This window comes from Pipistrellus kuhlii, unplaced genomic scaffold, assembly GCF_014108245.1.
Source record: "Pipistrellus kuhlii isolate mPipKuh1 unplaced genomic scaffold, mPipKuh1.p scaffold_m20_p_9, whole genome shotgun sequence".
In the NCBI taxonomy this organism is placed as follows: Eukaryota; Metazoa; Chordata; class Mammalia; order Chiroptera; family Vespertilionidae; genus Pipistrellus; species Pipistrellus kuhlii.
Genome location: NW_023425595.1, coordinates 31,232,399 through 31,304,487, shown reverse-complemented (window position 1 = coordinate 31,304,487; position 72,089 = coordinate 31,232,399). Strand labels below are relative to the sequence as shown.

At 37.0% G+C, this 72,089-nt stretch overlaps 9 protein-coding genes and 1 pseudogene across 9 annotated transcripts; 5 read left to right on the top strand and 5 right to left on the bottom strand.

The window, feature by feature from the left end:
• Positions 1 to 988: 988 nt before the first annotated feature.
• LOC118713241 (olfactory receptor 51A4-like) lies at positions 989 to 1,930 on the bottom strand. Its single transcript, XM_036427648.1, has one exon. The coding sequence runs from the start codon at positions 1,928 to 1,930 to the stop codon at positions 989 to 991; it is 942 nt and encodes a 313-aa protein (XP_036283541.1).
• A 13,158-nt stretch (positions 1,931 to 15,088) lies between these two features.
• Positions 15,089 to 17,454, bottom strand: LOC118713240 (annotated as a pseudogene).
• LOC118713424 (olfactory receptor 51L1) lies at positions 17,453 to 18,400 on the top strand. Its single transcript, XM_036427927.1, has one exon. The coding sequence runs from the start codon at positions 17,453 to 17,455 to the stop codon at positions 18,398 to 18,400; it is 948 nt and encodes a 315-aa protein (XP_036283820.1).
• Positions 18,401 to 27,728: 9,328 nt separating this feature from the next.
• On the top strand, positions 27,729 to 28,670 carry LOC118712506 (olfactory receptor 51G2-like). The gene has a single exon (XM_036426286.1). The coding sequence runs from the start codon at positions 27,729 to 27,731 to the stop codon at positions 28,668 to 28,670; it is 942 nt and encodes a 313-aa protein (XP_036282179.1).
• A 4,985-nt stretch (positions 28,671 to 33,655) lies between these two features.
• Positions 33,656 to 34,591, top strand: LOC118712946 (olfactory receptor 52J3). Its single transcript, XM_036427225.1, has one exon. It carries the CDS (start codon positions 33,656 to 33,658, stop codon positions 34,589 to 34,591), a length of 936 nt encoding a protein of 311 aa, XP_036283118.1.
• A 4,059-nt stretch (positions 34,592 to 38,650) lies between these two features.
• LOC118712776 (olfactory receptor 52E2-like) lies at positions 38,651 to 39,589 on the top strand. Its single transcript, XM_036426884.1, has one exon. It carries the CDS (start codon positions 38,657 to 38,659, stop codon positions 39,587 to 39,589), a length of 933 nt encoding a protein of 310 aa, XP_036282777.1. The 5' UTR covers positions 38,651 to 38,656.
• A 3,983-nt stretch (positions 39,590 to 43,572) lies between these two features.
• LOC118712773 (olfactory receptor 52E2) lies at positions 43,573 to 44,514 on the bottom strand. The gene has a single exon (XM_036426881.1). The coding sequence runs from the start codon at positions 44,506 to 44,508 to the stop codon at positions 43,573 to 43,575; it is 936 nt and encodes a 311-aa protein (XP_036282774.1). The 5' UTR covers positions 44,509 to 44,514.
• Positions 44,515 to 53,829: 9,315 nt separating this feature from the next.
• Positions 53,830 to 54,774, top strand: LOC118712849 (olfactory receptor 52E2-like). The gene has a single exon (XM_036427057.1). It carries the CDS (start codon positions 53,836 to 53,838, stop codon positions 54,772 to 54,774), a length of 939 nt encoding a protein of 312 aa, XP_036282950.1. The 5' UTR covers positions 53,830 to 53,835.
• An 8,765-nt stretch (positions 54,775 to 63,539) lies between these two features.
• Positions 63,540 to 64,487, bottom strand: LOC118712860 (olfactory receptor 52E4-like). The gene has a single exon (XM_036427075.1). The coding sequence runs from the start codon at positions 64,485 to 64,487 to the stop codon at positions 63,540 to 63,542; it is 948 nt and encodes a 315-aa protein (XP_036282968.1).
• Positions 64,488 to 69,982: 5,495 nt separating this feature from the next.
• On the bottom strand, positions 69,983 to 70,927 carry LOC118713592 (olfactory receptor 52K1-like). The gene has a single exon (XM_036428291.1). It carries the CDS (start codon positions 70,925 to 70,927, stop codon positions 69,983 to 69,985), a length of 945 nt encoding a protein of 314 aa, XP_036284184.1.
• Positions 70,928 to 72,089: the final 1,162 nt, after the last annotated feature.

Genomic DNA, 72,089 nt, shown 5'->3' with positions numbered 1-72,089 from the left:
CTTTTTTTTTTTAAATATATTTTATTGATTTTGTACAGAGAGGAAGGGAGAGAGATAGAGAGCTAGAAACATCGATGAGAGAGAGTCATCGATCAGCTGCCTCTTGCACACCCCCTACTGGGCATATGCCCGCAGCCAAGGTACATGCCCTTGACCGGAATCGAACCCGGGTCCCTCAGTCCCCAAGCCGATGCTCTATCCATTGAGCCAAACCGGTCTCGGCCAATATCTTTAAATCTAATTAAGACTTGATTACTATAGCTAAGGTTGCCATGTAGCTAATTGTGTAGAAAAAAAAAAATCAGTAAAGAGGTGGGAAACTTATGTAAAAAAACAAAATTCAGCTGAGTGAATTTGAAAAACTAATTGACTTCATTAAGCAATTATTGAATTTGAATCTAGCAGCCTCTCATCAGGCTACTAGAAGGGTACTGGGTGTTGTACAAAATGGAAGGTTTTCATAGGAAGAAGGATTTGGCAAGGGACACATTAGCAAAGAAAATAAAAGATTATGTTTAGACCAGGATATTTGCTTTTGCGGGGAAGGGAAGAGCAAGGGTTTTTATCATGGAGAGTGGGGGTGAAAGGGGCGAAGAGGGCCCATGTGACAGATGACCTTACTGGTGCTCAACCAGAAAATTCCAGAGTGGTTGATTAGCTTATATTTCTAGGAAAGTTGAAACTGCAATTAAATTGGGTATTAAATCTACAATGGCTATCAAGGGCTTTCAGCAAGAGTGATGCCATTTTGACTCTGTGGTTTTCTTTTTAACATTTAGTTATAAGGTTATAATCCTAAACCTTACTGCAAAAATCACATACTCTAGATTGTTGTTGCTGTTGTGTTAAACCAATAGCTTTGCATTTTATGGGCCTACTAAGTACATGCAGTCTATTATTTTTTTTTATTATTATTACCATTTTCAGATTCCCACGTTGTTCAGAAATTTCTAACTCAGCTGGGTTTTTATATAGCCAAAATTTCCCATCAACCTTGTTTGTCACATAATTTCACCAGGATCCGATTTCTAATCTGCTGACTCTTTACAGAGTACACAATGGGATTCATTAGTGGGGGAACCAGAAGGAAGATATCAGCTACGATGACCCTAATAACTGGAGAAACATTTTTGGCAAAGCGAGGAAGGGCAGCCAAGGTGACAAGAGGCACATAGAAGATGAGCACAGCACAAATGTGGGAGATGCAAGTGTTGAGGACCTTGAGGCGGCCTTTGTGTGAGGCAATGCCCAATACTATTTTCAAGATCAGCATATAAGACACAGAAATGCACACCAAGGCCAACATAGCTGTTTGAGCCGCAAACATTCCATAGATTACATTGACCCTGTTGTCAGAACAGGCCAGAGTCATGACATCCTGGTGAAGACAGTAGGAGTGAGATAGAAGGTTTTTCTTACAGAAACTCAGCCTCTTTAGAATAAAGGGGAAAGGGAGGGCAAATAAAATACTTATTGCTGTAAATATCAGGCTGATTTTAATGACTCTGACACTGGTCAAAATGGTGGTGTATTTCAGAGGGTTGTGGATAGCTATGAAGCGATCCACAGACATGATAAGAAGAGCTGATGACTCCATAGCTGAGAATCCATGAATGAAAAACTCTTGGGCAATGCAGGCATCAGGGGAAATTCCAGTGGCATTGAACAAGAAGATTCTCAGCATGGTTGGAAGCGAGGAAATGGACAGTCCGAGGTCAGAGAAGGCCAGCATGGAGAGGAAATAGTACATAGGCTCATGCAGAGAGGTTTCTGTTTTTATGAGAAAGAGGATGGTACAATTCCCCAGGATGGCAATGAGGTACATGAGGCAAATGGGGATGGCGACCCAAATGTGAGCATGCTCCATCCCTGGGATCCCAACGAGGAAGAAGATAGAGATTTCCACTTTAGAGGTGTTAAAGACTGACATTACACAGCTGTGATAGAATCAGGATACTGGTCTCAGAAGAGCCTTCCTGCAATAGCATAAGTAGATTAGCTCAAATGTGTATGCTTTAATCATCTGATTGATACGAATCTTGTGATTACAGCTAGTTTCTTTCAATAATTCTTTGAACTAAAACACTACCGTATAATATGTAAATAAGAGCAACATCAGGAACAATATAAGATATTAAGAGAAATATATTAATATGCACAATTAATCACCCACACAATATTTCAAATGCTTTTCTTGGACTTAACATACAGAAAGAAAACAATAAATTTCACTGCTTCTATTTCTTGTAGCAATTTTTTGGATAGTGGTGCCTTTAAATTTGACAACTGTATAGATAAATGTAGGATCAAATAAGGGCATCCCTTATACAACTGCATTTTAGTTATCAAATAATAATAATTTTTAAGAAACAAATTCTTTCAAAAATGGAGCTAGAACAGTTGAATAACTACTTTCAAGAAAATAGATCACTATCTCACTCATTACACAAAAATTGTATTATAGACATAAGTTCAAGAGGTAAATCAACAAAGGGAAATATCAGTTGTAAACTTTTGTTACCAGGAGGTAGATATGACAGCAAAAGCACAAACAGAAAAAAATAATGTAAGTTGGATTTCATAAAAATTAAACACTTTTGTGATTTGAATGACAACATCACAAAAGTGAAGACAACTGATGGAATGAAACTTTTTATAAAGCATATATCTGGACTTGTATGAAGAATATATGAAAGATTACTATAACTCTAAAATAAGATGAAAAGATCCTTAACATCATTAGGAAATTGCAAGTCAAAATTAAAATGTGATACAGCTTCATACACATAGAATAGCTAAAATTAAAAAGAACAACAATTATAATTGTTGGTATGGATGTGGAGAAATTGGAACTCTCCTACATTATTGGTTGGGTTTTAAAATAGTTCACCAACTTTGGAACCCGTTTTGGTTAGTTTTCAAAACTTTAAACATACAGTTATAATATGACCCAGGAATTCCATTCCTAGGTATGTATCCAACAGTAATGAAAGCAAATGTTTACAAAAATACTTGTACACAAGCCCAATATTCAATCAAGTGATGAATAAACTGTTGTATATTCCTACTATGCACTATAATTTGCTAATAAAAAATAGTATTAATTTATGCTACAATACAGTTGAACCTTGAAAACATTAAGCTAAATGAAAGAAATCAGTCACAAAAGATAACATATTGCATTATTCATTTGTATGAAATTTCCAAAATAGGCAAATCTATAGAGAAAGAGAATATATTAATGATTATCAGGGACTGGGGAAAGGGATATATGAGGAGGGACTTCTAGTTAATATAAAATACCCTCTTGCATTAAAAAATATTATAAGAGAATGGTAACAATTGTGTAACACCATGAATATAGCACAAACCATTGAATTGTACACTTAAAAATATAAACTTTATGGTATGGCAATAATATCTCAATAAAGCTGATATATAATCAAATGAAACTGCATTCTGAAATACTTACCTTTATATTTTTTTTACATAAGAAACTTGCAGTGTGGAAATGGCATTTCTGTTATTGTTAAATAAAACCCACATGGAACACTTGATATGTTCTCACTGTAACTGAGATGCAGAATAAATTTGACAGTAACTGAGATAGCTGGGCAGTCAGGTAGGGTCAAAGGGGCATGAATTAGGTATAAAATGTGGAATATAAAATAGGAATGCCAACCTGGGGTCACTTAAAAAGAGATTCTGGTTAAAGCAATGAGGACATAGATAGAGGAATAAGTCATTTGACTAATGGAGAGGCTTAGTCATCAGCTGAATAGCAGTAGAGGATCCAGCAGGGGAGTCTACGAAGATTGCAAAGTGCCCTGAAGAGAAAAAGGGAGCCTTAAATACCTATAAAACTTGGAAAGGCCCTAACCGGTTTGGCTCAGTGGATGAAGTGTCGTCCTGTGGACTGGAAGTTCCCAGGTTTGATTCCTGTCAGAGGCATGTACCTTAGTTGCGGGCACATCCCCAGAAGGAGATGTGTAGGAGGCAGCTGATTGATGTTTCTCTCTCATGGATGTTTCTGAATTTTTATCCCTCTCCCTTCCTGTCTGTAAAAAAAAAAAAAAAAAAAAAAAAAAAAAAAAAATCAATAAAATATATTAAAAAGAAACCTCAAAAAATAAAAAACAAAACTTGGAAAGCCTGAAGCTATCTTATGACAAGACTAATCAAAGAAAGAGTTTTTCTGCCTGCACTGTCTCTTTGCTTTGCTCTAGCTCTCCAAATTCAAAGGGCATTGTCAACTGGATAAAAAGGGGAGGCAGCAAAGAAGGGTTAGGAAGACAAACATATTCCTTCCACATTGGAGGAGGTGCTATCTGAAACTGATCTTAGCTTGGGAAGGGGAGAAGTACTACCGTGTTTTCCCGAAAATAAGATATCCTTCGAAAATAAGACCTACTTACAGATTTCCTTCTGAGTGAAATATAAGGCATCCCCCCAAAAATAAGGCCGCCCCTAGACTCTGTCTCAGAAACTTTGTGAAACCTAAACTGCAAGAAGTTGTGACTTGGGTGAAGAATTCATGGGAGAAAATCACTGACAGTTGCGAGCAGGCTACCTTGACAAGAAGTACTCATTTAAAGACAGTGCTATTGCTAAACATGAGAGATTTGGTCCACTGATTCTGAAAGAAATGGAGTCACAAGAAATTCACCAGGAAATTCAGGAATTGAATTGTTATGCTTATGTTCAAGAAGATGATGACATGATTGTCATTGAATAAATGAGTAAATTCTTGATACTGTAGGATTCACAGTTTGTCTGGTTTGTGTTGACAACTACCATACTACCATACCGTATACAGGTAATAAATTTCCTTTATTTTCATTTAACAATAAATGTGTACCGTATTCTTCTTCATGGAAAAATAAGACATCCCCTGAAAATAAGATCTAGTGCATCTTTGGGAGCAAAAATTAATATAAGACACTGTCTTATTTTCGGGGAAACAGGGTACTTATGACTGAAGATTCAAGTCATTAACTAGAAATGGTTGTCTTTCTCTGTAATAATTGTTTACTATAATTGCTTTTTTAATTTCACTTTTATTGTTGACACTATTACAGATGTCCCCATTTTCCCTGCTTTGCCTACCTCTACCCCCCCCTCAGTCTCACTTCCCCCTGGCTATCACCAAACTCTTATCTGTGTCTATTGGTTATGCATAAAGGTTCTTTTGCCTAATACCTTCACCTTCTCTCATCCAGTCACCTCCTCTTCCTCCCTTCTGACAGCTGTCAGTCTGTTCCATGTAGTCATACCTCTGTTTTTATTTTGTTCATTAGATTCTACATATAAGTGAGATCATATGTTATTTGCCTTTCTCTGATGGCTTATTTCACTTAGCATAGTAATCCCCAGATTCTCCATGCTGTCACAAAAGGTAAGATTTCCTTATTTTACAGCTGCATAACATTCCATTGTTATGTAAATGTACCATATCTTTTTTTATCCATTCCTTTACTGATGGATAATTGGGCTGATTCTAAGTCTTGGTTATTTTAAATAAAACTTTTTTTTTCCATGCCGGGACCGGTTTGGCTCAATGGATAGAGCGTCGGCTTGGGGACTGAAGGGTCCCGGGTTCGATTCCGGTCAAGAGCATGTACCTTGGTTGCGAGCATATCCCCAGTAGGGGGTGTGCAAGAGGCAGCTGATCGATGACTCTCTCTCATCGATGTTTCTAACTCTCTATCTCTCTCCCATCCTCTCTGTATAAAATCAATAAAATATATTAAAAAAAAACTTTTTTTTCCAGTTAAAGTGACCTTAAGAATTTTTATTACCTAAGAATTATTTAAAATCTCACCTTACCTGCCACAGTTTCCATCAAAGAGCCAGGAAAAGAACAACATACATTTAAAAAAGTTAAGTGATAGGAGGAAATAAAATAAACTTGTCTTTTTCCTTTCTTCTTAAATGTTTTCTCTTTTATTTTAAAATTAAATGTATTGGCATGACATTGGTTAATAAAATTACATACGTTTCAAGTATACCATTTTATAATACATCATCTCTCTATTGCATTGGTATTCCCTACCCAAAGGCAAATCTCTTTCTCTCTCTTTTTTTTTTTTTAATTAAGCCCCTGCCAGTTGTATTGTTATGTTGCAGCAGAAAATATAGACTAGTGTGGCAAAGAGTCATGTATTTTTGGCTGTCTAAATAAATCTAAGATTTTATGATTCAACTACATAAAAAGGATTTGAAAGTTATAGCAAAATGACAGTTAACATTTTATGAGTTGATTGTATTACTGTTTGAGGTGCTGAATATAATATTATTCACAATTATTCTCAATGGAGCCTTAAAATTCACACTCAAGTTGTAGAACACCGCTTGGTATATGGTGAAGGCATAACTCTTGGTATATTGCTCTCCAAAAAGGAATTGTTGAATTTCACTAGGAAAATTAATAATGTGGATGGATTTTTTTTCCATGTAGGGAATAGAAAATAAAGTCTGGTCCCAGATTTCAGACTGCTATATGTTTCAAAATAAGTTTGCAGAAACGTGTTAAAAAAAAAAAAAAAAAATGGTTTCTAAGAACCTTAATTAAAAACAATTAATGGAGTCAGATTAATTTTTATTTAAAATTTAAATATCAATATGAGTCCATGGACTCTACAAACTTTTTCAAAGGTTTGTTATCATGAGACATTTATGTAATAAAAAATGAGAATAGTTTACTCTCTACTGTTGTAATAGTCATCAAATGACCGTGTGGTAAATATAGGGGTGGTTGTTTCCTGTCTTTTCCATAGGAACAACTGTAAACCTACTTTTGTCCACTCCTGTAAATATAGCAGGTTGCAAAGTAGGTAGGATTTATGATGGGGAGCGGGGATGCAGTGTGTGTGTGTGTGTGTGTGTGTGTGTGTGTGTGTGTGTGTGTGTGTGTGTGAGTGTGTGTGTGTGTGAGTGTGGTGTGTGTGTGTGTGTGAGGGTGAGTGTGTGTGTGAGTGTGTGTGTGGTGAAGAAAGTGCAAGAAATGGAAGCAAGGACAACTGGCTGGAAAGCACCTTTGGAAGCAGCAGGTTTGTTTGTAAATATATATTGAGAGAGAGGGAGAGAGAGAGAGAGAGAAAGAGATAGCAACACACACACACACACACACACACACACACACACACACAGAGAGAGAGAGAGAGAGGACATTTGTATCTTTTTTCCCCATGTCTTTTCTCTTTTCTCTAACTCACAATCTGTAAGTGCAGCATGTGCCTGCTGATGTATTTCCAAGCTGCTACTTTTGTGGCCTCTTGTATTGAGTTTTGGTTTCCCATGAGTTACTATATTTTTGTAGGTTGAGTTTTCTTGCTTTGTTTTTGTGATATGTTTATCCCTAGACTCCTTATAAGGATATGATAAACATATGTGATAAACATATCCACAGCAAAATAAAGTTTGAAGTAGATGTACAAAAATGATAGGATAAAATAGTAGAGACTCTAAAGAAATTTCTGAATACAATTAGAGGAGTATAAAAAGTTACAGGTAATTGGTTGAATAGCTTTACATTCAAGTTTGCAAGTTATTCACTGCTGGTATGAAAGGCAGCCCTATGTGAACACAGTTGTTACAAAATGCCTTTGTGCCAAGTGCAAGATTTGTCTTCTTCTAATGTTAGTCTATTCATTGTTTTCTCTTAAAAGATCTCAGAGAGATCCCCACTGTCAAACGCTTTGATCCAAATGCAATACCTGCCTTCTCCTTTGTTAAGTGCTATGCACATAGAATATTTTTACACCTCCAGTTTCCAAAGGATGGCTCCATTATTTCCTAAACACACACACATACACACACACACACACACACACACACACACACACACACACACACACCATTAAGCTTTCTGCCTTCTTATTCTGACACCGGAAGACAATCTAAAATGAAGTGTTCAGTGATCAATGGAAAGCAGTGATTTGTTTGAAGGATACATATTTTTTAAAATAAAAAGTATGAATTATGTCCCTTTAATAAAAAGGAATCTACCATAGGACAGATTTGACATTTTCAATGCCACAAAACTTGTGCAACCTCTGTTGTTTCTGCTTTTTTTGCAATACTGTAGGTTTTTCTGTTTGCTTTGGTAACTGTTGTTTGATTCTACCTTGTCTACATAACAAACAAATTAATCTCAAATACTGTTCAAGATCTAACCCAGTAATGACTGTAAGAGTAACTCAGTGTATAGTGTGCTCTTCTTGACATCTTGCTGCTTTTTATTCTCTCTTTACTGGCATAGCATTTCATTTAAAATGTATATCATTTTGGTATATACTAACATACATTGAACAAATATCTTATACTCTCAATTTGGAGGCCTCTATATTTAAATTAAATAATTAAGTAGAATTTATGTAACAACAATAATAACAACAACAACAACACCTACCTCTACATCATTACTTATCATCCATGAACAGAGAGTTTTTTTTTTTTTTTGTAGAAAGATTGCTTTCTTATATAACAAGAAAGGAAAAATATAAAACAAAAATAAAAACCTAATAAAAAACATGTCATCTTAGGACAGACTATAGAGAAAGAATCTTCTAGTGGACACTATTGCCTTCTCACTGCAAATTCAGTGGTCTTGAATATCTGCACCCTGAAACAATTTATACTAACAAGTAAGGCAATACATTCATTCAACATTCAGAAAGTATGTCACTCAAGAGACAAGTCCAGGTACCTGGCTTTGAATTTCTCTCTGCTCAGCCAGTGATTCTGGCTCATCACTTGGTTGATTGGCATTATTTGGCAGGACTCTAGGCTTCTACCATGCAGTAACAGAATCATTGGACTTTTTAAAGGGTCAGGGTGATGATATTAATTTTCATCACTTGGCAACCACAGTCAAAAAGATATTTTGCTTGAGCTGCTTCAAAGGTAAATGGTAGCTCTGAATATCAGGAAACTTACCAGTAAGTTGGTAAGTTGTTGGAACCATATGTTAGAGTGAAGAGAAAAATGCAGGTGGCGTGTAGTCACCAGAACTTCAATGCTGTGTAGACACAACTTTTATTCTGACCTTAGAAATTGAGTCCTCCCACCCTGATGCTCTCCTATTGGTCCAGAAAACTTACAAAATTTCTAGCTCAGCAGACTCTATGTAGAAAAAAAGCAAAACTCCCTGTGGTGAACCCTCAAAGGCACTGGAGATAAGGAGAGTCTGGAAATGAAAATAGAAATAGAAATAATTAACCCTTTGAGGAAAACACCCCTTTTGTCTTTGCTACTGCTGGGGCTGACCAGCAGACCCTGAAGGACAGATGGATGATTCCCCTGACACTGATTGCTGTGAAAGAGAGGGCTAAGGGACTGCCTGGCTAAGGGAACCAGACAGCCTCAATCACCTGCCTCTTCAGGCTTTTATCTAACAGCAGTTTGAGATAAAGTTTATCTTTTAGCTGAAGTGTCCTTTAAGCAAGGACACCTAAAGATTAAGTATAAAGATTCTAGTAAACACCTGAAGGTCCACATGTACACATTTTTGTTAGGAAAATTTAAGGAACAATGTTAAATGCAAGGAAATAATGCACAGTTATATGAGCTATGCCTGTATTCCAGCAGGCTGAATCAAGATATCCAGGGTCATTTTTAGTCAAGAGACAGGTAGTTTCATGGGCCTGCTAACACAAGATCCAGTGTAATAAGAATTACACGAGGCCCTTGCTGGTTTGGCTCAATGGATAGAGTGTTGGTCTGTGGACTGATAGGTCCTAATTCTATTCTGGTCAAGAGCAAATGCCCATGTTGTGTTGTAAGATCGATCCCCAGGAGAGGGCCTGCTGGAGGCAGCCGATCAATGATTCTCTCTCACCATTGATGTTTCTATCTTTTCCTCTCCCTTCCTCTCTGAAATCAATAAAAATATATATTAAAAAAAGAAGTACATGGGGTTGCATAAATTGATGAATAATATTTTATTATGTTTGTAATAGTTTCAATGTTGTTTTATGCTCTATTTTCTGAAAATATATTGAGGTTTTCCTTTCTTAAGATATTTTCAACCAATAATTTAGTAGACTCTGCTTTTGTAAACTGAAATGAAACATTTTTAAGTCAGACCTGATTCCCATTGATTCCTTATTGTTAAACATCAATGGTGAGACAATGTGTTATTTGCACGGTTCAATAAGAACCTGTCCTTTCTCCCAGGTGGTTGGAATGTCATTTTGTATACCAAAAAGGTTGTAGGTTCAATTCCTAATCAGGACACATGCCTGGGTTTTGGGATCAATCCCCAGTTGGGGAAATAGAAAGTCCTATCTGCCTCAGCACTAACTCAGTAGTGACACATGATACAACTACCAATAGAGAGGTCTATTTGTTAGACCTAGTGTCTTCCAATTCTTGAAACATTCTTCTGATGTTAATCTGAAAGAAGTGAGATAAATGGCCATTGAAAAACTGAAGATTAGCATAGAGATAGGGCAGGAGTTTTGCTTGCTAGATCTGGGTAACTATATAATTAAATAGAATTGTTGGAAGTTCTTTTTCTCCAGAACAGATGGTGTCAAAAATGCTTAATGTTAAATTTGTTAAGTCAAGGGAGATGTTTGAAGAGAATGCTGATTTTGCTGTCTTATACCAAGCTTGTCTGTTGAATTCACCCAGTTCAGGCTTTATCTCATCAGCCCTGTTTCTCAATGTCTCCATCTCCACTTCAAGGAGTTCCTCCTTGGGTGTATGGAAACTCTGCTGCTCCAATGTTTTTCCCAGGTGTTATTTAGCAAACTTTCTCCCAAACTTTATAAGTTTCCAATAACTATAATAGGTATTATTTTTGACATATAATAGTGCCTCTAAGAGTTCTGAATATTTAAATCAATTTAAACATTTGAGTTATAAATCTCTCCATAATAAATCCTATTAATAACTTCATCTTCATATCAGTTTTCTTAATAGAATACTTAAAAATACTTACAAGAAAAATGGAGCAATAAGAAAATTTGTAAGCAGCATTCTATTTATTCTTCATTATCAACCTCTATTCCTTAACTATAAAAAAAGTATCTATTTCTTTAGAAAATTCTATGCCATCCTGGGAAAGCTATTTTATTTTCATTTTAAAATGTGATATTTTTAAAGAGTAGAGTGAAGGACAGTAACCTCCATCTTGGTTAAAAACTGCTGTTTAAAATTTTAAACCTGCTATTCTGGCTTGTGTAAACATTTGTTTGTTTAAGAAATAGGGAAAAATAAGACTACTCCCATTCCAGAAAGGCCATAAACTATGTTCCAGACAGAGTTGTCAGTGCTGGCACCAGGCCAAGTCTTAACATGTGGTCTCAGGGCCCCTTCCCAGCACACAGGCCTTCTTTCTCAGAAGGTCTGGAAGCCTCATTCCAAATTTGGAAGACAAAAACTGAAAAAAGTATGAATAGGAAAGACTTCCTCTATTTGGGGCCCAGAATTTGACAGAGACACTCTACTCTAAGCTTGCTAGTACTAGCATAATATTGTAATAAAAGACTCCAAATTAATTTGGCTTATTGATTAAGGCATCTTCTGATTTGCAATATAGCAAGAGTAAATAAAATAGGACACTGTACAGAAAATTTTTCAGTATGTTGTTTTTATTTTAGAAGAACCTACTGAGAATCAACTTGTAGAATAAAGTTCATAATTTACATTGAATTGTTGAATGAGGTTATTCATCATGTTCTTTATATTAAAAAGTAGAGCGACATTTAATGTATCAGAATGGTGTTATCAGGACTGTTTCCAGTCTTAAGTATATACTGAGATTGAAATAAGCATTAAACAAAAAATCATAACAGCGTATCAGCGATAAGTTTTTGATTAATGAGATCTACAAGTAGAAATGAAGGTTTTGCAATACTTAACCAAGGAGCTGGCCACTGCATCTTCAGTTCAGGTAAAAAAAGAGTTAAATTTAGGATTAAACTATCTCATTTCCAGCTGTTAATCAGGATAGTCTAATTCTGGTCCTTTTACTGGGATACCTTTTTTGTATTACAAAGGCCTCTGGGGATGACAACTCAGGAAGCTGTACCAAGAGGGACTAAACCCCCCCCAGGCATTCCCTTAAGGGAGCTCAGCTGAATTCCCATTATGCATATGAATTAGCCATTTATGGTTAATACCATATGAAGGTTCACTTGTTTCCAAAAGCAGAATTAATTGATCTCTCATCTGAAATTTCAAGTATGGCTTTTCTGGAGAGTTGTCACATTTTACTTTTCTAGGTTAAAACATTTGTGTGACTATAATTGGGTTTTTGGATTCATTTTTGGTACTTGCTGACAAATGAAATTTATACCTTATAAAATGAATAATGTTAGTTTTCTTTTCATGTTCAAGAGCATTTGAATTTCTTCTCAGAGGTCAATCTATAATGTCTTTGAAAAACATTCAGTTATGCCCTGGTTGGTTTGCTCAGTGTTTAGAGTATTGGCCCAGCCACCAAAGGGTCTTAGGATTGATTCCCAGTAAAAGCTACATACCTGGGTTGCAGGTTCAATCTCTGGCCCCATCAAGGTCATGTGAGAGGCAACCAATCAATGTATCACTCTCACATTGATATTTCTCTCTCTTTCTCTCTCCCTCCCTCCCACTCACTTTAAAATATCAATGGAAAAAAATATCTTTGGATGAGGATTAACAACCACACAAAAATTCAGTTATTAGCTTGTTGTAGTGCTTTCTATATGAAAGAATATAGCCTTTCATTGTGACATGCTTTGTAAATAATTTTTCCTTTTGTGTCACTAGTATTTTTATCTTTTTAAATTTTGGTGCCATGGGTTGGGTTCCCTTTGAATGAAACACTAAAGTGAACATTTATGTGTGAAAGTTTATTCGAGAGAGCTTGCAGGTTAAAACCTGTTGGGAGAGGAGGAAATCGAACTAGTGAACAGAGAAGTTGAACTCCACATGAGTCTAACAAAGGCTAATTCAATCCTGCAGAGATCTCTGGAGCTAAAATGACCCTTTAGAATGGCCCCGAATTATTAATAAAGAAAGGGCCTCAGCCTTTCTACCTACACACTGATTGGTCGTTGGATGTGGTTGAGGAAGAGACATGACCTGGGTGAGTCGGTTCCATTCAGAAGACAGAAATTCTCAAGAAGGAACCAAATGAGATCTGTTAGCAGTAACACTCCTACAGAGGAATGGGTTCTTCAGGCCCAGCAGGACAAGGACACCTGAGCGATGTACCACAGCAGCAATTGGAGTCAGTACTTGCATCCTTGCACCCACATACTTCAGCAATACATTTGGGATGTAGCTTCTTCAGGATTCTTATGGGCTTTTCAAAATTGGGAACTAACAAGGGGATGGTTAGTGGGATGATCTACAGCACTTACAGCTGCAGCTATTCTGAGACCCCAACTGTTAGACATTATTTCTGTCCTCATTTATCCATTTTTGATTCAAACCACACTCAGCTAGCACTTAATCCTTGACTACAATCAATTTAGCAAAATGTATCTTTTGCATTTGTCTATTTACCACTGTTCTTAGTCCATTTTGGCTGCTGTAACAAAAAGAGCATATCCTGGGTTCTTCAACAACAAACATTGATTTCTCACAGTTCTGGAAGACAAGAATGCTGTTGATGAGCTACTGGATGCAGCTGTGAAAAGAATATTTGACTTGAGGATCTCTCAATAAAACCTTCAAAGCTAAATAGCAAGGGGACAAAAGACTGAACAAAACAAAACATACTATCTAAAGGTTGTAGGGCAACTACAAAAGGTGTGATATGGGCAACTGGCAAACTAGAAGGAGAAGAAAGGGAGAAAGGTACAGAAGAAATATCTGAAACAAGGACTGAGAATTTCCCTCAAATTTATTTGAGACACCAAGCTGGAAACCTTGAGCAGGACAAATGCCAAAAATATTACACCTAGGCATAGCATTTTAAAACTATGTAAAATCAAATAAAATGAGAAATCCCAAAATAAGTCAAAGGAACAAAACACTTTACCTATAGAGAAACAACATAAGAATTACATGACTTCTCCCTGGCAACCATGCAAGTAAGAAAAAAATGGAGTAAAAAGCATCCAAAATTCTGTCTTAGTATATACTTCTAGAGAACCTAATCTCTAAAAATTGACTTTTTGAAAGGTCAATGAAATATTTATCAACTAGAGGCCTGGTGTATGAAATTCTTGCACTGGTGGTGGTGGTTGGGGGTCCCTCAACCCGGCCTGCACCCTCTTGTAGGCCAGGACCCGTTGAAGGGTGTTTGGGACCCCTCACTCCTTACTGCCTGCTGCTTGCTGCTCCTTACTTAGCACTGCTGCTGCGATCATGACAATATATAACGAGTAACTTTTAGCCAAAATAGCAAAATGTACATGCAAAATATATATTCTGAAAATAGGCAAAGAGAAAAGTAGAAAATGAAAGCAATTTTATAAATGTTTCAAAATATAATCTATAATTATATCTCTCTGATAGTAGTTTCAAAACTGATAAAGGAGAAAATCTGATTTGTCTTTTAACTGTTATCTATCAAAACTATAATTAAAACTACTCTTGATAGTAATTTAATAAAAGAATCATGCCAATATTATTCAAAGCCTTGCAGTTGGATAAAAAGAGAACTATTTCCTAAGTTATTTTGAGTTCTGCATAACCTTATAGCAAAACTTGATAAAGATGCCCTCGCCAGTTTTGCTCAGTGGATAGAGTGTCAACCTGCTGACAGAATGTCCTGGTTCGATTCAAGTTAAGGGCACCTACCTCAGTTGCATGCTCCTCCCTGGCCTGGGCCATGGTCAGGGTGCGTGCAGGAGGCAATCAATCCATGTGTTTCTATCATATTGATGTTTCTCTCTGTCTTACCCTCTCTCTTCCATTCTCTCTAAAAATCAATGGGAAAATATCCTTGAATGAAGATTAAAAATAATAGGATAATCTGGCAAAAAATAAGAAAAAATAAAGTGACACATCTAACTTGGGTTTATTCTAGAAATGCAAAGTCAAGAGTAAAAATCTATCAATATAATTTTTTGAAATTAATACGATGGAAGAAAATCATATGGATCATAAAAATCATTAATCTCAATGAACACCTCTGCTATTTCCCTCTCTATATCTGCTAGATTTGGGCTGCATGCATCTCATTCATTTGCATCAGCTGCTGCTGTAAGATGGACTTTTGTTCTTGGTGTTTTTCCTTATGCATTTTTTAAAGCTGTTTAAAAAATTAAAAATATATATTTTTATTGATTTCAGAGAGAAAGGGAGAGAGAGATAGAAACATCAATGATGAGAGAGAATCATTGTGCAGCTGCCTCCTGCACATCCCTCAGTGGGGATGGAGCCCACAACACAAGCATGTGCCCTTGACCGGAATGATCCTGGGACCCTTCAATCTGCAGGCTGCTGCTCTATCCACTGAGCCAAACCAGCTAGGGCCCTCATGCATTTTTTTTTTTTTTTTTAAAGCAACTTCCTGAGTGCTTTGGCTCCTGTAGTTTTTGTTGGCTGTTATTCTGACAGCTGAACATGAGGGTTTGGGTTGAGAGGTCACCTTACGTACTGGAAAATGTATGAACTCTTTCTCATCATCACACAATTCTCTATTTGAAACAGCAAAGGATTCTTGGACTGTGGGCTTCAGGGAAGGATCTGCAGAAAGCAGAGCTGCTCCAGCAGCATGCTAGTGATCGCTTCTCCAGGAGGTGGGTACTCAGAAGTGGGCTGACACTCTTTTACTTTCTTTCTCCTCTCATGGGCCATCGTTTTTTTTGTGTGTGGGAGTCTTGATGTTCTCCTAGCACTTCTTCAGCTGTCTGATATCTTGGCTGACAGTTGTATTCTTGGACAAGCCCCTGCTGGTGATGCTGCTTGAGGGTAAAAGTTCGGACATCACTTTTCTTACATGCCAGCACATACTCGTAACTTTCTACTAAAGCAAGCAGGATGCTCTTTTCCAATTCTGAGATGTATTTGTCAGGTTTTATAATTTTGTTATTTTGGACTTTCCACCCTATTTCTCCTGGCCCTTGGCTATCCTGCAGTGCCCCTGGTTTTTCTCTTTTGTAATGCAGTTGTATGACAAGCTTTGATTGCTAAGTCATCCATTTCACAGAGGTATCCGCTTACAAGACGGGCTAACTCAAACACATTGTGAGCCACACAATTAAAAAGCCAGGCCTTCACCCCAACCCTTCTTCCTCCACCAGGCTCCTAAGATAACTGACCATTTGGGCCTTTTGTTTTTTTCTGTTCCCACATTTTAATTTCTACTCGTATGTTTTAAATTCCCCAAATAAGAGAGACACCACAAAACCCTCTGCCCAACCTGATCTCAGTAAAAGCAGAACCCGAGGTCTGTGACACATTTCTACAATTTTCAAGATCAGCATCATATGTTTTTGGCACAGTTGTTAAGAGATGTTTATATTAATTACATCTCTGGGGATCCAGCAGACTGTGACACTAATCATGAAGATTCAATCTATCCCAGGAGAAACCAAGAGTATTTATAGAGACAGTAATTGTAGCCTCTGTATTCAATATAAATTTGACTTTATACTGATATATAAGATAGAGATGGAACTCTTCTTGGGTGAGAAATAAACCAGAGAGAGCAAGAACTAAAAGCAAAAAATTACAAAGAAAAATTGGAAGAAAGATGGAGGCAATAAAAGGGCTGGAAACAAATAGAGAATTACATAGTGATAAGACAGAAACTTAGGTAAAATGAATAGAAAGAACTGATAGCCAGGAAAAATATGAATATAAATTATGAGTATTTAGAAAATAAATAGATTGAGGGGTGGAGGTAAGAGAGAAAGAGAGAGAGAGTGGGAAAGAGAAAGAGAGAGAGACTCTACCTACAATGGAGAAACAATGCAGAGACAGAAAATAAAACTGGATTATTTGGGAAACAGTCTACTGGTAACATGATTAACATCTTATCAACGAAACTGGCTTATATGTAAATTTCAGGTAAGTGTTAATTTTTAGGTTGCAAATAAATAGTAGGTATATATTTTGGCATAGTTTGTGTTAATATACAAGGGCTAAAGAGAGTAAAATCACTAGAAGAACAATGTATTATTTATGCAAGGGAAGAAATGGATGTCATCCTCTTTAGAGGTGAATAATTTTGAGATGTATTAAATATCATAATATTTTACTCCAATCTTTCTCAACAATTTTAAGCTGATCAGTGGAAGATTGTCAGTGCAAATCTATTAAAATTCTTGTCAGCGATGACCAGATTTGTGTGGTAGACACTTTTGTCCCAGAATTGGCTGCTACTGGAAAATGTTCCTTATATGAAAACCATAAGAGGTACCTCCTTTCTTTCTCTGTGAGGTTAGAGAGGTTAGAGGAAACACGTATTGTATTCTGATTGCACTGCTTATGCTCACAAGGGATATAACTTTGACAAGATAAAAAAGAATAACAGGAACTATTCCTCCTGTTTGCCAGGGTCACCATGGTGGTCTGGAATACCAATGATACTATGGAGCCCATATTTATTCTGAAGGGTTTTCCTGGACTGGAGTATGCTCATTCTTGGCTCTCAATTCTATTCTGCTTTGTATTCTTGGCAATACTTATTGGTAACGGTACCATTCTCTCTGTCATTTGGATCGAGTCCTCGCTCCATCAGCCCATGTATTATTTCCTTTCCATCCTGGCATTAAATGACCTAGGTATGTCCCTGTCTACTTTCCCCACTATACTTTCTGTATTATGGTTGAATACTCGGGAGATCCAGGCAAGTGCTTGCTTTGCCCAGCTCTTCTTCATCCACACATTCACGTTCCTGGAATCTTCAGTGCTGTTGGCCATGGCCTTCGACCGTTTTGTTGCTATCTGCCGTCCACTGCACTACACCACCATCCTCACCAACAGCGTAATAGGCAAGATTGGTTTGGCCTGCTTGTTAAGAAGCATGGGAATTGTACTCCCCACACCTTTGCTACTGAGACAATATCACTATTGCCATGTCAATGTCCTCTCCCACCCATTTTGTTTGCACCAGGATGTTCTGAAATTATCCTGTTCAGATGCCAGGATCAACAGTATTTACGGACTGTGCATAGTTATTGCCACACTGGGCATGGATTCTGTCTTTATACTTCTCTCGTATGTCCTGATTCTGAATGCTGTGCTGAGCATTGCGTCTCCTGAAGAGCGACTAAAAGCGCTCAACACATGTGTATCCCACATCTGCGTGGTGCTCATCTTCTTTGTGCCAGTTATTGGCGTGTCAATGGCCCATCGCTTTGGGAAGCATCTGTCGCCCATAGTCCACATCCTCATGGCTAACATCTACCTGCTCCTTCCCCCAGTGCTTAATCCTATTGTTTACAGCGTCAGGACAAAACAGATTCGTTTAGGAATTCTCCGTAAGTTTGGGCTGGAGAGGAGGCTTTAAGTAATTCTATCCTCTGGTTTTCCCACTGAAAAATTGTGGGGCAGCTAATGTAGTAGATTAAAAAAATAAGATATTTGGGATTTAATCATCTGAAATTCCTAATTCACTTCTAATTCTCAGTTAATTAACAATCCTTATGAGATTCAAGTTTTTCAGAGTCAAATTATGATAAGCATGGCCTTTTCTATCCCCAAATTAACTATGAGACTTATAGTAAATAATGTATATAAAAGAGATTGTTTTGGAAAATTGTAAAATTTGTCAAAGATTATTAAATTATTATTTGTAATGATAATAAAAATATTTTTCCTTATAAAATGTAACTATGTCTATATAGTTTCCCATGCTTATGATCTAAAACCCAGAAATTCATATTTTTTCTCTCTCTCTTTTTCCAATACATTTGCCCATATTTTGTTTCTCCTGCCAAAATGTTATAACTGTTTATGAAAATATTTCTGACTTCTGAGAGCAAGTTTGAAGCTTGAGTTCCTGGCAGATCTTTGAAATGCTACTGCGGTTATTGGCTATGAGCTAAGTCTTCACCTCATCAGTGGGCAATGATATCTTTCTCCCACTGCCACTGTAGATCTAACTACTCTTTTAACTTAGCAGTTAAAAGATAGTGCAGGTCTAAACATTTGGGCAAATGTGTAGATTCCCTGTTCAGTAGGGCAGCACAGGATTTCATCTTTTAATCTATGAGTGGGTTGGAAATTGTGCACAAAAACCACCCTCATTTTTTAACAATTTTATTTCTACTCTTATTCTACTTGCTGTGCAGATCTTTAATATTGTATCTTTCTCAGTATTTTTATTGTGGATAACCGTTACTCCTTTCTTCTTTATTAGGATGATTTACACGTGTTCATTTATTAGTGATATCATCCTATTTCATACATATTCATTTTCTTCTCAGCTATAATATAAACTTTTTGAGTATGGGTCATGGCTGCTACACTAACATATCTCTATAGGTCTGATCTCCCCAAGCTATCATGAGTACTCATAAAATAGTTGTAAGTATAAATCCTATTGCCTATTTTCTTATCCAATGAAACTATATTAAGAAATATGAAATACCAACTGGGACAATTATTGCTTTAAATACTGTGGATAACTACAAAATGGAATGCATGGGTCTTAATGTTAAAAAATTAATGTTTAATAGTAGAGATATATATGTATAAAGATTAATAAAATTAATAGATACTAGCACTGAAATAAATAAATATTACTATTGAAGAGTGATCAATGTTAATTGAAGATTTAGAAATTAGGAATTGAAGTAGTTGACATTTTAGTTGTGTCTTGTGAGTCAAATTTATTAGTGCCAGCTGGGCAAAGTGTGAAACATGGTGTGCTTCAGCTGACTTACATTGGCTTATAAAAGACAATTGTGCATATCTTATTCTAACTGCATGTTCTGTAATGTCAGACTGGTAGTTTAAATTTGGTCATGATGGAAGTATTTACAACAGAAACTGGTAAATACTAAATTTCAGGGCTCTAAAATTTTTCCTTAAGAGTTGGTTGTTAAGTATTTACCAGCGCACCACTGGGCAAGGCGTTCCAGGAAAAGGAGGTAACATGAAAAGAGCAGAGTATAGAAAGAACATGTCTGAGTGACATTTTCTCTGGTCTCCAGGAGCAACTTAAGACTTGCCCAAACTATCTCACTATCACAAACTAGAAAGGACTCTGAAGTGGATTTGGACATGCACTACTCAGACTATATACTTCAACCAAGAACTTGAGAAGGGGGTGGGGGGCAAATCCTTCTGATCAAGCACCCCCCTAAGTAACTTGTGAAAAACCTGAAGGGAATAAGAAATACTAATTGGTAGTTATAGAATAGTAATGGAGATGTAAAGTTCAACATAGAGAATATAGTCAATAATATTGTAATAACTGTGTATGGTGCCATAAGGGTACTGGAAATATCGAGGGGAGCACTTCATAAAGTATATGATGTCTAACCACCATGTTGTATATCTGAAACTAATATAAAACTACAGTGAATGTAAACTGTAATTAAGAAATAAAATTTGAAGTTCTTAAAAAAATAACTTGCAGCCTATGCTGTTGTGATGTCATTATCTGATTATGGAATATGTGATGCTTGCCTCATAAAAATCATTATGAAGTGACCCTTTTATAATATTGTCTAGAAATACATGTGTAGGGTTTCTGTTATTCTTAGTTAACTATTTTTAAAAAATATATTTTTTATTGATATATATATATATATATATATATATATATATATATATATATATTTTTTTTTTTTTTTTTTTTTACAGAGAGAAAGAGAGAGGGATAGAGAGTTAGAAACATCGGTGAGAGAGAATCATCGATCAGCTGCCTCTTGCACACCCCCTACTGGGGATGTGCCTGCAACCAAGGTAGATGCCCTTGACTGGAATCAAACCTGGGACCTTTCAGTCCGCAGACCGATGCTCTATCCACTGAGCCAAACTGGTTTCGGCTCTTAGTTAACTGTTTTAAACTAGAGGCCAGGTGCACAAAATTTGTGCAAGGGGTATGTGTGTGTACCTCAGCCCTGCCTGCACCCTCTCCAATCTGGGACCCCAAGAGGGATGTTTAGGCCCAATTCCACCAGGATTAGGCCCAATCTCACAATCCAGGACTGCTGACTCCCAACAACTTGCCTGCCTGATTGCTCCTAATTGCTTCTGCCTGCCAGCCTGATCATCGCCTAACCTCTCCCCTGCCAGCCAGATCAATGCCTAACTGCTCTACTGCCAGCCCAATTGCCCCTAACTGCCCTTCCCTGCTGGCCTGGTCACCCCCAACAGCCCTCCCCTGCTGGCCCAGTCACCCCTAACTGTCCTCCCCTGCCAGCCTGGTTGCCCTTAACTGTCCTACCCTGTAGGTCTGGTTGCCCCCAACTGCCCTCCCTTGCTGGCCTGATCACCTCTAACTGTACTTCCTGCAGGCCTTGTGGCCCCCACTTGCCCTCCCCTGCTGCCCTGGTCACCCTTAACTGTACTCCCTGCAGGTCTCATCACCCCTAACTGCCTTCCCCTGCAGGCCTGGTCTTCCCTAACTGCCTTCCCTGCTAGCCTGGTTGCCCAATTGCCTTTTCATGCATGCCTGGTCACCCTTAACTGTCCTCCCCTGCAGGCCTGGTCATCACCAACTGCCCTCCCCTGCTGGCCTAATCACTCCTCACCGTATGCCCTGCTGGCCCAGTCACCCCTAACTTTACTTCCTTGCCAGCCAGGTTGGCCCTAACTGCCCTCCCCTGAAGGCCTGGTTGCTCCAACTGTGCTCCCCTGCTGGCCTGGTCTCCTCCACCTGCCCTCCACTGCTGGTCTGATCATCCACAACTGCCTCCCCTGCTGGCCATCTTGTGGCAGCCATCTTGTGTTCACATGGGGGTGGCCATCTTTGACCACATTGGGGCAGTCATCCTGTGTGTTGGAGTGGTAGTCAATTTGCAAATTACCTCTTTATTATCTAGGATGGTTCATTACAGATGCTTTCTGAGCCTGGGTTTTCTCTCTACAAACCTTAAAATAAGGTTTTCAAGAAAAACATAAATTCCCATGGAACACTACATTCAGATGAAAATTTCTGAGCCAGTCTTTTTAATATTGGTTCTCTTTGTGTCTATGAGTTTTTGTTCATTTGTTTATCCTATTTGTACATTTGTTGCTTCCAGTTTTATATCCCACATATGAGTGTAATCATATGGTTTTTAACTTCTTCTGTCTGACTTGTTTCACTCAGCACAATATTCTCAAAGATTCATCCATGTTGTTGCAAATAGCAGTAGTTCATCTTTTCTTATGGTTCAGTAGTATTCCATTATATAAATATACATATATATATATATATTTTTATATATATATATATGTATGTATATGTATATGTAACATGTCTTATATAATAGTCTATTGAAGGACACTTCTGTTATTTCCACATCTTGCACATCATGAATAATGCTCCATCATAGAATTGTACACTTAAGACCCATATGATCTTATTAACCAATGTCATGCCAATAAATTTAATTTAAAAGTAAAGTAATATGCATTTGCCTCTCCATAAAAAAAGCTGTCTGATGCTCTTGAAATCAGACCCAGAGGAATTAGCTTTATGATGAAATTATTTAATGGCTATGTAATTTCATACACCTGTTTGTAAATATGTTTTTCTTTTCCTCATCCAGTGTGGCTAGAGAGTGGTCCAGTTCCTAAATAGGGGCAGCTGGGGATTGAGAAAATGAAAGAAAGAGACAGATACAGAGATAGAAGGAAAAAGCTGTGCCCGGGTGGGACCACTGTCCTCTGACTTGGACAGAGACAGAGATAGCGACCCTGAGCCAATGCAGTGTGTTTACTTTATACAGCGAAAACCAGGAAGTTTCACTAAAAGTCAAGACAAAGGAGAGTATGTGCATTCTTGGGTGGGTTTATTATTCTTGGGTGGGTTTATTGGGTGAGTCCTATCATTCTTGGAGCTTGGCCGAATTTAAATAACAAAACCCACCCACTGGCACCTGGTCTGAAAGCCAAGCTGACAAACACTTCTGCCTTTTAGCAAAGTGTGTTTCCAGGATGTGGCTTTGCTGAAGCACTGGATTCAGCTGACAATAATTAAAGAAATGCCCATGTGCCTTCCCAGGTGCTCTCTACACCCACTGCAAATACCTGACAAAGTTTTTGAAATCAGTTTCAGCTCGGGGAATAACATACAGGATCACAGACTTAGTAGACTGGCAGAATAGTAGAAATGACTAATTTAATAAAAATCTGTATCAAAGTATCAGGGAATCAATTTTTGATGATTTATTAATTACTATGTTCTAAATGCTATACATATATTAATATTAACTCATTGAACATTTAAAAAACATAGGAGACAGATAAAGTTATTATGAACTCATTGTATACATAAGGAACCTATAAAAAGGCTGAGTAACAATGTTCCCAAGGCTACACACAATAAGTGCCAGAACAGGAATTCAAAGGTAAGGACCTCTGGATCTACAGTCCATGCTCTTTACAGGCCACCTTCTTTGTTTACACATTACCCTGAGACTGAAACACAGAATTCTGAGTTTTAGTTTAATTTTGTTCCATTGCCTTCACCGCACTCTATCACTTTTTACACCCACAGTCTCCTTCCCGCAGCTTGAAAAAAAGGTGTTATTTTTTTTTAACCTTGGCATTATTAACAATTGGATTGGACAATTTTCTGTTGTGGTACCTGTGTGCTCATTGTAAGGTATTTAGGATCATCCCTAATATCTAAAAACTAGATGTCTTAACATTTCCCCAGTGGGATAACTAAAAATGCCCCCAGACGTGGTAAAATATCCCGTTAGGAAAATTCTTCTTCTTGCTGAGAACTACTGTCTTAAATAAAGGATTCTCTCAACTCCCATTTCCCAAATGTAGTTCTGCTGAACACAAATTGTAGAAGTTAATAAATGCTTTATGTCTGAAAAAGTCTGAAACCATTAGCATGCAATGTAGATGTTTATACATACAATGTGCCGTTTGTCCCAAACATAATTGACCAAGGCTTTTCTTATATGTTTGGCCATTAATTCCCTTTCAGTAGTAGCCTATTGTACAGTAGCTGCTGTCTCTGGTTTTGCAGAGCATAGTCTTCTTTTTGTACATGATTCTGACTGGCTGAGCCTCCATCAGATGATCTCAGGGACACTTCTCTGTTGCTACCATAGCTGGAGAATTTGACATGATCATCTCCTTTCCCAAGGAAGAGCAAAAGCTCCAGTGGCAATGGTATAATTTTTCCTCTCTGGAGGTTACATTAAGAAAAAAAAAAGTCCTGAGAGAATGGATTAACCCAGAGAGGGTGCTGAGTTTACGGTAATTAAAGCACAGAATATAGTGCTGATGAAACACATCACTGGATGGAGTCAAGGATGTTGAACCCGAAAATATTCTATCCTGGCTCTGGAGTTGCTGAAGGAAAATTGGGTGCTTCACTCAGGAAATCGATGCTTCCTTGAAGAACTGCTCACCTTAGGATTCACTGTGGCACTCTCTGTCTATAAGAAGTCCCTAGGCCTGTCTGACCAACCTATAGCAGGATGAATGGCTGTCTGAAGGAGGGCTTCTGAGTTGAGAAGAATGGGTAAAAAATTAGTACCTACTGGAAGAATTTGACCAAGTAAAATTACTAATTTCGGGTAAGTCAGAGGTACAGATTGGCATTGCTCCTAAAGAAGCCAGACCATCAACATGGCTGCTCAAAAGGGCTTTGGGAAGGAATGCCATTAAAATCCACCTCCAGGTATAGATACTATAAGTGGTTGATTGAGGCACCGAAATCTCCAGTCTCTCAAAACATTCCTATCTGATATTATGATGTTCAAAATGATAATGATGATATTCATGATGATTTAAGTACCTCCTCTATTTCTATCTCATGCATATCATATATATTTGGCAATACTATGAGCAAAAAAAAAAAAAAAAAATTTAAGCAAAGTAATTCTCAAAAGAAATCCTGAGGGGGATATCTTTTATCTTTACAAGTGATACTTTGGGTACTGCAGGTCACATCTGCCTTTGGATCACAGTTGTATATGGCTGATGCGTTTAAGATTGTGACTACGTCAGCATATCCATTAAGATTCTGCTTTACTTAAGTCTAAAGTATCTCCTAGGTCTCAGACCCTTTGCTAAACACTTTATATACATATTCTTGAATATCTTAAATATTACATAAGGTAATACATTTCCCATTTTTTCATCTTCAAAGAAGTTTGGTAATCTTCAAAATGAGAGAAATAAGGTATGTCAGTTATCATCAGGTTTTCTTTGACCCTAGAGGAGCATCTACTTAGTTCAAGGTGCTTGTATCTATATCCAACACACCCATTTAGGGGAGATGATTTATGAATAACCTAAGTCAGAGACTTTTCTACAAAGAAGTAGGTGAGAGTAATCTTAGAGGGAAGGCCTGTCATACTGGGCAGGTTGGAGTCTCTGAAGACATTGAAAGATTTGAGAAGAGGGTATCAAGGAAGAAGAAAATAATTGTGTGCAACTACCAAAGAGATAACAATTATTGTTTAATGATATTGAATGAGCTGAGGAAAAGTTTGTGATATAAAAGCTAAGATAGTGAGGAAGGTGTATAAAGACCAATATTACCTAACATGCTATAATTAGTCTGGTATATACACCACAGGATGAAAATATGTAAAGCAATTCCTTTTTTCATTGTATCTGCTCCTAAAAAGGCAGGAAGTGGTGTCAGAGGGAAAAGGTTCTCATGACTCCTGTAGGAGGTCAGGGAATTAGCTTAAGTCTGTCAGAGGAAACCATAAAATGTAAGTATATAAGGGGAACAGGATAGATTGGGGAACAGATGAATTTTTTTGGGAAAAATTGACATAAAATATACCAAGTGAATATTTTTATTGCTATTTGGTACCCAGAGTAATTGGAATTGAGTGGCCATCATGTTGCTCAGTAATTGAAGTCTCTAGCAGTCAACCTGTAACGCCCCATCTTCTTCAGTCCTTAGTCAACCCTGCCTCTTATGTGTCCTAGAGCATATTTCATCTGCTTGGAGTCCAAGTCCTGAGCACTAAAGCTATTATACTATTCTTCTAACATCCCATGTGTTCTTTTTGATTGTTGCCTTATTTTTTTCCTAAGGATTATTTTCTCTCTCTCCCTTCCAATTTTCCTGAATAGGAGTAATTTATTTTTGGCAACTCTTTACAGATCCAAAAATATCACTATCTCTTTGACACACATGCCTCAAGTTAATCCTAACCAAACTGAATTAATCGTACACCCTAATTTCATCAAGTTTTCATTTTTTTCTTTGTTTCATTTAATTATACCAAAATCTACCAAATAACTGAACTTGTCCTGGGTTTCTTTTTTTTTTTTTTTCTTATTTTTAGCATATGATCATTGACTGATATTTTATTTTTTCTCCTTACAAATTTTTATATCTATTTAACCTTTGTCATCCCTACTGTTACATTTCACCTTTAACCACTTGTAAAAAGCACTACACTCGCCTTCTAAAGGACTTCCCTGCCTTCTCTTTTGTCAGCATTTAGACCATTTATTGATGTTGTAGTCCTTTATAGCAGCAAAGTGAGTGCAAACAGTAGGCAATAAACTTTTTTTAATACAACTGTTTCAGTTGTGTTAAAAAAAATATAAAGAAACTAGAGGCCTGATGCATGAAATTTGTGCAAGAGTCGGCCTTCTGCCGAGGCCAGTTTGGCTCAGTGGATAGAGCGTCGGTCTGAGGACTGAGGGGTCCCAGGTTCGATTCTGGTCAGGGGCATGTGCATTGGTTGGGCACATCCTCAGTGGGGGTTGTGCAGGAGGCAGCTGGTCCATGTTTCTCTCATCATCAATGTTTCTAGCTCTCTATCCCTCTCCCTTTTACTCTGTAAAAAAATCAATAAAATATATTTTTAAAAAAAAGAAAGAAAAAAAGAAGATAGCATTTAAAAAAGAAAAGAAAAAAAGAGTTGGCCTTCCTTCCTCCAGCTGCCAGAACCAGCTTCCCTCAGGCACCTGGGACCCAAGATTCCCTTGCAGCCCTGGCTTCATCTGGAAGAACTGTCAGTCTAATTAGTATATTATGCTTTTATTATTATAGATAACATTTGTTCTAATTTGGCACTGATATAAATTTGGTCAAATGGTTTACTTAAAAAAATACATTTTCTAGGTTCTAAGATTAAATACAAACTCTTTATATTTATGCATAATTTCCTTCAGAAATTCTGGCTCATTTTAGTTAATTTTTAGCTCCCCATAGCCCTCTGGAAAGCCATCAGCCCTATAAGTTTGCTCAATTACAATATAATTACTTATACTTATAATAGTAAAACCTTTCTGCATTTACATGGGTGCCAATCAGCTAGCTCAAACTCATATTTGTCATTCAAGAACCTAATTCAAGAATTATTTTCAGTAAAACTTCCCTGACCTCCCTGGGTCAGGATAGTTTCCTGATATTAAACTAACACTTGGCTTTAATATTAGCTCTCTCTATCCATCCGGGTGTCAGTACTTGAAGGCATATTTTATATATTTCTCTATATTTTCACACTACACAAATTCCTTTTAGAAAACATTCTCAACAAATGTGCAATGAACAAATAATTAATCCATTGGTAAAATAATAAATGCTGGTAGTAATTTACATATAACGAGCAGAAGAGTAATTGAAACAGTAAACAGATCAGCATGTATCAGTGCTTCTTTTTGCAATATTGACTTTTACCATAATTGTTCTATGTTTTTGTCTCTCCACCTAGGCTGAAGGTGCCTCCATCCGCACAATGTCTGTCTTCAATAGCTCTGCTCTGTACCCTCACTTCCTTCTAACAGGCTTCTCAGGCCTTGAAAGCAGCTATGGCTTGATTTCTCTCCCCATCTTCTTTGTTTACGCCACCTCAGTTGCAGGGAACATTACTATCCTCTTTATCATCAGAAATGAACCTTCCCTCCACCAACCAATGTACTTCTTTCTGTCAATGTTGGCACTAACTGACCTGGGCCTATCCACTACAACCTTGCCTACCATGTTCGGTGTCTTCTGGTTCCATGCCCGGGATATTTCCTTCAATGCTTGTCTGGTCCAGATGTATTTCATTCATGTTTTCTCAATTGTTGAGTCGGCTGTGCTGTTAGCCATGGCGTTTGACCGCGTTGTAGCCATCCGTGAGCCCCTGCGCTACTCGGCCATTCTAACCACTGATGTAATCATTGGGATTGGGTCAGCAATTGCTGGAAGGGCCTTGGCTCTGGTCTTTCCAGCTGCCTTCCTCCTAAAGAGGCTTCAGTATCGTCATGTCAATATTCTCTCCTACCCCTTCTGCCTGCACCAGGACCTCATAAAGACAACTGTATCCAGCCATCGAGTCAGCAGCATCTATGGCTTCATGGTGGTCATCTGCTCCATGGGACTGGATTCAGTACTCCTCATCCTCTCCTATATTCTCATCCTTGGCACAGTGTTGAGGATAGCCTCCAAAACAGAGAGGGTGAAAGCCCTCAACACCTGCGTCTCCCACATCTGTGCTGTACTCACTTTCTATACACCGATGATTGGGCTATCTATGATCCGCCGCTATGGGCACAATGCTTCCCCAATTGTTCATGTGCTCATGGCCAATGTCTACTTGCTGGTTCCACCCCTCATGAACCCCATTGTCTACAGTGTCAAAACCAAGCAGATTCGTGACAGAATCCTCAAGAAATTCAAACAACAGAAAGTTTAGTTAAGAGACACTAGACACAACTTTCTTTTCTCTCCTCTTTATATTTATGAGAGTACTTTATATTAATATAGAATTTTTAATTTAAATATTACGATTAATGCTTTGCCTTTAAGAAACCAAATCCAACTTCAATAAGAGTAAATCCTATCTTTTCAGTAGAGACAATAAAGGCATGTTTTGTTTTGTTTTATTTTCATGTAGACATACTAAAAGAATAGGGTCACCAAACCCAGGTTAGGCCATTCTTAGAAGAACTCTGACTTTCCTTTTAATAATCAGCAATAAATGTTTGTGAAACAGACATCAACAATTTAGTGAAGTCATTCATTGTATTTTATAAAGTTTCTGAATTTCTAAACAAAATTTGGTTGTCTACAGATCTTCCCTGGATAACCCAGTCTTTATTCCTAGCTTCTGCAAAAATGAATAATGGATCTGAGAGTCACATCCATAATCTTTTCAGGAACTGGTTGTCCAACCACATTCCTGAAGCTGTTTACAGAAGGAACATTTAAAAAAAAAGCAATATGAATATACTGAAAATTTCCCAAGTCTTCAAAATCTATATTCATTTTGTTTAGCAGTTTCTTCTCAGTTTATCTCTCTCACATTTTACTCTAGGCAACAAGAAGAAACCAGGCTGTGCCTTCAACACTTAGAAATCCTCTCAGCTAAATATCTAAGTTCATCACTTACAAATTCCACCTTCCACAAAAACACTATTCAGCCAAGTTCTTTGCTACTTTATAACAAGAATCACCTTTCTCCCAGTTTCCAATAGCATTTCCTTTGTTTCCATTTGAGACCTCACCAGAGCACCTTTAATGTTTATATTCTACCAAGATTCTATTCCTCTCTATCTAAAACCAGTCCTATCTAATAAAAAAGTAATGTGCAAATTAACCATCACTCTGTGACAAAGATGGCGGTGCCCATAGCCCAGTCCTCTCAGCCCCACAAGAGTCCCCCAGTCCCGGGGAAGGGTGGCCGTTGAGAGCAGGCAGCATGAATGGCCTGGCAGAATGCTGCTCAGAGGCCCTCCTGACCCTTTATAAAAAAAACAAAAACAAATTCACTCCCCAAGGAGTGATCCCCCCCCCCCCCCCCCCCACACACACACCTGCAGCTTCAGGGTCTCAGGCTCGGAAGTGCCCACACCCCCACAGAGTGATCCCTTCCAGCAGTAGCCTTGGGGTCTCAGCCTAGAGACTTTGTGCATCCCCATGGAGTGACGACTCCCCCCTCCCCTTCTTATCCCCCCCCCCCCCCCCACACACACACACACACACACAACTGTAACCTTAGTTTCTCAGCCTCAAAAGCACCGGCGCCCCCACGGAGCGATCTCCTCCCAGTGGCAGCCTTGGGGTCTCAGCCTGGGAACATTGTGCATCCCTAAGGAGTGATCCCCCCTCCCTCCCCCCCCCACACACCTGCAGCCTTAGGGTCTCAGTCTTGGAAATGCCTGTGACCTGGGCCAGTGATCCTGTTCCACTGCCAGCCTAGGGGAGTCCACCTTGGAACTTCTCTTGCCCCCAGAAGAGTGATTGGAGAGGGAGGGCGGTAAATGGGTTTTGTTTAAAATCTTTACAAACTGCAAAGGAAATGTCTAAGGTAGGGCTTCACATCGGAAGTAACTTACAACTAATTTCTGAAGGCAAACTGCGACGTTGCAGTTACATTACTGGAGAGTACCCCGTGGTCTGGAGATTGGTCTCTGCAGCGGTGGTGGCGGGTGCTCCCTGCCCTGGTCCTTCAGCATCTCCGAAAGGGCTTGAACCCACCCAGGAAGGCCTTTTCCTCTACAGCTTTAACCAAGGAGGGAGGTTTTGTAGACATGAATAAGAAGTGCCACGCACAAGTCCTGATGGTGCCGGGGCCAGCAGAAATGACAAACAAACCTGGAAAAGAGGAAAACTAGAAACACCACTGATCCCAACATAGATCATATCTTTTTCTTCAGATGACTGTGTGTTTCCCTCTTCTTTGTCTTCTGGAAGCGAGACAGATTCAAGTACTGACAATTCTACCAATGGAAAAGTTAAGAGAAACAGAGGACAGATAAGGAATAAAAGGAGAAAAGAAAGGACAAAAGATGAAATATCAACAAAAAGAAAGAAAAGGAAAAAAGGAAGAAACAACCACATGATATAATCTTTCTGAGGTCTCATAAAATTTCTGTTTAAGAAGTTTATTTTATGACACTTTTAGCTTGTGTTTACATTTTTACTGGTTTATCAAGACCATGGCAGGTACACTGTCCAATATGTTTGTTAAAAATATATATATTTATTAATTTTTTTACAGAGAGGAGGGGAAGGGATAAAGAGCTAGAAACATCGATGAGAGAGAAACATCAATCAGCTGTCTCCTGCATACTCCCCACTGGGTATGTGCCCGCGACCAAGGTACATGCCCTTGACTGGAATCGAACCTGGTGTTCTTGAGTCTACAGGCCAACACTCCATCCTCTGAGCCAAATGGGTTAGTATTGTCCAATATGTTGAAGGAAAAAACCCTATCTAATAAAGAGAGAATATGCAGGGGAGAGCAGATGGGGGTGACCAGGCTGGCAGGGGCCAGTTAGGCATCAATCAGACTGGCAGGGGAGTGGTTAGGGGGTGATCAGGATGGCAGGCAGAAGTGGTTAGTGGCAATCAGGCAGGCAGGCAGGTGAGCAGTTGGGAACCAGCAGTACCGGATTCTGAGAGGGATGTGCAACTGTGAGCCCTATCCAATGGGCCTAAATGGACAGTCAGACATCCTCCAATGGATCCCAAATTGGAGAGGGTGCAGGTTGGGCTGAGTGGCACCCCCGACCCCAGTGCACAAATTTCGTGCACTGGGCCTCTAGTAGAATATAAACACAATTTTATCTAGAAACAGAAATCCATAGACTCTGGCTATAGAATATATGGAAATGTATCTATATGTATGCCACATATAAACAAAAATATCTGTATGGTTTTGACCTACATTTGTAATTTTCTCTGTATAAATTCTTATCCATGTCACTTTCTCTTGGACTTCTGTTTTTCTAAATCACAGTCTAGGAGTTTTGTGAGCAATCTCAGAGGATTAAATCCCAGGACATCATTATAGTAGAACACTGAGTTAACTCTGTTTTTCAGCTGTCATAAATAGCTGTAGGCTTGATATAAAACGACTTCCTGTGGACTGTGCAAAAAAGAGGAGATAGAGCATTGCTGTCCAATGTTTTCCTCGTGTCTCTTTCTTTATTGAAGAGTGAAGCATCAGAGGTGAATTTCCTTTTGACTTATGAATGTTTTACTGAAAGGGAAGAGAGGTGATCAAAGGTGGCTGAGAACAACTGGGCTTCATAAGCTATGCATCAAGCAATCCAATTTCTGAATCTAATGGGCAGGTGTGTGTGTGGGGGGGACTCTTGCTACATCTAAAATCTATGTACAAAATTATTACATAGTTGGTTGGTAATGTATAATTTCTGCATCTGCTTTGAGATATAGAGAATGAAATGGACTTTGGAAACATGATGAAACTATGAGGTGAACAATGGCATAATACAGGGAGTTTATTTATGAAGATGATCCCAAGGTAGGCAACAGGGTGCCTAGAAGGTTTATTCTTGGCCATCATCCTGCCACTGAGCAATAGCTTACCTGGATGTTTCAGTTTTTAAAAAATACAAATACATCTCTTGTCTCTCTCTCTCTCTCTCTCTCCTTTCTCTATCATTTAACCTCAGAATGAATATATTTTATATTTCCATATTAATATGTATCCCATAACTATTAAGCTATAATTAAAAAGATAATAGTCTGTTCTACTTTATCCTGATGTTCTTCCACTCTGCCTCAAGTTGGATACCCAGATAAAGTGCCTTTATTTAATTATTTGAGTTTGTGAGTTCCCTGTTCCTTCTTCATTGTTTTGAAGCCATTTCAAAGTGCCCTTCTCTATTTCCTTTAAATAATTGCAGAAAGTAATTACCTCTCAAATTAGATTTTGTTATCCCAGGTAGCAGTGCTAAAAAAAATGCTATCTCTAGGTTCATAACCACCTGAAGCCTTCCGGGTTGTCCTCTACCCACATTTTCACTGCCTTAACGAGGCAGAAGGAATGAATAACTACGGTAGCTCTATATGGTGGTAAAATTCACAGGTTTCCTCAGAGGAACTGAGGGGGAGTAAAGAGTGAATGAAGAAGCTTTCAAGTAGAACTAGAATCCATCACAATCATAACTCCCTATAATTAGTTATTATGAAATAGGATGGTCTTGGGAAAATAGAGACATCAATGAAAATATGCAGAGGTATATTGTTATCTTTCTTTCTGGGCTCTTGAGGTGCATGACCTAGCCTGTGCTGGCTCCTGGGCAGGCATTCCCAGAGTGTCTGCACTTTAGTTTGTGATAATGTGCATTTGATTTTCTGTTTGTATTTCTGACAGGATATTAAGCTTGATCTTGGATTTTCTCTATGCCAACAGATGAATGAACCATTAGAGAACTTCTGCATTCTCTAATTATGGAGGTATCAATCACATCTGTGTCTATACACTTACTTTCTCATATGACTGTTTTCTTATCATTATGACTACATTGCCATGTGTGTATCCTTGATTTTTCATGTTTCTCTCTTCAGATAGGGGCTTCACAGTAGGTGTGAGGCACGATAAATTACTCCATACTTTATATCAAGTCCTCTTATAACTCTGCCATGGGCTTGCTGATAAGCCTTCTATGTGTGGGGGGAGAGGGGGAAGGGAAGATTGAATCTGTATGAGTGCTTTGAAAATGACCCATTCAAGTGAGCGTGGCTTGATTTAAAAATTTTAAAAAATGCATGACCAGGCCCTTACCAATAGCAAATCTTTTCATTTTCACTATATATACTAAAGAAACTAAGCTAATCATTTTTATAAGTATCTCTCCCTTCAACTTCTTTTTTTCTCCCCTCCCCCTCCTAGGAGTGAGAGCTTATCCTCCTCTGCCATTTGGAAGGATGTTTTATCACAACAAGAGCCTTTTTCACCCCGCCACATTTTTCCTCATTGGAATCCCAGGTCTGGAAGAGGTCCATGCGTGGATCTCCTTGCCTTTCTGCTCTGTCTACCTGGTGGCTTTAGTGGGCAATGTCACAATTCTTCTTGTCATCAAGACCAAGCAGAGCCTCCGGGAGCCCATGTTCTACTTCCTGGCCATCCTTTCAACCGTTGATTTGGCCCTTTCTACAACCTCCGTGCCCCGGATGCTGGGTATCTTCTGGTTTGATGCACACGAGATTAACTTTGGCGCATGTGTGGCCCAGATGTTTTTGATCCATGCCTTCACTGGCATGGAGGCTGAGGTCCTTGTGGCTATGGCCTTTGACCGTTATGTGGCGATCTGTGCTCCACTCCACTACACCACCACCTTAACATCCCGGGTGCTGCTGGGCATGGGTTTGTACGTTGTAATTCGTCCAGTCCTCCTCACACTTCCCATGATCTATCTCATCTACCGCCTGCCCTTTTGTCAGGCTCGAGTAATAGCCCATTCCTACTGTGAGCACATGGGCATTGCCAAGTTGTCCTGTGGGAACATCCGCATCAATGCCGTCTATGGGCTCTTTGTTGTCTCTCTCTTTCTCTCGAACCTGGTTCTAATTGGCGTTTCCTACATGTACATCCTCCGTGCTGTCTTCCGCCTCCCATCGCAGGATGCACGGCTGAAAGCCCTCAGCACGTGTGGGTCCCACGTGGCAGTCCTCTGTGTTTTCTATATTCCCTCCGTCTTTTCTTTCCTCACGCACCGATTTGGACACAACATACCCCGGTATGTTCACATTCTTGTTGCTAACCTCTACTTGGTTATTCCACCCTCACTCAACCCTATCATTTATGGCGTGAGGACCAAACAGATACGAGAGCAAGTGCTCCACGTCTTTATTAAAAAATAGGCACTTCTGCCTCCTTTGTTTAGCAAGCCTTTGGGTCCAGCAAACAAAATTGGTGTGTTCTTCTCAGAAAGACATTTCTTTGCCTAAAGTTAGTTCTGCTAAATTACATTCCAGGGAATTTGATCTGGCTCCTTATTAAATCTATCGTGTGAAAAAAACATCATATTTCAAGTTCAAGGACCAATACCCATTGTGGAAGCAAGAACTGCATTATTTCACTTTGTGTTAATTTTTACATTTAATTAGAATATAACTGCATTTATTATTTTTGTGTAAAGTATAAGAAAATTAAATACTTTTGTTTCTATTTTTAATGTTTTATAATATAATTAGCTTACTAATTGAGCACTTGAGAACTGTTTTTTATTCTTTCTTAACATTAAATTTGATTGTGTACAAGAGTTAGCTTTTTATAGTATTAATATAGTCAGCTTACCTGTTTATTCTTCAATCAGTATCATGGTGTTTTGATCAAATACATTTTAATTACTTTTAGAGCTGATTATCCTATAATTTTCTCATTCTCCTTTTGTTCTTTATAATAATTTATGAATAAGCACCAACTGGCTCTTGCATTAAATAGCTAAGAAGATGAATCACATTTGTTTTTTCCATCTGGGCAATATTTTACTGCAGTTTGGGATTTAGGGTACATTAACATGGACCTAGTTAATGCTAAGCAGTGATTTCTATTTTTTTCATGAGCTTTTTATGACTAATAAAAAGATACTGATAAAATCCAAAAAAAAGATACTGATAAAATCCAAAGATAGTAGTAGTTATGTTTTATGAGAAAACAAGAAATAAGAATCCATAGTACACTTGAATTTTAATTCATGTTTTAATATTTGTTCTAAACCGTAAATGCATGACTTTTTAATTGTTACTTTCTTGTTAAATATATATTTAAAAATATTTTCATAATTAAAATTATTAAATGCAAACATAAAGAAGTCTGAAGTTATTTATAAATCAGATACTGAAAATTATGAAAGTTCTGCTATGCTAAATGGAGAAGGCAACAGAGAATTACTTGGTGGGACCTTAAACTGCATTTGGAAGGTCAAGTCTGTTTTTGATTCTGTGAAGAAATATTAGGAAATTACTTTGACATAAAATAAATGCCACTAGCTTTATCCACAAAGCTATTGGCATTTTCTGTTTGTTATTAACATTTGTTAAATACTTATTTTGTGAATTACATACTACCAAGCAAACTATATGTTATCTGTCACTTAAGCTTTACATAAACCACTTGATGTATAAACTATTTCATTCCCTATTTTCTGCATAAGGATATTAAGTCTTAATGAGGTTAAGTGCCTTGCTCAACATCACTCGGTAAGTGAATGAGCCATCTTGGGGATACAGGCAGTTGCAATCTGCTGCTTTGGGGCTCAATCACAAAGTAAACTTGCTTTGAGGGGGTTAAGAGTTCCGATTTGTGTAATGGCCCATCTCCCAGGAGGCAATGTAATCAGTTCATGTAGGCTCAGGTCACAACACTGATTCTGAATAGTTGGCCTCCTTATCCCTAGAGGAGGGCAGATACCCTGGGGGTGACCTCTGGGCACTCCTCTCCTTCACAAATATGTCTCGAGGGAATTCACGAGTCTTTCCCTTGCGAGCATCACGTAAACCATAAAAAGTCCATTCTCTATTTGGGTTCACAGGCTCAGAATCACCTGTGTTACACAGCTTGGTAAGTCCACTACCCATTTTCCCAGCCCATGGATGGGATGACAGAGAGCAAAAAGAAAGGAAAAAAGATAGGAGTAGCATAAAGATTTTGAGCAGAAGAACTGAGATTGGGTTCATGACATGAAGGAAGTTCTATACTTACATATAATTGCTAAAATACCACTGATAACTCTTGTTTGATTTTTATCTTTTCAGTCATTGTAAGGTCAGATATCTCAACTTGGGAAGATTTATTTATTGTTTCCTATCAGGTGAGGAGCAAAAATAATAAAATAAAATAAAATAAAATAACAGACCCAGAGATAGGGAAGCATCAATCAGATTGTCAAACCTCAGAGGGAAGGTAGGGGAGATTGGGGATAAGGGAAAGAGATCAACTAAAGGACTTGTGTGCATGCATATATGCCAAATCATGGATAACAGGGGGGTGGGGGCATATGTGGGGAGGGGTTTGGGATGGGAATGGGGGGATGAGGACAAATATTGATATGTAATACCTTAATCAATAAAACAATTAAAAATAAATGAATAAAATAAAAATAACAACAGCAAAAAAAGTCTCACCATAAAAAATTAAATAAAAATAAAATAAAATAAATTGTAAATGTGTCCTCTCACATCCCAAGTCTAGGGCAAGTTAAAGACATTAAGAAACAATAATAGAAATAGTTTAGTGCATTTGTGAGCACTGCTTTTTGCAGTGCAGGTAAAAAAAAAATCCATACTAAAAAAGAAAGCTGCTGTATAAACAGATTACAGTGAACCCTAGGGAAAAAAAGACAAACGTACTCTGTCTCCAGGAGTCACAAGATTTTGCAAATGTGTTTCCATGTGTAGTGTTGGCTACCACCTATCTTTTAGGTCCAGATTTTCAGCATCTACCACTTGAAGGAGCATGTTTTGGTGTATTGATTTTTGTTGTTGTTGTTGTTGTTGCGAAATAGTAATAATACTTTCAGCCCTCTAACTGCCTCTCTTACCACTCTATATTCTTGGCAGGAAGCATACCTTTTGAAGCATGGGACACACATACTGATGTATTCAAATGAAGAAGCTCCACTAAAATCACTTCTAACAGTACCTAACATCTTACTTGTGGTCTCTTTCTCCCTTCCTCCCTTTTCTAATTCCCAATTAAATCATTTCGTAGAATAGCCAAGGCTTTCATACTTAAGCATCTAAACCAAACCTTCCTATTGGTATGGAGCATCTTGCTGGGTATACCTGGTTTTTAATTTCAGGCCTATATTTACATATTCCAACAAATTTTTTCACATCTACTTTGCCTTAACCATAACGGAATTATAAATCATCAAATACTAGATCAGAGGATATTTTCTCTGCCTGACTTTCCACTATAATGGGAGAGTGGTATATAAAGAATCCTTTAAGATTTGGGATACTTTACTGGTTGGTCATTATGAGATCTACAATGTTCTTTATAGTCTAATGTCTATTTCATCTTCTCCTCAATGCTTTGGTTTATTGATTAGTATTTTTGAACCACTGGTCACTAACAAGCATAAATGAGGAAACTGATATAATATTAACATTCTTTGTACCATCTGAGTTTGCATGTAACCCACTATGGAGATCAGCACATTAAAATCTCCGAGGATCATCATTCAAAGATAATGAATTTAAACATACCCCCTTTGATGTGATTTTTAAGAGTCTCTGGAGCGCCTTCAGCAATTTAAAAATACAAGACAAAGGAGAAACAATAACTTGTGCCTGTGTGTTATTGTGTTGTGTTTTTGGTTAAGATTTTTAATTCATCAGCAGGCATCAGTTGTCATTAGTACATATGAGAAAATCTCAGAGAGGATTAATAAGCTCCTATTAACAAAGGAATATGCTCCTGGTTAATAATCTATGTGGGAAAAGAACAGAGACAAGTTGATAAAGAGGGTAGTGAATGTGTGTGTGCTATGTGAGCATGTGTGTATAAAAGCCTATTTATTCATTCACACCTTATGCTTTAATTATGAGTGCATGTATACCCACATGCGCATATATATATGTAAGCCAGGAGATACATAACTAAATGCATATAATAAAAGATGACCTTGCATAGAATAATAAATAACTAATTAAATAAATGCATGCATTATGAAACTATTTTAGAATAATAAAATTAATCAAACTCCAGTTTTAAAAGTTATACTAGGAAGATTTCAATTATTCTGACAACAAAGCTATTGATGAGGTTATTGATAAAGTGATAAAGTGATAAAGTTAAGATATTTGCTTTCCCCCTCCCCCACCCCAGGATTATAAAGGATCATGGTAACAGAGTGGTACCTTCCAATATGAGTCAGCACACATCTACAATGGACACATTTATAAGAAATCACAAGAGAGATGTCCCTTTCTAACAATACCCAACTCCACCCCACCTCCTTCGTGCTGTTGGGAATCCCCGGACTAGAACACATCCACATCTGGATTGGCTTTCCCTTTTGTGCTGTGTATCTGATTGCACTCATAGGGAACTCCACCATCTTGTTTGTCATCCAGACTGAGCACAGCCTCCACCAGCCCATGTTCTACTTCCTGGCCCTGCTGGCTACCATTGACCTGGGTCTCTCCACAGCCACCATCCCTAAGATGCTGGGCATATTCTGGCTCAGCCTTGGGGAGATCATTTTTCATGCCTGCCTCACTCAGATGTTTTTCATTCACATCTTTACTGGCATGGAGTCAATAGTCCTTCTTGCCATGGCTTATGACCGCTATGTAGCTATCTGTAATCCTCTCCATTATAGCACAATTCTTACTAACAAGACAGTATCCCTTATTGGTTTTCGTGTGGTTGGGAGGTCTTTCCTCACTGTTTTCCCTTTTGTATTCCTCATCTTGCGATTGCCCTTCTGTGGACACCACATCATCCCGCACACATACTGTGAGCACATGGGTCTTGCTCGCCTGGCCTGTGCAAACCTCAGGGTCAACATCATATATGGTTTGGGGACCATTGCTATCTTGGGACTTGACATCATAGCCATTGCTCTCTCTTACATATACATTCTCCGTTCTGTTTTTCGTCTCCCCTCTCATGAGGACAGACTCAAGTCTCTCAGCACCTGTGGTTCCCATGTCTGTGTAATTTTGGCCTTTTACACCCCAGCTCTTTTCTCCTTCATGACACATCACTTTGGCCAAAATGTTCCCCGCTACATTCATATTCTTCTGGCCAATCTCTATGTAGTTATTCCACCAATGTTCAACCCAATCATTTATCGAGTTAGGACCAAGCAGATCCGTGAAAGGGTGTTCAGAGTATTCATCCATTGATAAAGAGTGGGCGGATCCCTCCAGGTTTTGTCCAGAGGCTTAAATGTTAATGTTTTCATCTAAGAAAAGAGAAGAAGCTTTGAAAACGGCAAATGACCACTTAATGAGAAGGAGGTGGATGTCTTTTTTGTGTGCATTTTACCCTTTCAGGGAGCAGGAGCTTTTAATTTTAAATGCTATTAAGGTAGATGAACAATGATTCTGTATGATTATTTTAAAGAATAACATAAGCCATGTTCATGATTCCCAGGAATCTAAGTGGTCAAATTACAGAAGACATTTTGCCACTGCCACTGTGGGTAACAGGCTCTCTCTCTCTCTCTCTCTCTCTCTCTCTCTCTCTCTCTCTCTCTCTCTCTCTCTCTCTCTCTCTCTCCTTTACTTCCCTTGCTCTTCCTCTTATTTCTTTTCCTTTTGTTATTGATCTTTCTTTTTTTCTCTCTTTCCCTCTCCTTCCAATATTTCTCTGTCAGCCCGTGTCAGTGTATCTTACTATAGCTTTCTCTTCCTGCCCTGCCTTTGGTTAATATTCTGTTCATTTACTCTCAAAATGTAAATAGCTTTTTTTCTTATTTGTTTCAATGAGTAGTTGATTGATTCAGTAGATGGATTACTTTAGATAATGAAGAGACTGAATTAAGTTCCCAAATTAATGAGCATGCCACAGGACCAGATTGTGGTGAGTGTGGGGGGAACAGTATTTAAAAACATATTCATCCAAGAGCTACATTAAAAGGAATCAGAAACAAGAAAGTGAAGGTAAAGGCAGGAGGCCTGGGAACTAAGCAGAAGGCAATTATATTCTTACAGATATTACAAATTTAGTGTTTAAAACTAAATACATAGCATCTCATTAAAAACAGTTTCTATATGGTTTATAGAAGCAGTATTCATCCCCGCTACAATCATATTCTTCTGGCTGTCAAATCAAATCTCTCTCTCCTCTTCTTAAAAATAATTTTGAATTGCCTGGTCTTGTTTATACATGTTGGTTGTAAAAGTAATTTGATTCACAAAGATCAGCTATTTTTTGTTAAGAAAACATAGAATTTTTCAATGAAATATGTTGAGAGTGAAACCTATAGATCTACAAAATACTACCAAATTGCTCAATAGGAAGAGACTATTTCTATTTGGGAAGTGAATACGCACTCAGAGAGCATGCATAAATTAATTATTGTTATGGACTCCCAGGACTACTTTTCTACTAGGTACACAAAGGCATTTCTACAACAGAAAACAACATGAGGATGATCAGAGAAATTTAATAATTTATTTTTGCAGATTTGTGGGGACTCCTTTCACGTCCTGTGGGGTTCAGAGTTTCAGTTCAGGGTTCAGGTTCTGGAGAAAGCCACACACAAGGTAAAGAGATTAGAAAAGTATTAATTTGGCGATTTGGGGGGCCAGGTGGGGGCCCACCTCTAGTGGGAGGACTACACACTGCTCTGGCCTTGCTATCCCTTTTATTGAGACTATGGGATACACTCACATACCTTAGGCAGGAGTCTCCAATAACAAAAATTTACATAAGACAACAGAGGTGGAGGCTGCTTCAGCTAACAATGTTTCAACTAAACAGTGAGTGGTTAGAGCAATTAAGGTTGTTGACCAGCCTTCCCAGCTTCCCGTCCACATCTTTCTAATAGTGAAACAAGTGATTGATTTCCAGCACCAATTCTTATGTAAAGTGGGCAGTAGAGTTAATACAGAGATTGAAAGGACCAAATAAGTAGGTAAGATTTATATCAGATCATGTGTCACTTGTTTTTTTTATGTTAAACGATTTGATCTTTGACTTATAATTATTAGAATTTATAACATGAGAAGTTCTCTCATGTGTAACCTAGGGACAAATTACATTTGTTATGACAAAAAGATAATCTGGACACATAACATGGACTTAAATTGTAAGAGACTATTATTTTATTGTTTCACGGACAACTGTTATGCTTGGACGTTATTGAACATTATTGCTTTCACATTGGTCTTACATTTAATTGTAAATTTACTCTTACTCTTTTTAAATTAAAACTAAAATTAACATACTCAAAGTACAATGATAGACTTGGAACATTATTGGTTAATGGATTTTATTCTAAGAAATACATACTATGGATTATATGACTAAGAAAGAGGCCCACAAATTTAGGTATGGGATTCAAACCATAGTATCCAATATATTTGAAATCAGTACCAGTATGACCTTAAATTTAAAATAAAAATACACAAATAAATTATTCAAAATCATAAAATAGATAATACTTCTAAAGCTCTTATTGTGTTTCAGGCATAGTTTTATATACCTTATATAAATTGTTTGATTTCATTCTAACAGCAATTCTTTGGTATAGGTGCTATTTCTGTGCTGTAATAGGTGAGGAAAAGGAGAAGTGCAGACTTAAAGTAGTTTGCCCAATGTCACGCAGGGGTGAGACATGGAGCCTGGATTCCGGTCCCGCCAGTTTGATTCCAGTTTGATTTTTACAATTATGCTACAATGTAATATATATATATATATATATATATATATATATATAAAATTTTAATGAAATAATTCAAGATATTCTTTTCACAATGGAACTTTTCATGATTTAGTATTAAGTGAAAAACTGCAAGTTATCAAATTGTATACAGTATGCAAAATTTTAAAAATGTAATTTTCAGATATAAATTTATGAGATTTTAAGCAATTTATGCCTAGGCAGTGAGATTGTTTTTGGAGGTTTTGTTAATTACATAAATGTTTAATGTTGATATATATAATGTATCATCACAAAATACTGTTAAACTATGGAAGAAATGAAAGATTAAAAGAAAGTAACATTTGATATCTACTATTGTATTTAGTCATTACTTCTATTTCACACTTTTTGGTTTACTTTTTAACCTAACTTAAAAACAAAAGCTTTGCCAATGTTCCTAAATACAAATAACACTCCTGTATTTCACATCTTAATTATTGACCATCACTATCCCATTTCTGACATCTTAAGGAAAATAAAACATGGATTTATCCTTGATACATCTTTCTCTCACAATCCACATACAAATTTTGAGTCAACTGTATTTATTCTGCCATTAATTAAGTGCAAAAATCTGAGCATTTGTTGAGATAAAACAAAACTCTGAGTATTTCTTGAGATAAATCAAAGTTATTAATTTAATTACTAAAATTCAAAACATAAGATCTCTAAAAGAAATAGTAAGATATATATTTGAGATCTTGGGGAAGGAAAATATATCTTAAAAAGGACACAGAAAAAGAAGGTACTTTGAATTTTATCAATATTAAAATATTTTATTGTTTTAGGAAACAAAAGTTAAAAGGGCAAACCACCAACAGGGAGAAAATATTTATAATACATAGTTGAAACAAAGGTCATATAAGCAGACATATAAAGATATTCTCAAAGTCCATTATTAAGAGATAAAAATAAAAAATACAAAAGAGTGGACAAAGAACTTGAACATGTACTCATAAAAACGATATGTAATATAAAGTTAATATAAGAAAAATGACTAGAAAGTTTAATCATAAAGAAAATACAAGTTATCTCTTTAATAAAACGCCCTTTCATGACTCAGTAGATGCACAGAAATGATTGACAGCATGAAGTGGTGACAATACAAAATGACAATACAAATAGGGAACAATTATAAATCTCATAAATTGATGGTGGAGGGTGAAAAGTATTATAATGTTAAATGTACATTCTGCTATACCCCTCCTATGACCTAAAAATTTCACTTTGTAAAGTACAGGAGAAAATAATATAATCTGCTAAATAAAATTATAAGGAACAGATGCAGCAATGGATATTGAGAAGTGGCCTGAAGAAAAGATGGAAATAAGATACTTTCAGAAGACAGTCAACATAAATATTTTGACATAGTTTTTGTGAGAAAGTGTTTTTCTAACTTAAGTTCCATAAAATTTCACATTGAAAATTAATTATTAGGTGTCATTATGTTTTCATTCCTTATTTCTGAAATAATATTTTCTTCACACAGTCAAAGATCTGCTTAGTTCGGACTCCATATATGACAGGGTTGAGCATTGGTGGCACAATGACATAAAGATTGGCCAGGAGTATGTGGATATAGCGAGGGACATTTCGGCCAAAGCGATGTGTCATAAAGGAAAAGAGGGCTGGTGTATAGAAGGCAAGAATTACACAAACATGGGAACCACATGTACTGAGAGACTTGAACCGGGCTTCATTGGAAGGAAGACGGAAAACAGCATGGAGTATCTGAACATAGGAAAGGGCAATGGCTACAATGTCAAATACTAGATTACAAATTGCACACAAACCGTAAATAACATTGATCTTGATGCTGGCACAAGACAGCCGAGCAAGACCCATGTGCTCACAGTAGGTATGAGGAATAACATGATTCCCACAGAAGGGCAATCGCAAAATGAGAAATATAAATGGAATCACAAAAATAAATGCTCTCACTACCACTCCAAGACCAATCACAGACACGATCTTGTTGGTGAGGATGGTGCTATATTGGAGTGGGTTGCAGATGGCCACATAACGGTCATAAGCCATTGCCAAGAGAACTGATGATTCCATCAGTGTAAACTTGTGAATGAAAAACATCTGGGTGAGGCAGGCATCAAAGATGATCTCCCTGAGGTTGAACCAGAAAATCCCAAGCATCTTAGGGATAGTAGCTGTGGAGAGACCCAAGTCAATGGTGGCCAACATGGCCAGGAAGTAGAACATAGGCTGGTGTAGGCTGCTCTCAGCCTGGATCACAAACAGAATAATGAAGTTTCCTATGAGTGCAATCATGTACACAGCACAAAAGGGTAAGCCAATCCAAATGTGGACCGTTTCCAGTCCTGGGATTCCCAGCAACAAGAAGGAGGAGGGGTGATACTGAGTGTCATTGGAAAGAGACATCCTGATAGATAATGCATAAGCCTTCAGGAATTTATGTTCATCCAATTGTACAGGTCACCAGGTAGTGTTCTGTAGCTTTGAAGACCTAAATATAATTTAAGAACACGTAAGCCAACTTCTCTCTTTGTCGTTATTATCACTAATAGAATCTTCCCTTCACGTTTGACTAATTTAGGATTCTGCCAGCTTATAAACAGAGTGATGACAATTGTTCGTTAATTAAATGACAACACACAGGGATAATAACTATCGATAAAAAATGGAAGTCAGCAACATTTATGGCAATATACAAAATGTGCTTTAAAGGGTTAATATTGGTCCCTCTGTTTTATTGAGCCTTATGTTTTTATTGATTTTTATTTTATTATTATTATTTTTTTTAGAGAGAGAGAGAGGTTTCTTGATTTCCTTGGGAGTCCCCATTAACCTTTTGTTAACGTGATCTGTGTTAGAGCACACAAAGATTGATGGAACACATGTTCTCAGCATCCTGTATCATCATTTAGACTCTAAATGATGAGGGACAGTATAATTTTTGTGTTCAAGAACAAGTGTTCTAGAGTCAGAACATTTTTATTGCTGCTATAATAAACTAGCAAAAGTGATATTAGAAAAGATATTTGGCCCTGCCACTGTGCCTAATTGGTGGAGCGTTGACCAGGAGTTCATGGTTCGATTTGCAGGCAGGGCACATGCCTGGGTTTCGGGCTCAATTCACAGGAGACATGCAGGAGGCAGCTGATTGATGATTCTCTTTCATCACTGATGTTTCTATCTCTCCCTCTCCCTTCCTCTCTATAAAATCAATTAAAAAAAGAAAGAAAGAAAAGTTATTTGCCTTTGTGCATATAAATAAAAGGATGGAAATTGTTCTGTATCTAAAATTAGAAAATACAACACCATTAATTTCATTATGAATAATATTTAAAAATCTTTTTTGTTTTTAAAGTCCATAAAGGAAACTGTCCAAAATCTAAGCTTTTCTCTGCCTAATTAACTCTCTCAATGCACTTTCAAAATATGAGAAAAGATGAGAGTCACCTTGCACATACCTCAGAGGGAAAATTAACATTTGTCATCAGATAAAAGCTCTCTCAATCTTATAGTGTTCTACCCTTAGGTTTATGTATATATACATTGAGCTAAAGTTTTATTTTTCATGCTTTCCCTTTTTTTTTGGTCTTAATGTAAACCTCTCTCTAGATATTTTATTTATACTTGTGATTTCATAACCATTCTCATAATTCACATAAACTATAACCTTCACTCTACTTGTTCTATCTTATTACACAATTTAAATAAATTTTTATCAATAGAAAATATGTGGGCAAATTATGTAGTGAAAACATTCACACTGAAATAAATGCAAATGTCCAATCACATAAGATAAATCTTATCCTTGTTTGCAATCAGAAATTAAAAATTAAAAATGATTATAACTCATACATTATATTTTTAAATAACAGAATACGAAGATTTATGATAACAAGCATTAGTCAGTGTTAAAGAGCAACTGTTGTGCACAACTGATTGGAGAAAGCAAAAATTTTGGCAGGGCAATTTAATTACTTGCCATAATAGGGACTAATATTCACATATACACATGGATGTACTAGGATATACAGTGATTCTTATTATAAAAGTGCCTATAATAAAATAGAACTTAAAACATTGAAAATGTCCATTAATAAAGCAATATTAAACTTAAAAATCTGTGGCATATTTTTTTATGTAGCACTCAGAAGCACTTAGAATAAAGTATATTTATAAAACTGATAGGAAAGCCTCTAAATGAAAAAAATAAAGTAGAAATTTTATTTTTTCATTAACATTAAAACACAGTAAAAGCAAACATATATGCATGTGTATTTATAAATGTGGTTATATAAATAAAACATTTATATATAATTCTGTATATTATATAATTATGTATACTATTATGTAATATTTTATATATGTGTGTGTGTGTATATATAACCAAATACACAAACACATATAAGTATGTGTATTTATAAATACAGAAATGATCTAAAAGGATCATATTTAAGTTAGGAGATGTCTAAAATGTGGTGGATGGAAAGGTATAAGATAGCATAATTTAGCTGTATCACTATGGTTTGATTTTTTTTAACAGTGCCAATGTATTCTATATATTCATATATTACCTGTGTATTTTGAAGTAAGTAGATAAAGAATGCAGAGTTACAATTGTATTCATCAGATAAAAAAGAAATTACAAATAAGATTTGGCTTTCCATGTCATCTAAAATATTAAGAATTGTTCTAAACTCTTGAAATACATTTTCCCGTATTTTTCCACATAGAAAATCATTCACCTATTTAATTCATAAAAGTGATGATATGTCTTTGATCTTCATAATGTATCTTCACACACAAAATCCCTCAGTAACTTGGTTAGAATTAAAGTCTACTCACATGCCAGCTCCTTGAGATTATTTTTCTAGAAAACTTTATCCATCAATCATGCCCCTCTTTAGTGCCCTTATAGTCTATGCTCTTACCTGTCTTCTGTCTCTTGTCACTTTTGTTTTATATTTCTGCATATTTTTCCTTTAATATATTACAAATTCTTACTTGGCAGAGGACATGCATTTTCATACATTTGCTGTTCCAATGAATGAATAAAGAAATAGAGAAAAGGAGAAAATAAGAGATTTCTATCCATTTTCTGGTAAATAATTTCAATATAAATTTAAGATAGTGAAATCACGATGAATCTATTTTAGTCCACACTATTTCTAAACAACTCTACATTAACAGTTTCCTTGATTATAATATTACATCTTTCAAATACACCCAGGGATCACTCTCCAGCAAAATTGAGTTCTGTCTGCATTTTATTCCTTGTCTGATAAACAAGCATTTTTTGCTAGACATGCATTTATTGCCATTTATTATTCATATTTATATATTTGTATACAGAATAGGGAAAAAGAGAGAATGGAGTGAAACTCATGCCCGCTTTGGGGAAGGAATAAAGTAAAGTATAATATCCTCTGGATAAATTCTACATTCCTTTCCATCTTTTAACAAAAATAAAATAAGTCTGCGTGAATTGGTTTATACTAGGTACTGTATTATTTACATGGAAGACTTTGCCATTTAATCCTTAAGGGAATTTCTGGATAATCACAACACAGATAAAAACAAAACAAAACAAAACAAAACAAAACAAGCTAAGAATGTTCATTTAAGTTTCCTTAAAATATTCTACTCTAAATTCAAGGAGTTGGGATTTGAACCCAAGTATAATTATAATATTTGTAATCTTCATATTATCCCTTAAGAGATGAGTACTCCATAGGATTTTGTAAATGGAAAACAACAATGCATGTGAGGCTGCTTTGAGCAGCATGAAACATTGCTCAAGTATCATAGATTTGCTCAGAATTTAGGATTGATGCATCTATACTCCCAGCCTTGCTTCATCAGCCTTCCTCTGATCTACTGATTTAAGCAGAGAAACCCATGCCTGGATTTATTCTCAAGAAAGTTGGATTCTAATCTCAACCTATAGCAGAGTGGAACAGAGGCAGTTACTCAGGCATCACAAACCCAAGTGGGTTCAGTTTTCTTAAGAAAACTTACACAAGCCTGTTTCTCACCAGAGTGCTGAAGCCAAGACACGGATGAGAGGGACTGCACATTGCCTTACCTCACCAGGGGTTCTGTGGGGATCAGGATGAGCACCTACCTGGTCTGAGGAAGACATTAGTTCTCACAAGACTTGCAACTTTTCCGAATGAACTCAGTTATAAACTTGTCTCCTAATTTCTGAGACTCCCAGGGGTATGGAGCGGAGATGGCCTCCCCAAGGTGTCAAGGGAAGAAACCAGTGGGAGTTGGAAGTATGAGTTCAGAACTCAGGTTCTGAGTCTTCAGAGTTCACACTTAAAAAAAAAATTTTTAAAGTTACTATTGATGTACAATATTATATTAGTTTCAGCTGTAAAATGCAGTTGTTAGACACTTTATAACTGCATTTTAGAACTTAATAATTTATCATCCCATTTAATCTAGTAATCATAAAACACCATACACAGTTACCGGAAGATTATTGAGCATACTCCCTATGCTATACTTTACATTCCTGTGACTATTCTGTAACTACCAATTTGTACTTTTTATTCCCTTCACCTTTTTGACACATCCTCTTTACCCATCCCTCTCCATCTGGCAAACATCAGAATGTTTCATGTATCTGTGAGTTTATTTCTGTTTTGCTTGTTCATTTACTGTTCTTTTTTAAAGATTAAATTTTTGATAGATATGCATTTATTACCATGTATTATTCATATTTACATATATTTTTCTTCTTATGAAGACCATTTAACATTTTATGTAATACTGGTCTGGTGGCAAACAGCTTGCCTTATCTGGGAAGCTCTATCTGTCCTTTGATTCTAAATGATAGCTTTGCTAGGTAATCTTGATTGTAGATTCTTGCTTTGTATCACATTGATTTTATTGTACCAACCCCTTCTGGTCTGCAAAGTTTCTTTTGAGAAATCAGCTGGGAGACTCCTTGTAGGTAACTAATTTCTTTCTTCTGGCTGCTTTTAGGATTCTGACTTTGTCTTTAACCTTTGCCATTTTAATTATGATGTGTCTTGGTGTGGGCCTCTTTGGGTTTATCACTTTCTATGCTTCCTGAACTTGTATTCTATTTCCTTCGCCAGGTTAGGGAAATTTTTCATTATTATTATTTCACATAGGTTTTCAATTCCTTGCTCTCACTCTCTTTCCTCCTGGTACCACATGATGCCAATGTTAGTATGCTTATAGTTGTTCCAGAGGTTCCTTATACAATCCTAATGTTTTTTTTTTTTTTAATTCCTTTTTCACTTTGCTGTTCTGATTGTGTATTTTCTGCTTCCTTATTTTCCAAAATCCAATTTGATCCTCTGCTTCATCTACTCCCCTGTTGATTTCATATAATGTATTCACTTCAGTTAGTATACCCTTAATTTCTGATTGTTTCTTTTTTATGGTTTCCATGTCCTTTTATGCTGTAGAAGTTCTAAGTTCAACTACTCTTCCCCAAGTTCATTGAGCATCCTTATGAGCAGTATTTTGAACTCTACATCTGGTAGATTGCTTGTCTCCATTTTGTTTAGTTCTTTTTCTGGAGTTTTGTTTGTTTGTGGTTTTTTTTTTTTTGGGGGGGTGCATGTTTCTTTGTTTCCTTATTTTGGCAGTCTCCCTGTTTGTTTCCATGTATTAGGAAGATCGGCTACATCTCCTGGCCTTGGTAAAGTTGCCTTATGTAATAGGAGGCACAGGCTTCCTGATTATCCAAGCTGGACACTCCAGGTGTCTTTATGAATTCTGTACACCCACCTGTTGTAGTTGAGCCTTGATTGCTGATGGCATGGTAATGTGAGGGATTTAACCCCAGGCCAAATAACTGCAAGGACTAGCTTCTATAACCACAGAGGATCAGCTGCGTAGGGGCCCACTTCATGGAGTAAGACTTACTTCAGCTGATCTCTGGTGCCCACTGAGTTTCATTTTGAGTGTATTGCTTGTGGAGGTGATTGGTTGGTGCTTCCATATGGTCTGAAGCATTCCAGAAGATGCACTGGCTCTGGAACCTCCTAGAACATTGGTTGGCAAACCATGGCTCCTGAGCCACATGCGGCTCTTTGGCCCCTTGAGTGTGGCTCAGCATTAGAACCACTTCTTCAAAATAGAATCGCCCAGGCCGAAAACCGACTTCTGCATGTGGGCCACAAAGTTTCAATTGCACTGTTTGTGAGCATCCACACGTGGTATTTTGTGAAAAAGCCACACTCAAGGGACCAAAGAGCTGCGGTTTGCCGACAACTGTCCTAGAAGATGCAGGCCAAGGTCAGCTACCACCTGTGTTCTACCTGTGGCACTAGCCATGAGCTATAAAGTGATCTGTAGATGGTTGCTACTTATGCAGGGTTATGAGGTGCCCAGAAGAGGCCAAGCTTAGTGAGAGTTACAGAGTAATTTAGTGAGAGGTACAGAGCATACAAATGTCTTTTCATAGATTTGTGGTTGTTATCTTGGTATTTCCACAGAAGGTGGGGAGGAAATACCACCTTCTATTCTGTCATCATACTACTCAAAATCTTACTTTTCTGCCTTCATTTCCTTAGAAGCCAGAGCTCCTTATGTCTCTTTTATTGATTTAGAGCTGGATTAGACACTAGATACCCAGAGACCTTGTGTCCTTTACAAAATGCCTCCAGGGGATTTTTCCATTGCAAGCTCCTCCCTGGCAAAGAGTAGTGCCCTCATAAAAACTGAGCAGGTTGAGACAAGATAGAGACCAGATTCCTGGTGCTCCAGCTGGTGAGTCTCCCCATGTCCCACCTCTCAGTGCATCCTTTCTTCACAGTGATGGATGAAGGAAGAAAGAAGCAGAGGAGAGGAAGAGAAGAGACACAGGGTACACTTTGGGGATAGAAGTCTAAGGCTGAAACTTAGGAAATGAATAGGATCACATTTAGGAAGGGCCATATAACACTAGATTTCAGCCTGAATCCTTTTGTTATGCATTTTAGAAAAATAGACTTCCTGATATCTAAAGAATGACAGATAACATAGTGTTTTTTGGAATATGTTCAAAATGTTTTAAATGAATTACTTGCTTAAAATTATGAACACATTTATCTTTTTTATATGTATTTTATACTAGAAGATAAAAATGCTCATTATTTGCTTTTCATTACAGAGTGAATAAGTTTTAAAGTTAGTTTCAACGCAATTAGTAAGATGGTGGAGCTCATGCTTTTAAGCATCGCCAAGTTCTGTGCTATAATAAACCCAAGGAATGATGAGGATTTAAACTAGCTCTATGAGGATAGAACAAATGTACTGATTTTAAAAATATTGAAGAAAGATTATATATCAGTTGTGTCTTTAATATTTGGAAGGGGAGGAAGATGCTGTTCATATTTTTTAATCTAGCCAGTTCACAGAATAATAATGATGCAAGACAAACAAGTACAAAAGTTCATTTTTCTGTATGTTTATTACAAATTATTGCTACACTGTCTTTTTACTTAATCAGCTAATAAGGCTCTATTGCAGAATTATCTGAGTTGAGAAATATAATTTCCTCATTATTTTATCTTTGACCACAGAAGATAATACCATCCTTTCCTCTAAGAACAACTAAAAAAACTCACAAAACCCAGAAAGGTAATTTACTCTCTTCTTTAATGATGAACTCTGCCCCTACTAGCTAAAGTAATTTTCTTATTTTTTTTTTGAGAATCTAGTGCACGTAGGAGTGATGAAAAAGGAAAACATTGTTTTCTTAATTTTCTGAGACTATTTGCCTACATTTCTGATCTTCCCAGATGTTATTTATGAATATAAAAGCTTTATTTAAAATACAAGAACTTAGCCAAAACCGGTTTGGCTCAATGGACAGAGCATTGGCTTGCGGACTGAAAGGTTCTGGGTTCGATTCCGGTCAAGGGCACGTACCTTGGTTGCAGGCATATCCCCAGTAGGGGGTGTGCAAGAGGCAGCTGATCAATGACTCTCTCTCATCGATGTTTCTAACTCTCTAACTCTCTCCCTTCCTCTCTGTACAAAATCAATAAAATATATATTTTAAAAATAAAATAAAATACAAGAACTTGCCATTAGAACTTACACTGATAAATCACAGAAAATTTTGCTTTTGTAATTGGATCCTATTTTCATTCCTTATGTTGTCCATGTCACAGTTTTTTGCAATATTCATTGTTCCATGAGCAGGCCAGAATATTATAGTAGAAAGACTTTATTCCTTTGAACATTTCACAGAGTGTCTCACACGAATGACATATATTGTTCTTAAATCCCTTTCCAATGTTTAACATTTACTCTTAAGAGTTTTTTGTTTCTTTATCCATATTATACTTTCTTTTTATTAAGTATTTATCATGAACAGGAAGGACACTCTTCTTGGCTTTGTTTCCCAGATATCAGTGTCTTCATAATACCACAATTGTCTTAATGAAACTGTGATTGTAATTAGTAAGAATTATTCTTTGGAATCTCCCAGTGATACCAAATCATAAAAAGTCACTTTTTACTATAAAACAGTTAACATAATGAATGGTCAAATGGTTTGAAAATATACACTCTAACAAATGCCCTAAGTAAGGTACATGCAATTACATAAGAACAGTGTAAGTATCATTGAAAATTATTCAGTTTGTTCAGAATATGTTTTCTATCTAGTTTCTTCTTCAAAATATTTGCCATGTATCTTCAACACTTAAAAATACAATTGCTTCAGATTTATAGTGAAGATACTGATATCTTTTTTTTTTTTTTTTTTTTTTTTTTTTTAGATATATGTGAACTTAAAAAAGACCGTGTTTGAGTAAATGCGTGTGAAGGAGGGGGCTGTAAATATATGACATGAGTGTGAGGCATGGATTATCTTTTTCTTATGTCCATTGTCTTTCCATTTCAATTGAATTATATTCTATTCACTTTTTTCTTCCTTTTTATATACCTTTATTAATTATAAGCATTTAAAACATTTGATAAGTCATTTAAGCTATTTCAGATTCAGATCCATATGTAAAAATTTAAGTTAAGTGTGTTTATAAAGATCAGGGATGATATTTGCAAAGGTACTGACAGCATTGAATGTGGTAGGCAGTACCTCAATAAATGGTAGTTGATAAATTTTTCACTAGATTTACTTCATATTTTGTAATAATAAGAAATAAATATTAACAAATAGATTGATTTTAATCTTTTAGATTTATTTTTACTATTTGAGAACACATCTTAACAAATCTGGGTGTTCATCAGCACTTACTGCCTATCCTGTATGTTATCTTAAGTGTTACTATTCAACTAACAAAATGGAATGAATAGAAATACCTATTTATAGAGACTGATAGAGCCCTTTGAATATCAAAATTGAAAGTAAATTATGTTGGTGATGATAAGAGAAGGTATTTAATGAAGATATATTAACACAAAATCTTAGCATAATACCAATGAGGTAACCATTGCAAAGGAGACCATTCTTCTAAGAGAGGAAAAACAGTGCCAAAAAAGGATGAATATACAATATTTTTTATTACAATCTACGGGTAACTTCTTTCAAAGCCTTCTTATTGATAGTTCACATCTTCACTTTGCTTTTTACATAGTACATTTCTAATTGTGTGAATTAACTAAGAAAGCGAATATTCACAATTGTATGCTATCATTTTCTTTTAGGTTTAAACATTGCAAAATTTTACCTGGTAGCCTGCATACAGGTTGGCAGTAACACATCTGGAAGGAACATGGACTTATGCATTATCCATCAGGATGGCCCTTCCCAATGACACTCAGTTTCACCCCTCCTCCTTCTTGTTGCTGGGGGTCCCAGGACTGGAAACGTTCCACATTTGGATTGGCTTTCCCTTTTGTGCTGTGTACATGATTGCACTCATAGGGAACCTCACTATTCTGTTTGTGATCCAGGCTGAGAGCAGCCTACACCAGCCTATGTTCTACTTCCTGGCCATGTTGGCCACCATTGACTTGGGTCTCTCCACAGCTACTATCCCTAAGATGCTTGGGATTTTCTGGTTCAACCTCAAGGAGATCATCTTTGAAGCCTGCCTCACTCAGATGTTTTTCATTCACAACTTCACTGGTATGGAATCCGCAGTCCTCTTGGCAATGGCTTATGACCGTTATGTGGCCATTTGCAACCCACTCAGATATAGCACCGTCCTCACCAATAAGGTCGTTTCAATGATTGGTCTTGGTGTGATAGTGCGGTCATTTATTTCTGTGATTCCATTTGTATTTCTCATTTTGCGATTGCCCTTCTGTGGGAATCATGTTATTCCTCATACTTACTGTGAGCACATGGGTCTTGCTCGGCTGTCTTGTGCCAGCATCAAGATCAATATCATCTATGGCTTGGGTGCTATTTCAATCTTAGTGTTTGACATTATAGCCATTGCCCTATCTTACGTTCAGATACTCCGTGCTGTTTTTCGCCTTCCTTCCCGTGAAGCTCGGCTCAAGTCTCTTAGCACATGTGGTTCCCATGTTTGTGTAATTCTTGCCTTCTATACACCAGCCCTCTTTTCTTTCATGACACATCGCTTTGGCCGAAATGTCCCTCGCTATATTCACATACTTCTAGCAAATCTTTATGTTATAGTACCACCAATGCTCAACCCTGTCATATATGGAGTCAGAACCAAACAGATATATAATCATGTGAAGAAAATATTATTTAAAAAGAAATAGTGCCTAATATATGAGATGAAATGCCTTGTTATATTAAATTCAGTAAATTTAAATGTGTTTGACATAAATTTTTATTTATTTTGGCTTCCTTCTGTAAGCATTTTAATGAGTACAGACAGTCAAAAGTCTAACCTTTGTTATCCAATTCATATGGAAAAATATGAGTCATCAGTCTTTATATGTAATTTTTTATCAGTAGATATTAAGTAGGGTTTATAGAATGTGCCATATTCCTGTGCACTAGCTGTTCTATATCATTCTTATGGATTAAATATATATATATATATATATATATATATATATATATATATATATATGTTGATTTCAGAGAGGAAGGGAAAGGGAGAGAAAGGTAGAAACATCGATGGAGAGAGAATCATTGTTTGACTGACTCCTGCACGTCCCCTACTGGCGATTAAACCTGCAACCTGGGCATGTGCCCTGACTGGTAATTGAACCCATGACTCTTGGTTCATAGGCTGAGGCTCAACCACTGAGCCACACTAGCCAAATAAAGTATTCTAGCTTTATTCCAGCTGAGACTGATAAAATTTAAATGTATTAATTTGTAAATAGCTATGTTTTCTATTAAAATTTTAAAGGCTACCTTATATGCCTTTTTTATTTTTTATTTATTTTTATTTTTTAATATATTTTATTGATTTTTTTACAGAGAGGAAGAGAGAGGGATATAGAATTAGAAACTCAATGAGAGAGAATCATCGATCAGCTGCCTCCTGCACCACCCCCCCTTCACTGGGGATGTGCCCACAACCAAGGTACATGCCCTTGACCAGAATCGAACCCGGGACCCTTCAGTCCGCTGGCTGATGCTCTATCCACTGAGCCAAACTGGTTTTGGCAATATATACCTTTTTTAAAACAGTCTTTTATATGTCTCTAAGCATTAACTTTATATGTCCATGGCCTAAAAGATAAGTAGAAATCAGTGGTAAAAGTACTGAAACTATCTTTAAGTTCAGTTTCTCCTCAGATATATTTATAACATAATGTCCATAAATATAGAAATATGTAAATTTCCATAGAAGGAAATTTATTTTTCTAAATACCTAAATGTCTCTATATTAATTAATGAATTGCATCACTAATTAATAACCTTCTCACCAAAATCAGGTTTTGATGGCTTCACCAGTGAATTCTAACAAATACTAAAGGAAAAGAAAATCACAGCAATTACCTAAAATCACTTCCAGAAAAAAATCACTTCATTTTATGAAGCTGGAAATAGCCCAATACCAAAGCCAGTTAAAGATATTATCCAAAAAATAAACAATTAAAAAATATATATATCTTATTGATTTTTTTACAGAGAGAAAGGGAGAGGGAGAGAGAACTAGAAACATCGATGAGAGAGAAACATTGACCAGCTGCCTCATACACACCCCCTACCGAGGTGTGTCAGCAACCAATGTACATGCCCTTGATGGAATTGAACCTGGGACGCTTTAGTCTGCAGACTGACACTCTATCCTTTGAGCCAAACTGGTTTTGGCTAATAAACAATTTTTAAAATGCTGATTATTTCTCAAGAATATTTCTCATGAACAGAAGCAAAAATACTTGATAAAATATTAGGAAATTGAAGCTAATAATTTATTAAAATAAATATATAGCATGATCAAGTGGTGTTTATTCCTGATATGCAAAGCTGGTTCAACATTCAAAATATAATTAACAAAACAACCTAGAACATCCACTTAATGGAGAAAAATACTATTCATCATATGAATGATTAAAGAAAAATATTAAAAAAATATATTTTTATTTATTTCAAAAGAAGGGTTGAGAGAGGGATAGAGAAATGGAAACAGCGATGAGAAACATTTTTCAGCTGCCTCCTACATGCCCACTACTGGGGATCGAGCCCAAAACCTGGGCATATACCTTGACTAGGAATCAAACCAGTGACGTCTTGTTTCATGGGTGGATGCTCAACCACTGACCTATCCTGGTTGGGCAAGTAAAATCTTTAAAGAAAACACGGAACATATTTATAAAAACATTTGCTAACAAGGAATAGAGAACTTTCTTAAGTTGATTTAAAAATAATCAAAATCTACAACTAAATATATGCATAATAAAAATAACCCAATTAAAATTTTGACCATAATATTTGTCTATACACCTCATAAATATAGAGATAGAAGTCAATCTTGCTGTAAAATCCAGCAATCACACTCCAAGGAGTTTACCAAACTAGTTTGTAAATTACATTCACACAAAAACTTGCACATATACATTAATAGTATCCTACCTAATAAAAGAGTAAACAAATCCAAACAGAAATGGCTGTTGGACATGGAGCGAGCAGGAGGCTTGGCTCCATTCCAGGCGACAAAGTTTCAATTGTAGAAGGTAAATAAATTCCAGATACCAGCGCTCTGCTTGGGTCGCCAGGGTGCGTGGCTGGCCTGCAAACCACCACAGGACCCTGGTATCTGGGATTTATATAACTTCTACAATTGAAACTTTGTAGCCTGGAGCAGAACCAAGCCTTCTGCTCGCTCTGTGGAGTTTATTCACCTTCTATAATTGAAACTTTGCAGCCTGAAGTGGAGGCCTAGGCCAGCTAGGGCAGGTGGAAAGCTTGGCTTCTTCTGTCACCGGGGGAAACCCTAGCCTTCTCTCTCCAGCTCCATGGCTGCCGCCACTTCTGTTTGGATTTGTTTAACTTCTATAATTGAAACTTTGTAGCCTTGAGTGGAAGCCTGGGCCAGCCAGGGTGTGTAGAAAGCTTGGCTTCCTCTATTGCTGGGAAAACCCAAGCCTCCCTCCTGCTTTTTGTGATGGCAGCCATCTTGGTTGGGGTTAATTTGCATGCTCGCTCTGATTGCCTGGTGGGCATGGCTGGTGGGTATAGCAGAGTGATGGTTAATTTGCATACCACTCTTTTATTAGGTAGGATAATTTAAATTTAATTTGTAATTGTTTGCTAATAGTATTGATGCTTATACTTAAGCAATTAATAAGCTAAATGATTGCTTCTAAATTTTTAATTTTTCTGTAATTGTTCAGGTAATTTTTAAATAGAAAAGTTTACTTCTTTCATTTCAGTATTACTTTTTTTTCTTGACATATTTAGCTTGTTAGACCCTCTAGCAAAATTGATGCTAGTTGATGTTTTTGCTTTTTTTAAACCAAAGGGACAAACCTTTTGCCCTGACCCGCGGGGCAACAACGGGGGCACGCAGGAACCACCTAAGAGAATGAAACAAACAAGGAACGCAAAAGAACGGAGGCAAGACAAGGTTCTGATCAAGCCTCGAACTTTATTTTTTGAAATGGCAGTATATATACAGCAGGAACAAAGGGGGGCAGGATTGCCTATGCAGAGGGGTCTTTGGCAGTGTATAATTGGTTTAGGCACTGAGTGGCAAGGTGGTAAGGTATCTGGCAACACAGGATTGGCTAACTGCCAGGGCGGCGTAACATTCCTAGGTGTAACATTCCAAGGCTGGGCTAGCTATGGGGGGAGGATCAGGAAGGGGAAGTTGCAGAGATGCTAAGCGGCAGGTTAATCTTTAGCCTTTGGCCAAACCCTCAGGGCACCGCATAACTTCTGCTAGAAGGAACTTAATTCTATTTCCTTAAGACGGAGTTGCTTGTCTCAACTCTGATGGCTCCCAACAACCTTTTAGTGTTTCACTATTCAAAATGATATTAGCTATAGGTTTTTCATGGATTCCTTTCAACAAATGAGTAACTTTTATTTTTTTGCCTAGTTGGCTAAAGGGGTTTTGTTTTTTACTATCATATATAAATGCTGAATTTAATAACTACTTTTTCTAATTCTATTAAGATATTTTTTGCATTATTTGTTTATATAATAAATTATAACTTTTTTGACTAAAAACTCTAATAATCACTTCATCAATCATAGCATAGAAGCACCAATTTCATCAAAAGATAGTTATAACCACAGTCTTATTAAAGTAAAAAAGGGGAAAAATAACTCCTGCACAGATGAGCTTCATAAGTGGATATCCTCTTGACCATCATATCCAAAGTTTCTTACATTTCAATTTCTTGCCTTTTATTAAAATAATATCCTGGGTCTTTCTCTTCTGTACCTGATCAACTCAGGTACCAAGGTAACTTGAAAATGTTACACAAGTTATGGTTACTGGAAGGGTAACCAGATGAGCATTTCACAAACGAGTGAGCTAAAGATGACCATGAATCACTACACCACTCTACCAGCAGAAAAAAATTGTTTCTAACTTCTACAATCCCCATGAAATATTCAATGGGATAGGCAACAATTTTAATATATCTGGTAGTTAACCAGCCTCAAATTTCATTCATTATGTTGTTAAGAGTTTAGTTGGTATGCTATTACACATAGTGATATTCAGCCATTCCTTATGTTTTTCTAGAAATACCAAAGAAGGCAGTAGAGCATTTTCTAAGAATGGCTGACACAAAGTACTTAGTAAATGTGGTTCATATGTGTGTATCATCTTAGCCTAGTGTATTCCAGCATTTTTCTCCTTTATGACTCACTGGTTTGGTAGAAATGTCACATATTCCTGGCCAGTCTATACATGTGGTTGTTCTCCTTGTTTCAACCCAGTCATTTATGGGGTCAGGACAAAGCAAATTCAGAACAGAGTTGTAAGAATATTTGTAAAGAATGTGTAACCCAAATGTATTTGGAAATTGATATTCTTTCCAGGTAATATTTGGCTTATAATCTCTCAGGGTGCCCCAAAATGAGACTATGTAAAAGTCACTCAAGCATTACATCAGCCTAGAATCTCTTAAACTCATATTCAATGATTCCTTTATAAAATTTGACTTTCATCAATTTTTTTTTTGCTGAAAGTGACTGAGGACTGTAAGGCTAAGTAAAATATATAATGAGATTCTTGAATGTGTGTGGGTTAATGATGTTCTCCATGTCAGTAGTATTTGTCTATTCTTTTGTCAATGCCATACTCTCTTAATTATTGTAGCTTTTTAGTAAGTCTTGAAGTACAGTTATGTCAGTTCTCCAACTTTATTCTTTTCCTTCAATATTGTGTTTTTCAAGTTTTTTTTTTACTCTTTACATAAATTATAAAATCAGTTTTTTTATATTAAAAAATAACTTGCTGAGATTTTGATTGGGATTGTATTGAATCTACAGACTGATTTGAGAAGAACTGACATATTGACAATATTATCTTCGTAACTATGAACATGTGATATTTCTCCATTTGCTTATTTCTTTGATATATTTCTCAAATTTGTATAATTTTTCAAATATTGATTCTGTACATATTTTTAAAGACTTATATTGAAATGTTTATTTTTAGAGGCTAATATAAATTGTATTATGTTTATCATTTCAAATTCCACTTCTTCATTTCTGTTGTATAGGTAAAAGTTTATTAAAAGTGTAAAAACTATATTAACCTTGTATCCTGAAACCTTGCTAACATTGCTCACTACTCCTAGATAATTTTATTTATGATAAATGTAGGCCCATGTTCACACCAAGTCTTGTACACAGATAGTTGTAGTTGATTTATTCATAATATCCAAAAACAAAAACCAACACAAATATATAGCATGATGACTTGATGGACAAATTCAGACACATCCACATAATATAATACTATTCAGCATTATAAAGAAATAAATGATGAATACACAACATATATGAATTAATCTTAAAATAATTATGCTTAGTGAAAGAAATAAATACAGAAGAAAAGAGACATATTATCTTATTACATCTACATAAAATTGTAAAAAAAATTAACCTAGTAGATATAAGTGATAATTGCTAAGAAAAGTAGGATGGGTTTAGGAAATGATAATAGGTATGTATTTCATAGGCACATGAGGAAATTTGAGAGGATAAAATATATGCTTGTTATTGTTATTATGACAATTGTTTCATAGTTAAAAACATATGGCACATGCTAGTAGGAGCCAAGAGGTACTTCTACTATGAAGCATGCATAATAGGAGCTAAAATCAGACCTGACTAGTCTGGGAAAAGGATCAGATTAAATAAGGGACAGAGAATCCCAGAAGATATAGGAAATGGGTTGGTTAGGGGGAGGGCCCAACACCTACCTTCAAAGGATTGGGAAGCTGATTGGTTAGTTTGAAAGTGCACGTGGTCTGCCCAAACCCTAGGGCCTAGATAATATAATACAAGCTTAACAAAGGCACTCTCTCTCTTTCTTTCTGTCTCCCTATAACATGTGTTCATTCAAACGCTCATGCGCTTCCATAGTCTCTCTCTGTAACAGCCATACAGGCTTAACAGCCAAGTGCCAGCTCCAAGCTGGAGCCTGGGTACTGAAATGTAGTGTCACGTGGAGTGCAGCTAAGAACAAAGAGAAAGCTAGCTGGACAGGGACAGAGGCTGAATTGGACAAAGTGTTGGCATGGCAAAGAATCTCTGGACACTGGCTCTGTTTCTGGGCTTGATAAAGACAATGCTGGACTTTTTACAAAGTGGAACTGACAGAGACGAGACACCAGGAACGGGGGGGGGGGGGGGGGGGGGGGGGAGAAGAGGGGGGAGGGCAGCCTTCTATTTCTATTCCAATAAATCTAGCAACTTTGTGAAAGGACCCCATTTTCATTGGCCACACCTTCCACCACATACATAACACTTCCCTTATTCCCTTTCCTTTTTTTTTTTTTTTTTAAACATAGCACTTATTTTTTAATTGTTACACTATATTTATGTTTAAAATGTTGTGTATTAAGTTAGCTCAATGTGGTTAAAATGCAATGAGTCTACTACAACTAATCTCTTCCACAGATTAAGACTAAAATCTATACAAGTTACAAAGAAGTTCCCTATAAAATTAGAAAATCAGGCAACAGGGAGTCAAAATTTAAAGAACTGATTGGTATCATGTATATGCTTAAAAAAAAAAAAAAATGTTCCCCTGTGTTCTTGCTTTCCACTGGCCAAAGAGCAAGCACCAACAGGAAATAGCAGTTTACAAAAGTAGCAAAAGAAAGAAAGGAGGGAGGAAAACAGAGAAGGAGGAAAAAAGATTTGGATTTAGAGATTAAGTGTGAAACTCCTACTTTTTTTCTTCTTTCTCTCCATTTTACTAACTATATAAAGTAGAAATAGTCTAAACACATTGGTTTATGATGGAGTTAGTGAGATCAGATAAAAGAGCAAAATCTAGCTATATGTTGTATATGAAACTCCACTTTATATATAAATATGTAGTTAAGTTAATTTGTCATGCAAAAGTATTTAAAAGTGGCTATATTAATATCAAACAGAATTCAAAATAAGAAATATTATTTAAAAAGATGGGTGTTATAAAATGATAAAAGAATCAGTTCTTCAGAAAGATGTAACAGTACTAAATGCACTTGTATCTAACTGCAGAGTTCCAATTACATGAAAGTAAACAGATAGAATTAAAAGGAAATACAGCCAAATCCACAGATATATTTGGTAAATTCAAGATTCCTTTTTCAGTATCCAATAGAATTAGTAGAGAGAAAACGAACAATCAAAAGGTATAGGATGTAACTGAAAAATGAATTAGACTAAAATTTATAGGATTAAATACTATTAGAAAAGGATATGGAGATATATATATATATATATATATATATATATATATGCCCAGTGACCGGAAAGGTAGAATGACCAGAACAATTGGCTGCTATGACAAGCACTGCAGCACCCAATCAGCAGCGCCCCCCCCCCCCCCCAGCCAGCCCAGCCCCAAATTGGCCCCCAACATCCCAATTAGGAGTGGGGCCAGCCAGCCAACCACCTACAGCCCCTCCCTCCCACCAACCTGGCCCAATGGGCCCCCATCGAGATGGATAGGCCAGCCCTCACCTTTGCACAAATTCTTGCACCAGGCCTCTAGTATGATAATAAGTGTACATTATTTACCTTCCTTTACATTTTTTTAAATCAGCTATAAACTCCACTAGAAGAAGTAATCTTTTATTTTTTTGTTTATTATCACATCCTTTAGGATCAGGTAAGTACCTTGTACATAAAGATGATTGCCAAAATCAATGCCATTACTTTATTTTACTTATTTTAGGAACAACAGTTGTGATTCTTCAAATTTCCACAAGTTTGAATGATACCTAATGTTCACACCAGTACTGTGAATAACTCATGTTATAGTCAGTATCCATTCTCAAGGCTGTTGAGAATGCACCCTTCCCATCAGTTGCTAGGTGGAAATGATTTGGCTTACTACACTTTTTTCTCTTTTGCTCACTTCTCTTTAGTTTTCCCTTATGGTTATAGTGAGAGTACAAATTAACCAAATCTTGATTGTCATTAGAATTATCTATTTTTATTTTTTATTTTTTTGGTTAATCACCTGATAATATATTTTCCATTGATTTTAAGTAGATTTTAGGAGGGACGTAGGGAGGGGGAGAGAGGAAAAAAAATTTGATGTGGGAGAGATATATCCATTAGTCGCCTCTGCACACATCCCCAACCAGAGGTGGGGATTGAACCTGCAACCCAGGTAGATACCCTAATTGGGAATCAAACCCTCGACCATAGAGGGTGTAGGCTGGTTCTCTAATCAAGGAACAACATTGGCCAGGGTGAATTATCTACTTGTAGATTCCTCCAATTTACAAAACAAACAAAAAATACTAGCCACAGTCAGAAGGGAAGGAATGATATAAGATTATAAGTCTAGGTCTTGCTGATTCTAGAATTTTGAGAAATTTATATCAAAGAAATGATTGGAGGAGAGAAATTTGTAGAAAAGTAGGGCCCATAAGTCTCAGTTGGTTTTAGTCATGAATAATTGTAGGAAGGATTTTCGGATCTGTTTGGTCCTTACTCCATAGATAACAGGGTTCAGCATAGGGGGTACCAACAAGTACATGTTGGCCAGCAGGATATGGGTGTGGCGTGGTACATGCTTGCTGAATCGGTGGGAGAGGAAGGAGAAAAGAGCAGGAGTATAGAATGTAAGGATGACACAAACATGAGACCCACAAGTACTGAGAGTCTTCAACCTGGCATCTTTAGAAGGAAGCTTAAAAACAGTACGGAGGATCTGTATGTAAGACAGAGAGATGCATGCCACATCAGTCCCAACAATTAAGACAATGACTGCCAAACTATAAAGACTATTGATGGAAATGTCAGCACAAGCCAACTTCACCACAGCCATATGCTCACAATATGTATGGGGGACGATATTGGTCCTGCAATACGGCCACCTCTTTACCAGAAAGGGATGTGGTGTCATTAGCACTAACCCACGCAGAAGAGCCACTATGCCAACCTGAACCACCACAGAATTCGTTAGAATGGATGAGTGTCTGAGGGGATTGCAGATTGCCACATACCGGTCAAGTGCCATGGCCACAAGAAGCCCTGACTCCACCCCAGAGAAAGCATGGATGAAAAACATCTGAGTGAGGCAGGCATGGAAGTTGATTTCATGGTAATTGAACCAGAATATAACCAACATCTTGGGAAGAGTCGAGGTTGACAAGATGAGGTCTGTGATGGCCAACATGGAAAGAAAATAAAACATGGGTTCGTGAAGAGCAATCTCAGTTTTGATGATAAAAAGGATGAGTATGTTTCCCATGAGGGCAACAACATACATTGAGCAGAAAGGGATAGATATCCAAATATGCATGTCTTCTAGACCAGGTATGCCCATCAGGATGAAGACACTGGGATTGGTGAAGGCGGTGGAGTTAAAGTCAGGCATAATGATTCTGACTAAATGAAGGCATCTCTTTTGTCCCTGGAGTAATCAAAAGCACATATATTCTGGTAAATATGCAATATACAGAAAATTACTCAGTGTAAAAATACAACCAACCAAATTTTAATTGCCCCTTGGTGAGAGTTTCTGAAATTAGAATTATTTCTTCCCTCATTCCCAGATTTTAATTTAATTAATAACCAGTAAAAACTATCTTCTCTAACTGCTCATTACTTTGCCGTTTCTGAAATTAGAATTATTTCTTCCCTCATTCCCAGATTTTAATTTAATTAATAACCAGTAAAAACTATCTTCTCTAACTGCTCATTACTTTGCCGTTGGCTCAGAATCTAATGCTAGGTGTTCCCTTCTATCTATGAAAGCTGGGCTAAATGAACATCCTGAAAAATAACACCAGTTCCTTGCATCCTCTAAGGCAATGGGGGACAACTTTCATATCATCTTCATTGAAAAGTACCCTTCCAAAATAATTATGGACTTTTAGACATTTTGTATGAAGTATACTTTAAATCAAATATTTTCAACTGGTGTGCCACAAGAATTTTCAAAACATGCAATGCCTGACTATATATTTAGAGGTACTGATAGCTTTTTCCTTACATTGTCAAATTAAAAAATGACAACAGCCAAAATGATAGCCTTCCATGTGAATGAATCAAAATTACACACACACACACACACACACACACACACACACACACACACACATATATAGTCAGACCAGCAATAAATACATTTTTTGATGTTTCACAGAATTTTCATAATTAATTTATGTGTGCTATGAGATGACAAAGGTTGAAAATCACTATTCTAAGTAGATATTTATAAAAGCAACATATAAAGGAATAATAAGTTTTCCTTATCTATAATATTTTTAATGACAAAAATTTTTGAAATGTTCCTCCCTAATAAATTTTGTCTGTAAAACAAACAGCATCTAATCACCTAAATAGTTCTAAGTCAGGAGCAAAGCCATTAACACACCCAAAAGGTATGTTGCCTGGATTTTCTGGTAACCTTAGAAAAAGATGACTTGGATAAATATCCATGTTTTCTTTGTAATTTAGATATATAATTTAATGGTTACTCCTACTCTTGGATGGAGATATATATATATATATATATATATATATATATATATATATATATATATATATATGGTTTGTATATGTGTATCTTATCTTCTTCTGGAAGAGAGTCTCAGAGGATTGAAAAAGAGTAATCATTAAATATTTATTTTTACCAAATTTATGTTGAGATGCTAACTCCTTATGTACAAGGAGCTTCTCATGATACCTATGAATTCAGAATACACTATACACCTTGGGAAAGAAAGACTGGTGAGCTCTAAATCAATCAAGTAATCAAATGGGGGTTTTCCCACACCAACATGCAATTAGAGGACACCAGCTGGCTCAGTCATTTGCTACTTTTTATGTCATAATATATACCACAAAAAATTTTAAGAGTCACTAGAAAATGTCCAGTTGCTGATTTGTATAAAACATTATGAGGTTACCTTTATCATTTCTAATTTATAAAAGAAGAAACACACATATTACATAAGCTAAATTTCTCCTACGTCACATAATCAGCATGTGCTAGAAGGATATAATACATCCTGATTCACTCTAAAACTTCACCATTGTTCCTCTACCATATGTAATGAAAACAAAGGAACAAATGATGCTAATATTTTCCCCAAGTTTTATCATGAATGATTCTCATAGGGCTTTAGAAGCAATAAGGACATATATTCCTACTTATTATTTTATAAATGTGTTGTTATGAATTAAGATGGTTTATAAAACATTTATAAAATAATCCTAAAATCTTTTTCTTCCAACATCTCAGTTGATTTCATTTCATCTCAGTCGATGCTCATTGTGAAACTATTGGTAAGCATTTTATTTCTAAATGAATTATTCTTAACCCCAGAGGACACATTTGCATACACTTCTTTTTCCAAACTTAGTACGACTTGATTGGTTCACCACACACCTAAAGGATGGTTAAGGAAAAACTCAAGAACATCCTTATCTAACCTTATAAGTAGCTTGTTCCATGTGGCAGGACTCCACTGATTTACCTGTCAACATGAGGCATCCCAGAGAAGTCTCTAACTTATCTTCAGAGGAACCACACCTTCAGCCTCTGTTGCATGTTCTCAATCTATTTGCAGCACAGCTGAGTGTCAAGAATCCACAGTAACTAAATATTTATTCCTCTTCTCTGTGAAGCTCTTCCTCATATCAGGATGCTACCAGTCTCTTTATTATTGCCTCTCATTTCTTTGACTAGTGTAAATATACAAGAGTTGTTGATACTTCCATATTAATTGTGTTGTGTTGAATCAAAGACAGGAACTCAGATGTTGAATCATTCCCTGTATGGAAAGTTCATGCAGGTTTTATAGCCCCACTTGCGGGGAAGTCCCAGGGGCCCAAATTCTGCAACAGATGCTATTTCACCTTCTGAGAAGTGTGATACCTGGGGGAGAACACATTTTCTCTATCCCATGACATCAATTCGTAATGAAATTTGATGTGAGTGAGATTAAAGGATATTTATGAAGAAGCAGGTTATTTACACAAGTGCCTCTGACCCTACTAGTTCAGTTAAAATTAGTTCAGTTAAAACTAGTTCAGTTAAAATGAATGTTGTAGTCACATAGGGGACTTAGCTAAGAAGGCAACACAGAAAGAAAATAGTAAACTAGATTCCTGTGATGCTGTCAGACTTAAAATCATGATTCTCTCTTTCTGTGTATAAAATAATCATTTGTATTCAGATATATGTAGGTCTATACATGCATATGTAAACATATTCATCACACATATATACATATAAATATACTAGAGGCCCGGTGCAAAAAGATTCATGCATTAGAGGGGGAGATCCCTCAGACTGGCCTGCCCCCTCTCTCAGTCCAGGAGCCCTCAGGAGCAGGAGGTGACCCAGTGATCAGGGGAAAGTGATGCCCCCATCACACTTCTGGTGATACCACTGCTGGCAGCGCAAGCTTCAGCTGGCCTTGGTTACTTGAGCCTTGGGAAGCCCAGGGAGGCTGGGTAGCTTCCATCCAAAGCTTGCTTGCACCTTGGGCATTGTCTGGGAAGCTGCCATCCAAGGCTTGCCTGCACCTCGGGCTGGACCTGGGTGACGGACAACTGACATTTAAGGCTTGCCTGCGTGGTGGGCTGGCCCTTGGTGCCCGGGGTAATAAGGGGACTGAAGGACTCTGGAGGTAGGTGTATAGAGTGGCCAGGCCTGGCTGGGGGTGAGGTTGGCCTTGCCATGTACTTGTTGCCCTGGTGGAACTGAGGGGACTGGGCACCACCATCTTGTGGCTGTGGGCACTATCATCTTTAAGGGTATGACAGTCAGTTAGCATATTCCCTCCTTATTGGCTGTGAGTGCTGCCATCTTTGAGATGGTGTGAGGGTCATTTAGCATATTCCCTTTTTATTAGATAGGATACATATACACACATACATACTTATAAAAATTATTGCACCTATACAAAGCATGGTGATATTATATGTTCTACACCACATGTGTCAAACACAAGGCCCGCGGGCCAAATCCGTCCCGCCAGGCCTTGCAATGTGGCCCGCATCGCGCTGTCATCACTGCACTCCGCTGCGTTTCCATCACAATGACAGTTTATGACTGTTCAATAAACCATTCGGCCCGCAATTTAGGCTGGATTTTAGATTTTGGCCCCTTCTCTGATGGAGTTCGACACCCCTATTCTACACAAAAGAGATATACATACCTATATCTATTTGTGTATGTATGGGATTATAATAATTTGATGTTTAGTAAATATTTATTGAACTAGAGGCCCAGTGCATGAAATTCATGCACAAGAGGAGTGTCCCTCAACCCAGCCTGTACCCTCTCCAATCTGGGACCCCTCAAGGGATGTTCGACTGCCCTAAATGGGCAGTTGAACATTGCTCTCACAATCCAGGACTGCTGGCTCCCAACTGCTCACCTGCCTGTCTTCCTGATTGCCCCTAACCACTTCTGCCTGCCTGCCTGATCACCTCCTAACCACTCCCATGCCAGCCTGATTAATGTCTAACTGCTCCCCTGACAGCCTGTTTGCCCCCAGCTTCCCTCCTCTGCTGGCCTGGTCACCCCTAACTGCCCTCCCTACAGGCTTGATACCCCCCCAACTGCCCTCCCTTGTATGCCTGGTTTCTCACAAATGCCCTACCCTGCTGGCCATCTTGTGGTGGCCATCTTGTGTCCACATGGGGGAAGGATTTTTGACCACATGGGGGCAGCTATCTTGATCTTGTGAATTACACAATTTTAGTAAAACCATAACTTTCATTATATCTAATTTGAGCTTTCAACTTCATGTTACAGAATGCATCTTTAAAGATATTTTAATGAAAATCATTATAAAATATACGATTTGTATGTCAATTTATACTTCATATAATTGTATTTATTTTTTTTTTTAAACTTCCTAATTGTCTGAATGACTAAATGGTATTTAAAATGTCTGGTACCTTTGTCCAAAATTTTATCTATTAGAAACTGTCAGCCATCCATGTTAAGCGTTCATAAAAAGTAATTAAAAATTTTATATTACTATGGTGTCTGTGTGTACCATATTTCTAAGTATTCAGTATTAAGTTGATACTTTTAAAACCTTTATAAAAAGTGTCTTTATTGAAGAATATTCTTATTGGATGGTAAAGTTTATGCAGATTTCCATCTGACCACTATAATTTTCCATTTCTTTTTCCTTTTCTTTTGTTTTATATTTTTTTCCAAACTGAGCTTTATTAGGGTATATGCTGTATATGCTATTATTAAGACAACACATCTCCTAAAGTTTAGCTGTGGCACATACTAAGTTATATAAAACCTCTGTTACTTAGCAAAATAAAAGACTTCATTACAAGCTAAAATATTTTTAAATGCCAAACAATATTTGATAAGCTAAGTCTCAATCATAGTCCCAATTTCTTTAAAATAAAAAGAGATTTAAAATTTTCAAATACATACTTTGCCCATGATTATTATTCTATTTTTAGTTCCTAGATGATTAACTGCTACAAGCAAGAAAAAAAATGCTGTTTCTCTATAAATTTGTACTAACACCTATATATCAGTTACTCAAGGTCAACATACATATCTTATCTAATAAATAATGGAATGAGCAAGCACTTGCCTGTTTAAAAAAATATATATATATTTTCTAGGTACTTGGCAGACATGAATTAAGAAATGATTCTATATTGAATATAGACATGCCTCTTACAAAATAGCACACAATTGCCAGAACTACTTTATTTCATATATTAACCATACTTTTTAAGATGAATATGACACAATGTTTACCTGGAAAGTTTCTGTCTTCTCAGGTAATATAGATTGACTTGAATATAAACAAGATCATAGTTCTATGGTAATACCTGTCTTGCTGGTTAATTAAAAAAAAAAATCTTACAAACTCAAACATATGTATTTGTGAAGACTTTAAGAATCTTCTCCCGTATATTTTTGGTTTTAACACCATAGATGATAGGGTTCATCATAGGAGGAATCAGAAGATAAACGTTGGCTATAAAGATGTGGATGTGTGGAGCTATGTTATGACCAAATCTGTGGGTGATAAAGGAGAAAAAGGCAGGTATATAAAACACCAAGATGACCCAAACATGGGAGCCACATGTGCTCAAGGTCCTGAGCCTGGCCTCCTTTGCTGGGAGACGAAACACAGCACGAAAAATGAGAATGTAAGAGCAGATAATCATTATGAAGTCCAGCCCACCAGTAAGAAAAGCAAGAATTAAGCCATATAATCTGTGGACCTTGGTACTTGCACAGGCCAGTTTGATCAGGGCCATGAATTCACAGTAGGTATGGGCAATGATGTTGGTTTTGCAATAGGGAAGACTCATCAGTAAGAAAGGATGTGGAGTCAGCAAAATAACGCCACGTAGGACAATGGCCAGACCCAAAGCCATAATCACTCCATGTGTCAAGATGGTGGAATGTCTCAGAGGGTCACAAATGGCCACATACCGGTCAAAGGCCATAGCCAACAGGAATCCTGACTCCATGGTGGACAAAGAGTGGATAAAAAATATCTGGATGAGGCAAGCTTTAAAGTTGATTTCTCTGTCATCAAACCAGAAGAGACTGAGAATCTTGGGAACCACAGTGGTGCAAAGCATCAGGTCATTCACAGAGAGCATGCAGAGGAAGAGATACATGGGTTTATGAAGACTAGGGTGTGTCTTGATGATGAATACAAGGACACAATTCCCCGTAACAGCCAGTAGATAGACCAGGCAAAAAGGAATGGAGATCCAGACATGAGCAGCCTCCAGTCCTGGGATTCCAAGGAGGAAGAAAATAGCTGGGTGGACATTGGTTCTATTTGGAAATAACATTTCAGAGTTGCTAACCCTGCTGTAGTCTAAGTGTTGTCAAATTATCTTCAGTAGATCGAGCATAACATATATTGTTTGTTTATACCTACAATAGGTGGTACCTATTTTGACAATCAGTGGTAGGAAATTTTGCGCCTGTTTCAAGTATGTGGTGAAGAGATGTGGAATTAGCCAGTAATATTTGCTTTAAACTCAAAATCTAAAAGATAAAAGAGAGAGTAGACCCTGCCACAGGGAAAAGAAAAGAACAGGTCATATATCTCATTTCTGCCCCACTATTTAAATACCACCTAATAAGTGCTGGAGATATAGGGTGTGTTGATTTAAATGACTTATAATTTTAATAAACATATAAATTAATAAACAAAAGAGGCTGATTTTCAAATGAGAATTAGAAAGTTATTGCTCTGATTATGTCTCCAAAACACATTTTCACCTATGAGGCCCATTTATTTCACTTCATTAGAAAATTGCTTATATATAAGCTCATCATACTAAAAAGCACATTGCTATTTTAGATTAAAAACACTTATTATAATAAGATTGATAAGCAAAGACAAATTTGAATATTTGGACCCTTTAGAGAGAGCATGATTTTTAGTTTTACTTGATCTCTATGTTACTATCACTTTGTAAAGTGTAAACTAAACATCCATCCATATTTCCCACACACAACTCCATAGTGGTGTCCTAATGTGCACTGTCTCAGTATGACTAATTCCAATCATCATTATTCTATGTCTTAAATACCTTTACATCTTCAAAATATTTTGTTCAGCTGTTTATACTATGTAAGTCGATAAAAAAAATCACTGAATGGCTGCCTTTCTTTTACCAACCATATGTCGAATACTCTGTAGATGGCCTACAATGTAGCCACTAAAATATTCAAGGCTGGCACTGCAAGAGAAGTTTCTGACCCTGCTTCAGCCCTATGGCTGGAGTCCATTTATTGCTCATTATCTGTGCTGCATAGAGTGTCAAATATTTTTAATTCCTCTCTTGTTTTTCTTTCCAGTAGAAATGCTGCTGTCTCATGTAGTCCTCTTTACCTGGCTGGTCTTTTTGCCTGGTGTTGCACTCATCTCTCAGAAGGCTGTAAGATAAATCAGTTGCCCCTACTTCCTCCTCCAGTGCCTACGGGTCTTTCAAGAGGGTTATA

Bases quoted from the DNA above. Each gene is read 5' to 3' on its own strand.
- LOC118712776 (XM_036426884.1), top strand. From the start codon at position 38,657: ATGTCCCTTTCTAACAATACCCAACTCCACCCCACCTCCTTCGTGCTG.
- LOC118712946 (XM_036427225.1), top strand. From the start codon at position 33,656: ATGTTTTATCACAACAAGAGCCTTTTTCACCCCGCCACATTTTTCCTC.
- LOC118712773 (XM_036426881.1), bottom strand. From the start codon at position 44,508: ATGTCTCTTTCCAATGACACTCAGTATCACCCCTCCTCCTTCTTGTTG.
- LOC118712860 (XM_036427075.1), bottom strand. From the start codon at position 64,487: ATGCCTGACTTTAACTCCACCGCCTTCACCAATCCCAGTGTCTTCATC.
- LOC118713592 (XM_036428291.1), bottom strand. From the start codon at position 70,927: ATGTTATTTCCAAATAGAACCAATGTCCACCCAGCTATTTTCTTCCTC.
- LOC118713424 (XM_036427927.1), top strand. From the start codon at position 17,453: ATGGTGGTCTGGAATACCAATGATACTATGGAGCCCATATTTATTCTG.
- LOC118712849 (XM_036427057.1), top strand. From the start codon at position 53,836: ATGGCCCTTCCCAATGACACTCAGTTTCACCCCTCCTCCTTCTTGTTG.
- LOC118712506 (XM_036426286.1), top strand. From the start codon at position 27,729: ATGTCTGTCTTCAATAGCTCTGCTCTGTACCCTCACTTCCTTCTAACA.
- LOC118713241 (XM_036427648.1), bottom strand. From the start codon at position 1,930: ATGTCAGTCTTTAACACCTCTAAAGTGGAAATCTCTATCTTCTTCCTC.